At 37.8% G+C, this 53,846-nt stretch overlaps 3 protein-coding genes across 3 annotated transcripts; 2 read left to right on the top strand and 1 right to left on the bottom strand.

Moving 5' to 3' along the window:
- Positions 1-6,070: 6,070 nt before the first annotated feature.
- LOC122016751 (homocysteine S-methyltransferase 2-like) lies at positions 6,071-8,380 on the top strand. The gene is made up of 7 exons (XM_042574143.1): positions 6,071-6,292; positions 6,442-6,498; positions 6,582-6,811; positions 6,894-7,023; positions 7,301-7,504; positions 7,663-7,737; positions 7,948-8,380. Exons 1-7 carry the CDS (start codon positions 6,116-6,118, stop codon positions 8,221-8,223), a joined length of 1,149 nt encoding a protein of 382 aa, XP_042430077.1. The 5' UTR covers positions 6,071-6,115; the 3' UTR covers positions 8,224-8,380.
- A 23,655-nt stretch (positions 8,381-32,035) lies between these two features.
- On the top strand, positions 32,036-34,722 carry LOC122014399 (protein SINE1-like). The gene is made up of 3 exons (XM_042570628.1): positions 32,036-32,245; positions 32,595-33,937; positions 34,050-34,722. The coding sequence occupies exons 2-3, from the start codon at positions 32,606-32,608 to the stop codon at positions 34,560-34,562; spliced, it is 1,845 nt and encodes a 614-aa protein (XP_042426562.1). The 5' UTR covers positions 32,036-32,245; positions 32,595-32,605; the 3' UTR covers positions 34,563-34,722.
- Positions 34,723-39,232: 4,510 nt separating this feature from the next.
- On the bottom strand, positions 39,233-40,605 carry LOC122015719 (photosynthetic NDH subunit of subcomplex B 2, chloroplastic-like). Its single transcript, XM_042572742.1, has 3 exons — positions 40,104-40,605; positions 39,577-40,032; positions 39,233-39,502 (listed from the first exon to the last, which is right to left on the bottom strand). Exons 1-3 carry the CDS (start codon positions 40,494-40,496, stop codon positions 39,308-39,310), a joined length of 1,044 nt encoding a protein of 347 aa, XP_042428676.1. The 5' UTR covers positions 40,497-40,605; the 3' UTR covers positions 39,233-39,307.
- Between the last annotated feature and the right edge of the window lie 13,241 nt (positions 40,606-53,846).

Below are 53,846 nucleotides of genomic sequence, written 5' to 3'. Positions count from 1 at the left end.
AACCCTAGGTCCTAGGGGGTGGTAACCCTAGGCGGAAAAGTTTTGGCGATCGAAGGCTTCTGGAAAAAACCCTAGGGTCGGGGACACTAGGTGGAAAGTCCTGGTGGTTCGTACCAGAGACTGGACGGGTCATGGAGCGAACGTACAGCAAAAAGTCCTGGAGCCTCAGACGCTGAGCAGAAAGTCCAGTCGGTCTGGAGGACCAAGCTAGTAATAGGTAAACTCTCCTGAGAGGAGTAGGTGAGGACGCGTTGCCCTTCAGTTCGACCTAGAGTTTCAATGAAACTCAAAGTCAGAACTGGATAGTCAGAGGCGGTCATAATTTCATATCATATGTATATTGTTTTTGCCTAGATTAACCCTGTTTTGCAGAAAATAAGGGCTGGAGAAAGTTGTTCTGGATGCCCGGAAGGGGTTCGGACACCCCGAGCTGGTCCGGGCACCCGAAGTCAATCCAGGCGCCCGGAACCCAAAAGTTATCGGCAAGCTGATGTAGCACGCATAGAGTGGCCGAGCCATGTAGTCCAGGCACCCGGGGGGGTTCTGGCCGCTCAGAATAGCCTATAAAAGTAGTCTCAACCAGAAGCATCAAAACAACACAACGAACGACTTTCGCTTCTTCGAACTGCTCAGAAAATGCCTCCTCGATGCTCAAAAGCTACTCCGACAACCATCGCGTTGAAGATCCATATTTCCGAGTTGTTGGTATTCTTTAAAGTTTTTAATTACTTGTAATCAATGCATTGTACTTGTACTTATTCCGGATTGATTAGTGATTGCCAATTGAAAGCACTCTTACGTGCAGGCCTTAGAGTAGGAGTTGCCACAGGCTCCGAATCAAGTAAAACTCTTGGTGTTAGCGAATTTTTTTTCATTTACTTCTATTCTGCTGCATATTTCCGAAACATAAGTGAAAGCCACGAGCGCTATTCACCCCCCCCCCCTAGTGCTTTCGATCCTACCGATATCACTTCCGTCATATGGAAGGGATAGATCTCATCTATATCTCTCACATCCCTCCGCATAACTTATTGAATACCCAGTGATTAACTTTATGGTCAACCCTATTACAGGTGACGTTTGTCGATAACAAAGTATACAACTTCTGATGTAAGGAACCGTAGTGATTTCAGGTCTAAGGACTATTCATACTAATAGTCACATGAGAATGTTTATGACACTCATATTGTTAGTTAGAGTCCTAGAGCCAATTATTTGATGATTGTTGTATGGACTCGTTGTATCATATTCTTGTATATAAATAAATCCATTTATTTTTTGGTTATTATACTTACTTGTATTGGTGCCAAATAACTAAGTATAATAGCGTCCAAGAGTAAAAGGTTCTACCTATATCAATCGATTGGTTGAATCGATAGTGAGATGATATAGGGAACACTACTCTTAATCATTCCTAGTAGAGTATTAACATTCAGGGACAATGTTAATGCGACGAGACTAGCATGTAGGTCAACTCGATGACTTAATCTCACAAGTCATGGATATAGAGATATCAAGTTGACACATGAGTATGCATTGGAGAATGTATACTGAATGACCCGCCATGAGAAAGTATCATGGATCGTTATATGAGTGTCATATACTTTCTCATGTGGCTATTAGTATGACTACTAGTCCTTGGACCTGAAGTCACCATGGTTCCCTACATAAGGAAGTTTCGTACTTTGGCTTCGTCAAACGTCACCCGTAACTGGGTGGACTATAAAGGCGATTACTGGATATGTAACAAATTATGCGGAGGGATGTGAGTAATGTAGATGGGATCTATCCCTCCTATATGACAGGAGTGACATCGATATTCTTGATAGAGTGAGACAACTAAGTGCATGGCCATGTCCAAATGAGTCAATATGAGATATTGAGCTCATTTGATTGAGTGAGTCTACATGGAGTTCAAGATTTAGATTGATTAAAGGATGACACGATCTATGCCTCATATTGATCAATCTAGATGTCTAGGATAGAAGGACAATGTCATATATTGTGAGGAGTCACAATTAGTAGTCACAAGGTGATGTTGGATCTCAATATTCTTATAACTTGGGTAGTAATGATGTGTTGCTAGATATCGCTCATTACTTATGCTTCTAAATGGGTTTAGGAGCATTGCCAACGTTACAAGAACCTATAGGGTCACACACAAAGGGCAATTAGATGGAGATTAGGTTCATTTGATGAACCTCAAGGATTAGGTTCATGTGATGAACCAAATTGGAGTAAGAGTAATCCAAATTGAGCTAATTGAGCTGGACTCAATTTGGTTCATGTGTTAAGTGAGTCTAATTTGGACTTAGACTCATTTAATTAATTTAATTCAATGAATAGAGATTCATTAAATTAAAATTGACTTGAACCAATGGTTAGATTAGATCAACCAAGGGAGAGAAGTGGTCAAGTTTGACTTGACTTGAGAGGAAGATGAAGGGTCAAGTTTGACTTGACCATTTTCCACCTCATTGGTGAGTTGGCAAAGAGTGGGACAATGATGATGCTCCACATCATCATGGTTGCTTAAGTGGGATGTCACCTCATGGGAGTTACCAAGAGTTGTGACTCTTGGCATTCCATGGAGGTTATAATCCCTCTTAATGTGGCCGGCCACATCAATTGAAGTGTAAGTTTCATTTTGTGTTGAAACCTCCTTCTTCTTCCTCTAGCTCTCAACCTCTCTCCCTCTCCTCCTCTTTGGCCGAACCATTCAAAGGTGCTAGCACACCTTTTTGTTTGATTTCTCCATCTCTTGCTTGTGTGGATACACATAGAGGAGTATCTACTTTGATACTCTCAAGATCCGGCGAACCTTGGACGAGCGGGATACGCGAAGGGCTTCAGATCAAGGGTAACCTCTTTTCTTTTGTAGATCTAGTGTAGATCTAGGCTTAGAAAACTCGTACGTGAAAGTTTTTATGAAATTTTAATCTTTGCACGGATCCGGTGGCATGGGAATTTTGGGGTTTCCACAACGCAAAAAGTGGTTTTTGCGGCCCGAAAAATCCAACACATATAATGATCCATGAAACATTCTCATGGCGGGTCATTCAGTACATATTCTCTAATATATACTCATGTGTCAACCTGATATCTCATATCCATGACTTGTAAAATTAAGTCATTCGTTGACCTACATGCTAGTCTCAGCGCATTAATATTGTCCTTGTATATTAATATTTGACTAGGAATAGTTAAGAGTAGTGTTCTATATGCACAACATCTCACTATCAATTCAACCAATTGATATGTTGTAGACTAGAACCTACTACCCTAGAATATTATTATATTTATTCATTTGGCACTGAACTGAAGTAAATATAATAACCAACTTTTCCTTTTATTAATAAGTGAAATATGATACAAAAAATGCCCTTGTCAATCTCCTCATAATTGGTACTAGGGCTAATACTAACACACCCGAATCTTTTTTCTAGTCTTCTCAAGCAACCTTCCGCTCCAGCTTCTCGTCCCTTAAAAATGTCACACGCTTCCTTCTCGTCTGCCAACGTACTATTCCACAACGCCTTGTCCCTCAGATGTACCGAGCCTGTCGACTCTCTCATGTGTCATCCATCTCGCTAGCTACATCTTTTGATTGACTTCTTGTGCTCCTAAGCTCCTGCACACATAGACACAAGGATCAAACCATAACAAGACCTAACATAACTTGGTTGATCACATCAAAACTACCATGGGGTACTTACACGACGCTATTCCTCTCATTCTAATATACCTTCGTAAGCTCAACTTGGATCATCGAATGACAAGTTGACAAGATCAGACTTCTTCTCCACTGGCAGATTAGGCACTCAAATCATTGCATCTCAACTATCATCACCATTAAAACCTCTATAATAATGGCAATCCAAGCGGCCCCTTGGTTCTCTCAGCAATTCAAACTAAGTCATCCAATGGGACAAGAGAAAGGCGGGCAACTCTTGTTGGCTCCTATGCGGCCGGCAAGAGGGGAGGGGTGAATTGCTTGTAAATTAAAAATGGAAACACGCTTCTCATTCTTTCAATGTAGATTAGCAGCACGATAGTAATTATATTAACAATAAATAATTAATTAATAAAATAAAGAACAGGTAAAAGGCTAGAGATTTACTTAGTTACAACCTAGGTGATTGTTAATCCAAGGCGTTGAAAAAAAAACACTAGCAAATCTCCTTCCTTGAAGGCAGAGAAGTCTTTTATACACTTTGAACACTCAGAAAGTTGCTAGGAAATTATTACCGAAGTTATTAAATATTTTCTAACTCTAGGAGCTATTTTATAACTTCTGAAAAATCTTATCCGTAGCTTGAAGGTGCCTTCCATCAGATAACTTGTATCCGCTGAGGATAAAGCTTATCCGCAGCTAATGGCTATCGGAAGGCACCTTCAAAGGCTGGAATGCGCCTTCGTACTGTTCATCGAAGGCGCCTTCCAGCCATGGAAGGCGCCTTCCACAGAGATGCAAGGGGCGCCTTCAACTCTGTTGAAGGCGCCTTCAGTAGCTCTTACAACACTCCCTTTGTTCTTTTGCTGCTCCAATCATCTGGGTGATTTCATCCATCTGGAATTGGGCTCACTTATACCCATCTTCTAGCCTTCTCCTCGAGCAGACTTCCTCCCCGGCTTCTTATCTCTCGAACGTCATTCACATCTTTCTCGTCCACCTATGTACTCTTCTGCAGCACCTCGCCCCCCTCGAACGCACCGAGCCCATCAACTCTTCCCCGTGCTGTCCTTCTAGCTAGTTGCGTCTTCTGCTCGACTTCTTGTGTTCCTAAACTCCTGCACACTTAGACACAAGGATCAAATACAGCAGAACCTAACTGAACTTGGTTGACCATATCAAAACTACCCCGGGGTTCTAACAACTCTGCCTCACCATGGGATCAAGCAGACAAAGGGGCATTATCATAAATGTCTCATCGATCAGAGCGACATGCAGGTATTGGAGACCAACGCTGATTGCATATGTCAATATTAAATGTTAAGGGTGGCATCCCGATCATGGGTTGAATTCACAATCTTGCACATTCATCGCCTTTACGACCTTTGTCTTTTCTATTTGCTAATTTGGAGATTGACAGATGGGGCAAGATTAACTCAATACTTGGTCTCACGCTAACCTGTCGCTCAACCGTGTGATGTGACACAACAGTCTAGTCAGTCAGGCTAAAGTCTCCTTCTACTAGACTCGACGGGAAAACTTGTGATGTGGCGGATATTAGTTGCATCCACGTGGGCCCTTGAAGCATATGGTCATGTTGCACTCAAACAGATCAAACCTGCTTTACTCATAATCAAGCCTTGTCAAAGGGGAGCCCGAGTTAAGTTGTTCTCACTCAGCTAGTGGAACCCAAGAAATCTAGACCGAAATTCACTTAGAAAGTAACGACTCAGCTCCTTCAGTTCAGCTACACCCAACCTCCTTCAAGTCAACCACACCCCACTTCTTTCAACTTAGCGCTCGACTTCCTTCAGCTCAATTATGCTCGACCTTCTTCGTCTCTACCTTTCCCGATACCCCCGATGGCGGTCACTAACCCTCCATTGTGGGGAACATGGACATCATAATAAGCGAAGGACGTGGATCATCTGGGACACATGGGCCTACATGGCAGCCCCACGACTTGAACATAAGGAGGTTCATGTCTCTTTCCTATGCGAAAGTATAAAAGGGAGCCAGTTCCCACGGGCGCAAGTACATACACATTCCGTACTACTTTATATGATTTTTCATGAACTAGTAATTTTTATAACTTGAACATCGGAATGATCACGTCAAAATCTATCTTAACTCATTCTAACCTCTCCAATTAAGTTTTTCATGTCACATGATTGCTTCTCCTAGGTTCGTTCGGAGTTGCAAATTCGGTCTTGGCACATCCTCAGTTGTTTTATCAGTCACGATCTTTGGCCTGAGCAATAGCCTAAGTATGATTAAATGACTGAGAGATTCGTATTTCATTATGTTAATAATCTTAATTTAAATTAGTCAGATCAGTATAATCTTGTAAGCCGTGTTTGGGGAACCTATGTACATCCGTAGATTCCCATTCCGCTGCTATAAAAGAGGGCGGAAGCAGGAAGGAAGAACAAGTAGGAAACGATGGGATTTGGGAGCGGCGGTGGGGCGGATCTAATGCGAAAGTTCCTCGACGAGGCTGGCGGTTTCGCCGTCATCGACGGCGGGCTTGCAACGGAGCTCGAAGCCCATGGAGCAGACCTGAAGGACCAGTTGTGGAGCGCCAAGTACCTCTTCACCTCCCCCGACCTGATCAAGAAGGTAAATCCCCCTATAGAAGTTGCAATCTTTCATTCTTTTTGTGAAGTTTGCTGCTTGCGATTCAAAAGAACTCATCAAAAATAAAAATGAAAACTTTTACGGCACTTGTTTTGAGCACTTGTTCTGTATGTTGTCTCATTTCGTGACAGGTTCATTTAGACTATCTTGAAGCTGGTGCAAGCATCTTGATCACTGCCTCCTATCAGGTTCTTATCGTTATTCTGCGATTTGAATTATGATTAAATTGGAAAAGTTGCGGTATAATCGGGATTATTTGGTGCCGCAACAGGGAACCATACAGGGTTTTCAATCTAGAGGTTTTTCCCCGGCGGAAAGTGAAGCTTTGTTGAGGAGAAGTGTTGAAATTGCATGCGAAGCGCGAGACATATTTCAAGGCCAATATCTTAAATCCGGTTCTGGATTCAGTGAGGGCGCAATCAACCTGAAGCAGCGTCCTGTGTTGGTTGCTGCATCAATAGGAAGTTATGGAGCATATCTAGCAGATGGTTCTGAGTACAGGTGCATCTTGTTAATGCTGCTCGGGACTACAGTATTATATGGAGGTCTTCATTAGATGATCATGTGATTGTTCTGTTTGTAGTGGAAACTATGGCCAAGAAATTACAGTGGAAACCCTCAAAGATTTTCATAGGAGAAGGCTTCAGGTTCTTTCTGAAGCTGGAGCTGATATAATTGCTTTTGAAACAATTCCAAATAAACTTGAAGCTCAGGTATCTTTTGATGTATTTGTAGAGCTAAGCAATGTTTCCTGCTCTTCCTTCGTTGCACATTTAGGTACTTGGGGTACTCAATACCAAAGAGTAAAAGGGCACAAATAGTTGAGGCTTTCGATAAGATTTAGCTAAAACAGAAATTCAGAACAGAGTTTGTTACAAGAATCGACTGCAAATATTAAGAAGCTTGATTTTAGTGGAACCCTAGACTTGAGATTCTTATTTTGCTCAAGATGTTCCTTTTAGTTGATCCTAATTCTGACTTCTTTTACAGACATATGTTGAACTTCTTCTGGAGTGTGACACAAAAATTCCAGCTTGGTTTTCTTTCACTTCGAAGGATGGGATCAATGTTGTTAGTGGAGATTCTATGGCTGAATGTGTTTCTCTGGCTGATTCATGCAACAAAGTCGTTGCTATTGGAATCAACTGCACTGCACCTAGATTCATCCACAGTTTAATTCTCTCTATTAAGAAGGTAATACCTATTGTACAGTCATTCTTTTTCTCTTTTTGTTTGGAATGAAGCTTGATGCTCAATTCAGAAGGAATCCATCATTGATACAAAATTTGACAACTTATTGATCTTAGTTAGTATTTCAGTCTTGTGACTTCATATTCTTTATTCCTTGTCAGGAAACACTAAAACCCATCTTAGTTTATCCAAATAGTGGCGGCGAAGGGTATGATCCTGTTAGAAAGGATTGGGTGGTGAGTTTTTACAACCTCGTTGATACTTGAACATGTCTTCCTGTTGCTTCGATATTATTGAGTTCTAAACCTAAGCAATTCTGAAATCTGATGACGGACAAATATCAATGCATTTTCCATGTGAAGTTCGTGATGCAATTTGTACCAATACCTGGTTTTACAAATTTTTTTTAATAAAATGTCTAACCACCTCTGTGTTTCTGCTTGCAGTTAAGTGGTGCTTCTGACGATGATTTTGTTTCATACGTGAGCAAGTGGCATGAGGCTGGAGCTTCTCTTATAGGAGGATGCTGTAGGACAACCCCGAACACCATCAGGGCTATAGCAAAGGCTTTGTGCAAGGGCTTTGATGCTGGCAAAGGAGAAGCAGAGCAACCGATTGAGGTTGAGAAAAATTCAGTTGAGGACACACTGACACTTAACTCGACATCATTTCATAACTCTTCCAGCAACACAAGTGCTTGCTCCCGTCCACTTCTCGTGTAGTTGTCTAGTAAATGAGAAAGTAAAATGATGCACGAGATCCTGATCAAACTGTACTGTGCATAACTGAATCTGTTGTATGAGTTCACCGTGCTTGGGATTGTAGTAGCAGGATGCTAAGTGTGATCAATAAAAAGTACTGTAGTAACATTACGTCTTTTGTTTTGGGGTTAAAATTGTAGTAGTAATTCTAATATCACGTAGAATAGTTGTTGATGGATAAGTATGATAAAACAATTGACTTCGTATTAATTCTGTAGGAACAAGTGTAGTGGCCTTGTTGCAGACAACCATCTCTATTATCACTTCTTAAGATCACTTGTCTATGATAAAAATGAATATGAATTCCCTATTATGTTTCCAAATTCAGCAACACAGCTCCAGGCAAACAAACATGTGAATAGCTAGCATCTCCTCCCTGCGGAGCCTTATCATGATACTTGAACTTTCATGGGAATAATTGTTAGATGATCCTCTGTACCGGAGATGGATAACATAACGTAAGCCAACCCAATCGATGGTGCTCATTTTTCACATCTTCCCTCCATTAGTCAGCTTCCAACCCTCTGCCGGTCTTCCTGCGGCTCTGCGTCTTGTAGAAGCAAACTGTAGGAACTCAAGTTCAACAATTAAGTTAGGCAACAAGGATGTATAATAGTTTAACAACATCTATACAAAATTGTTATCAATAAGTTATTATTCGGAGTTTTGAGTTTTGATTTGTGTAATATTTATTGTATTGCGTAGATTATTGGGAAGGCCCCGTTGAGCAGAGTCGCGCGTGGCATTAACCAGTAACTTTGCATCACTTTTTTTTTTTTTTTTGACAAAGGCGGCTCTTTTATTTAGTTGTCACTAAGTCGACATTAGACCAGATTCTTACACTACTCAAGGGAAAGAGTCAGAGAGATTGACTCCAACATGTAGACTCGGAGCCACCTCACTCCTGCTTCGACTTCCACGACTTACACCATCTCTATCGCTGGATCTTCACGCTCCCCACGGCCCCTTCGTTCGTGCTCTCTGCACTCCTCCTCGCATCGGCTGCGGCACTGCCTCATTTTGCGAGGGTCGCGATATTGCTGTTCGCAGTCATCCTCGCACCGGCGGTATTCCTCCCGAAGATCCCTGTTGCCGCCGGACCCGCCACGGCCGAGCTCTTCCCGTTCCTGCTGTTCCCGGTACTGCTCCTCGCACTTCCATTGGCATTGCTGTTGTCGCCGCGGGTCGCGACGCTCCTCTTCACACCGTTGTTGGCATCGCCGGTATTCCTCCCGAGGGTCGCGGTTCCCTACGGCATCGCGGCCACGCTCTCTGCGCTCGCGCTCCTCTTGGTAACGCTCCTCGCATCTCCTTTGGCACTGCTCTTGCTGCCGGGCGTCGCCGCGCTGCTGATCACAACGCCGATCGCACCGGTGGAGTTCTTCCTCGGGGTCTCTGTTCGTCTCGTCTCGTCCTCGCTCCTCCTCATACCGCTGCTCGCACTGCATCTCGCATTGCTGCACCTGGCGCGGGTCATGCTGCTGCTGCCAGCACTTCTGCTTGCATTGGCGAAGCCTCTCTTGAGGATCTCGACGCATCTCCACCAGATCGTCTCCCCTGCTCCTTCTCTGTTCGCTGCGGTATTCCTCCTCGCACCTTTGCTCGCACTGGCGCCGCTGAGCTTCGCCCTGCCGACTCTGGCGGCACTCTTGCTGGCACTGCTCGAGCCGGCGCTGGGGATCGACGCTGTTGTGCGAGAGCACGGAAGCAGCCGATAGGAGGTAAAGGGAGAGGAAGAGGAGCACTGCTAGGAGTGCTTTTTCTTTGGTGATCGCCATAACTATTAGATAGATCAAAGCGATGGAAGTGATGATGGACGGAAGGATTACGATGCTTCTTATAGCGAGAGGAAAAGGTGAAAATTCTGGACGATTGCGGCCACGCGGTCGTCCATGGCAGTCATGCAACTTGACGAGTGTTCACCACCGTTCTCCTCACCGAATCCAACTCCACAGAGGGGCTGGGGCAGCAGGACCGCATGCAAATGAAGAGATTCTCGTTAAAAGATTGATATCCAATATCACTCCGTTTTCGAATAAATTATTACAATAAATAAAATTTTAATAATTAGAATTTTATTATTTTAAAATTATTATTATCGATCAGATTTTAATTCATTTCTCTTTTTTTTTATAATCTTTAATTATTTTTATACTCTTCATATATACCATAGCTAATCATTTTTCTTTCTTTTAATTTTCTTGTTAATAATTTTTCTTTTAACTTACTTTTAATTGTTTTCCTTTCTTTTCCTATGCTCCAAGTTTCTCTCTAAAACCCTTTTTTTTTATTAAATATTCTTCTTTTCTAATTAATTGATTTCACCCTTTTTATGTTTTATGTTTATGTTAAATCCTAAATTTAAATTCTTCTCTTTCATCGTCGTCGTTATACCGACTGCTATGTATCATCATCGTCTCCCACTCTATAAATCAAATCTCTATCCTTTTCTCTTACCATTGTTACCGACTGCTGCTACTTTTTCTCTCTCTCTCATATCTCCACATTAATTGATGTTGATATATTTACATTAATATCAGTAAAAATAAGTGTCTTAACTAAAAATTTAAATTAATGAAGATCGGTAATAGTAAAAAATTATGATTCTGATAGAAGTACAGAGCAGGTACAAGAAGTTTATCTACTTAGAGTCATTTCTTCTCGACTTGAACAATTTGAGCAATGTGACGCTATAATAAATTTTAAAAGTAAAATAATCCATACTCTAACACATACAATACAGGTTCAAGAAATCATCCAAATTTTTTCTAAAGAAATAATCAACCAAGGGCAACCTATGGGACAAAAGCAGAGCTACCAACCGAGGAAGCAACAGAGCTATCAGCAGTAACAACAAGGCTATCATCAATTCCAATTAGAAAAATTATTTGAAAAAGTCTATGGAACACAAATGAAGATGAAAACTGATATCAAATAGCTCACTCAAAGCATGGATAACTATGAAAAAATTAAAAGATTCAAGATAGCTAAATAGCACAGATAGCCTCATCTTCCTCAAGAGCACTAGGAGTTTTTCTAGACAAGTCCAATGTAAACCCTATTGACCCCTCCTAATGAGGGAATTGATGTTCTTGGAGAGTCCTCTCCTTCTTCATCATAATTGAGTGGCACATAAGATGAGGAGGAGAGTACCAAGAAGGTTGAAAAGCTTCCTCCACTAGAAATTCAAAGTCGAACAATTCCTTTCCCCCAAAAACTAACCATCACTAAAAAGGACGAAGAATTTGACAGATTTTTAGAGAATGTCAAAGAACTTTACATTGAAGTCCCACTGATTGATGCATTACACCAAAAGCCAAAATTTGCCAAATCTTTTAGAGAGATTATGTCCAACTGGAGGAAGAAAGAAGTGTTGGTGCAATCATAACCTACGAAAGAAATTTCGATGATTGACAATTATTTAAGTTTAGACTAATACATTGGATCTAATATGAGTTTAGGTTTGCAACACCAAGAAGGTTGAGGACCGGATTCCTGGCAAGAGAAGTCGTTGTAGGTCGGAAGACCAGATGCAAAGCAAGAGACATCCAAGGAGGTCAAGGGACCAGATCTTTGGTACAAGAAAAGTCCTTGCTAGTTAGAAGATCGATGTTAAGGAAAAAGAAGTCCAGGGAGGTCGAGAACAAGATTCTTGGTAAGGTAATTGATAATCAACTGAAGCAAAGTGTGTTAATCGATTAATAGAAATGCTTAATCGATTAAGAGGATGTTAAGTGATTGAGTCAATCGCTTAACAGACCTTCTGTTTGAAATAAAAGGTTTCCTTATCAATTACAATAATCGATTAGGAAATCGTAAGCGATTGACTCAATTGCTTACGGTGTTGTTTTACTTCGAACAGAATGCTTCTATTTGAAACTTAAGTGATTGGCTCAGTCAATTAAGAGGCACTCTGTTCAAAAACAGAATAGTTCCTAAGCTAGTCGATTACCTTAAACTTAATCGATTAGGGTAGATGATTTGGTGGAGTAGCGTAAATGAAACACGCACCAATTATACTACTTTAATCAATTAATGCCTGGTAATCAACTAAGATCACTTCTTAATTGATTAAGACTCACAAAATGACAAGAAAAATGGATCCTTCTCTACGGTTTAAGAAGATCTGAAGTCGCCTATTTGAATACAATTGTTCCATTGCGATCAAGTGTTCTTCATTACTCTCTAGTGCTCAAGCTTAAGCTCAAGTTCAATCTCAAGTGCTCAAGCTCTCACTAATGCTACAATCTTAAGCCACTCAAAGAAGAAGTAGGTGTACTCAAAACGCTAATCTTTTAACTTCTTCCTTGTGAGGTATTCTGTTGAGAGGGAGAGTTGCAGATCATTGTATAAGGTTTCTCCACCTTCGGCGTAGCTCCGAGAAGGAGAGTTTCTATAGTGGAAGGGTGACTGTGGTGTGTATCCTTGGACTAGTCACTTCACTACAACAAAAATGTTAAAAGACAACACCTCTACGACAACGATTTTAAAAGAAAGTGTTGCGTATTTGCTCAGAGACAACGGTTTTTGCCAAAATCGTTGTCTTTGAACTTCCCATTAAATATAAAAGACAATGGTTTTGTGAAAATTGTTGTCATTGAGAGACTTCTTTTTAAAACGACAACGGTTTTATAAACCGTTGTCTTTATCCGCGTTTTTAGGGGTTACAACAACAGTTTTGATAAAACCGTTGTATTTGACTTTGGTTTTTTTCCCCTCGCGTGCAGTTTTTGCTTTCCCTCTCTCTGAATATCTTTTTGGCGCCGTGTCTTCCCCGTCACGTTCAAACCTAGCCATTTTTATTTCCCTCTCCTCATACAATCTCTTCACGCCATCCTGTCGACCGACCGTCCGCCTCTACTGGATCTTCCTCCACAACGGTGTCAACAAGAATCCCCCTCCCCTAATGCAAAACCCTATCGCAAACTCCCCCGCAAAACCTAAGACATTTGGTGACAGCCAGAGCAGCAGCCGCCTCCTCCAGGAGCACCGCACCCAGCACCAAGCTGCGGACGTGGATCCTGCGGAGGGAGCTCCGCGGAAGGTCCTAGTCGGAGGAGAGCTTGTGAGTGCCAACTGGATCGAGGCCGGATACCACTCTGGCGGAGTGGCTCCACCGGGCAGTGGCGTCGGAGGATGAGGGCGGCGGAGGATCTCCAGCAACTTCGCGGTAACGGAGACCGCGCCCTTTTTGATGGCTTGCGGCCTCTGCAAGCGCCGCCTCGGCCCCGGACGCGACACCTTCATGTATAGGTATTTCTCAACGTCAACAAAGGGGGGAAATGATTTTTTAGGGTTCACTTTTTTTTTTATTATTTGGATGTCTCATCATCTCTTGTTCTTATTTTTCTGCTATTTTTGGTTTTGTCTAACATTTACTTTAAAAAGAAATTTCTGATTTGATTCCCTCCTTGCCATTGTTCGATTCTGCTCCATAGGAAATCATGAAGATGATTTTGTGCACATATTTACTTACTGATCATACGCAAACCTGTGTGTATCTTCTTCTCCTTTTTCTGATGAATGAAAGCATGTAGATATTTAAGTTCATGCTTACCCCATTGGAAATATTCAAGCTGTTGCAAATGCTTGTCATTTTGCATTATTGTTCAGCTATCTTTTTCAATTTATAGCAACCAGATCATGTCACAAATCAGTAATTGGCAAGCTGTAAACCTTTGTTCAGGCTTAGAAAAATACTGTGAACTACGAGAGATATTGTCTCAAACATTTCATACTATTCTTTTCACTTTATGTGCTTAAATTGTTTAAACAGAATTGTTTGTTGAAAATGAAAAAAAAATTTGTAGTTGATATTGCTAGTTCATACATACATACGATCAACATGCATATATAATTTATATTGGAAGAGCTTCTAAATTATCTTGTTTATATCTTTCTTGGATCCTAATCTTTGCTTTTTATTCTTTTTTATTTGATTTCTTCAATGAAACAGTTGAATGTGGAAAAAATTCATCAATATCTATTTGGCAACTTGTCCTTCACTTCAACGTCCATAAATTCTGTCATTAATGCTGAGTGATACTGATCTGATCAAACTGTCTTTTGGTTAAGACCTTCATAAAGATACATAGAAACTGTTCTCATAGAATATTTTAAGGGTTTTTTTTTATATATTGTTCTTGATGATGCTTGTTTTTCTTTCTTTGTAGGTTGTTGTATCAACATCCAGAGCATAAGAAATCAAGGGTATTCCTTAACTAATGGAGCAAAAGAACTAGTTTTTTTGTTTTTCTTGTTCCCCTATTGATGCCAAGTAGCCATGAAGGATTTAGACTCGTTGGATAATTATTAATAATTTGTAGCAAGCTAAAACAAATTTTATCAGTGCGAATTGATAATTAAGAGTAATCATATTTAGCGAAAATGACATATTCCTAACTATAGAGTTTTTTCACAGGTAACCAAGCAACACAATGAAGATTGTAAAAGTCTCTTAAGATTAATGGGTGTGCCTACTATTGAGGTAAACTAGTCCACTTTCACTTATTGAATTCTTTATCCTTGCTACAAGAATTTGAACTAACAATGACACAGTTTTGCTTTCTCTTACAAACATTTCCTAAAGCTACATGCAATTGCTTAATATACAAGTATTGTATCTCTTGTTTTAGAAGCTAAACTCATCTTTTTGATCTAAAGGCACCCTGTGAAGCAGAAGCTCAATGCGTAGCTCTTTGCAAAAGTGACAAGGAAAAATGATGCAATGTAACACATTTTGTTTTGTTTTTTTAACTTTAATATCTTAAATGTATTTCTTTGTTATCAATCTCTAGGTATTTGCAGTTGCCTCAAAAGACATGGATACTTTAACTTTTTGGGCACCAAGGTTTCTCCGTCATTTAATGGATTCTAGTTCCAAAAAAATCTCTGTGATGGAATTTGAAGTTTCAAAGGTATATTTATTCTGCTTATTGCTAATTGAATTATTGTATTTATTCACATCCTTATTTTTCAGGTTCTTGAAGAGCTAAGACTCACTATGGATCAGTTTATTGATTTGTGTATTCTCTCTTGATGTGATATTGTGATAGCATTAAAGGTAAACTTTCTTATGAGATATTGTACATTTAACAAGTTTAACATACAAGGCTAGTACTCTACTGCTTACTGTTTACGAAATTTGATAACTAATGTTCATTCAAATCTCTAGCATGATAATGCTTGTGTAGTTGAATATGGTGTCAATGCTCAACTATTCCATGTCTATGTTACTTGGACTTGATATAGTGTTCAACATGAGTATGATCGCAATCTCTGACATGACTATTTTTACAAATTGTACATGTGTTCAATAGGATTAGTGATTGTTCACTCTTAGTGTCACTATTTGAGTGGCATTATCCAAGTATCTATATCCAACATAGATTTGGGTAGTTATTTCATGCTTTGGAAATTTCTATTTTTTTTAAATGTTTGGTTGAAGGAAAAAAACTATGTTTCTGCATTTGATGTTCCATGAAAGAAATTATATACATACCTTTGCCCAATACCTCACTTTGTTTATACATCCATGTGTTATATTGCTGATTGAACATTTTATAAATTTAGTTATAGGTAAAGTTGTGGTGTCCTTATAATTTTGTTTTTGTTTTGTCTATTAAACTTTGCCTCCGGAAAATAAGCTCATCGTATAGTGATTCAGTTGAGTTAGTAGATGAAGTCTGTAGCATGTTGACTGGAATTATAAGCATGTTTTGTATATAAAGATATTTTTCCAGGAACAAAGCATATATCAAATTTCTTGTATGTTTTCAACATTTGTCTAGACAAGTTCTTGTCATTTTGTCAATCCTGCCTATAACTCAGCAAGTCTGCATCCTAAATCAATATTTGAATAGCTGATTTGTTATGACCTCCTGCAGGTTCCAGGTTTAGATGCACTTTTCGCAGGTTTCGATGATTTCTTATTGCCGACACCAGTATCTTTTAAGAATGTTCTTGACTGATTATTTATAAACTCAATGGCAAGGTCAATGAAATTCATTGATCGAATATAAAATTATTCTGCGAATTTAAAGCTACGTGCATAAGTTTTCCAATGGAAGTTACCAAGACAACTCTAAGTTGGTTAAATTGCTTGTATTGCATAAGTTTTATTTCTTAGAGACTATAAGTTTGTATTGCATAAGTTTATACCGAATAAGTTTTTTCTCTTATATTTTGCAGACATTGAGTGTTGTCCTAAAATTATGGAAATCCTTCTCTCATGTCCAGATATTAGAGCTATGCGAAATACTTATTCTCTAGTTACAGTTCATGCAGTACTTATTACAATTCTCTTTTTTTTTATATTTTATATTTTTCTTTGATAAGTTTTGTTTAATTTTTCTCTTGCAGGTACGTAACTCAGGCAATTCGTGAGGCTTGAGATTTTTGATGCAAGGAGTGAGCTTTGTTAGGTTCTACCTTGCCTTGCTAATGTGTAAAAGTCATATGGAGAACAGTAATGGAAAACATGTGATTTATGGTTTGATACTACTAAGTTTGATGAGTGCAACTCATTTTGTATATTTTAGCTGACATATTTTGGATTGAATGTAGTAGATATTTAGTTTTGTATTGATGGTTTACTTATATTAAAAAAAGATTGGTTATTTGTTATTATCAACGGATTTTTTTTTTGTGAAAAGTGATAAAAGATAACATTTTTATCCATTATAAAACATATTAAAATTATATACTACAACGGTTTATAACTATTGTAAAATTTAAAACTATAACATTTTAAATTATCTACCACAACGGTTTATATCTGTTGTAAAAAGAGTCTACCACAATGGTTATATCTATTATCAAAATTATCTACTACAACGGTTTTAAAGCGTTGTCATATCAGGTAAAAAATTTTTGAGCATATAAATAACAACGGATAAAAACCGTTGTCGAATGTCTACAAAGACAACGGATTCAAAACCGTTGTCGTAGGGCAATACATTCTACAACGCCCTCAGTTACAACGATTTTTTTACCCTACGACAACGGATAATATCCGTTGTTGTTTGCAGTTTTTGTTGTAGTGCTTCCTTGAGAAGGAGTTGGACACCAAGTAAATACAAGGAGTTAACATTGATCTCAAGTCTCCACTGTGCAAAATCAAGTTAACCAAGAAATCAAAGTGAGCCATTCACCACCCCCCCCCCTCCCCTAGTTCAATCGGTCCTAACAAGTGGTATCGGAGTTTGATGGCTTTTGAGGATTCACCTCCAAGAGGCACAAGTTTAGAGCTACAATATGTCATTGAAAGAGGGGCACAACACTTCACGACCACCATTCTATGAAGGCAACAACTTTGCTTACTGGAAGAGCCACATTGAGCACTATCTTATGACCAAAATTGGCATGTGGTTCTCAATCACGGAGGGATTCACTACACCAATCGAGGATGAAAAAGTGCTTGAATCATCAAAATGGACCGTTGAACAAAAGATGAAGACTCAAGAAAATGCCAAGGTGATCGTGACTCTTTAATGTAGGTTGAGCTCAGAGCAACTCAACAAGGTTGAACCCTTCAAGAGTGCTAAGGATTTGTGGGATAAGCCCATTGAGCTAAATGAAGGCACCAAGGATTCAAGGATTGCAAAGAGAGATCTCCTAATAAATCAACTTTAGAATTTCACAATGAAGAATGGAGAAACGATAAGCTCACTCTATGGGAGATTCAAGGAACTCCTAAACGATCTTCATTCAGTTGGTAAAAGTGTGGAGAATCGAGATCTAATAAGTTATGTACTAAAATCTTTCTCAAGAAACTCATTATGGTCATCCATGGTAGATGCCTATAAGGTTTTAAGGGATTTGTCAATACTAAAGTTAGATAAATTATTTTGTGAACTGAAATTCCATGAATAAGCTAACACAAGCCATAAAGAGAAAGGTATAGTATTGGTTGCAGGTGAAAAGAGTAACAAGAAGTACAAAGAAAAGGAGAAGGAGAAGAAGGAGGAGTCATCTTCATAGTCTGAGCAAGATAGTAATAGTGATAGTGATGAAGAGTTATCTTCAAGTGAAATGGTAAATTTTATTTGAAGAATGGTGAGACGCTCAAGGAAGTTTAATAAGAAGGAAGTCAAAAAGATCTTCAATGATGACAAAAGAAAAGTTAAATCTCTTGTGGATTCAAAGTCTAAAACTGATATAATTTGTTATGAATGCAAGAAGAAGGGGCACTATAAAATGGAGTGTCTAAAATTGAAGAAGCAAGAATAAGAAGAGAGTCTTGAAAGCCACATGGGATGAATCATCTTCAATCTCATCGGAAGAAGATGAAAGAAAGAGCTCAAGGCACGTGACAATCATAGCCTTAAGCCATGTGGAAGATAACGAAGGTGAAGACAATCATGGGGAGAATGAGGAATCTTCAAGTGAGCCATCATCTAGTGATGACGAGGTAATTTCTCCCAAGCTTGATAAGATTTATTCTACTATTGCATGTTTAACTAATGCTCTAGTAAAATCAAAAGTGTTGGTGCAGATTGCATTAGAATCAAATCTAAGTTTTAATGTTGTCAAAGGTTCAAGTTAAGTCCTGTTATGATCTAACAAGTTGACCAAGTGTGCAGGCTGTTTACTCAACCAGGAAAGTCCTAGTTGGAGGCTAGGCAGGAAAGACTTAGCAGATCATGGAAGCTAGGTAGAAAGACCAAGTGGGTTAAGAGGATTCGACACTTAGTGGAGGAGCTCGATAGATTTAGAGGACTGTAGATCGAGGGAAAGTCCTGGGTGGTTGATCCAAGGCTAAACGATAAAGTCCAAACATGTCTAGAGGACCATGTTTGGCAGGTAGGTTGAGGTAAGCAACTAGAGGAGTGATAGTGAGGTCGTGTTATTGAAAAGAACAACCTAAGGTCGTTGATCCAACTGAAGAAACCGAGAAGGTTTCCAAGTTGAGATCAAGACAATTCTACTGTCTAAATACTACTCATGCATCATATATTATTGTTGTGCTAATCTCTGTTTTGTAGGAGCATATTGTTTAACATTGTTTTGTAGGTTTGGCCTGATCGATCGACCGAACAAGGGGATCGATCGATTAAACAAAGCTAACTCAGAGTAGATACAAGTTCAGACCAAAGCAGAGCAAAAGTTCAATTAAGGCATGATCGGTCGACCGACCAAAAGAATCGATCTATCGAACATTGATGATATGGCACAGTTCAGTTCGAGCCGAAGTAAAGAAGGAAGATTGCCTGATCGGTCGACTAAACTAGGGGATTGGTCGACCGAACAATGAAGACATTAATGGTGCATTAATGAAGAATCTCGACGAACAGCGAAAGCTTACCGTTCAGTTGATCGAACATGGGATCAATCGACCGAACCATTAATGCCCGAAATTAAATCAGCATCAGATCTAAGTGAAGAAGGAAGGGAGTGGATTCAGTCAACCGAACTCAAGGATCGGTCGACCGAACGTTGACCACTCTTATAAAAAGAGCTTGAGGTCCGAGGCTGAAAACTGATCAAGTCAATCTAATCTGTTCGAAGTTCATCTCTATGCAAGCTATTGTTCATACTACTACTCTTCTACGCACCCATCAAGCAAGTTGTTGTACTATCCAAGAAGTACCGATAGAGCTGCATCTTCTATCTAAGTAATAGGTATATTTATTTAGCTTATAGTGTACTTATTTACTAGTAACACAATAGGTTGTTACTATCTTACTCATTTTATTATACGCACTACTTCTTTCCGAAATTTTTGAAAAAGAAAAATTTTAGTGAATTGTCCAACCGTGTGATCAAGGATCGTGGGTCTCATTCCATATAATTTAAAACTTACTTTAAAACCTAATTAAAAAAATAACTTAAAACTTAATCCAAAATCAAATTAGTTTAAACTTAACTTAAAATTAAAACTTAATCTACAATTTAATCTAAGATAGAAACTTAACCAAAAAATTAAAATTATTTCAAAACTAAATTAAAAATTATTTAAAAATTATTTTAAACTTAACTAAATTATTTTCAACTCAAAATTATTTAAAACATACTTAAAATTATTTCAAAACTAAATTAAAAATTATTTAAAACTTATTTAAAAATTATTTTAAACTTAATTAAATTATTTTTAACTCAAAATTATTTAAAACATCATTAAAATTATTTCCAAACTAATTTAAAAATTATTTTAAACTTAACTAAATTATTTTTAACTCAAAATTATTTAAAACATAATTAAAATTATTTTAAAACTTAATTAAAAATTATTTAAAAATTATTTTTAACTTAACTAAATTATTTTTAACTCAAAATTATTTAAAACATAATTAAAATTATTTTAAAACTTAATTAAAAATTATTTAAAAATTATTTTTAACTTAACTAAATTATTTTTAACTCAAAATTATTTAAAACATAATAATTTTAAAATTTTTAATAATTATTTAAAACTTAATTAAAGATGTAATTTAAAAAACTTAATAATTATTTAAAACTTAATTTTTTTAAAAAAAATATTAATTAAAGATTACTTAAAAATTAATTTTGAATTTAACTAAAATATTTAAAAATTAATTAAAACTTAAAATTTCCATTAACCAAACTTTGGTTTAACTGCTATATTTTGTGTAGGAATCCAAAGATTTGGATAAATAGATTTTGGATAGCGGCTGCTCCAGGTATATGATTGGGGACCAGCACAGATTCACTAGTATCAAGTTTAAAAAATTGGGATCAGTTGCCTTTGAAAATAATAGCAAACTAAAGGTAATTGGTATATGAGAAATTCAGTTGTAATCAAATATATCAATTAAGAAAGTATTACTTGTTGAACATTTTATTATAATTTGCTTAGCACAAGTTAATTATACGACTCTAGATTTAAAGTAAAATTTTTATCTTCTAAATGTCAAATAAGTTATACAAACTCAACCACTACATTATTGAAAGGATTTAGAAATAAAAATATTTATTCAATAAATCTACCCAATACCTCACCCAAGTATCTCTTGACATACATAAAGAAATATGAGTGTGGCATAGGAGATTAGCTCATACCCATGTTAGAAATTTACTAAAATTAAACAAAACTAGTTTAGTTAGAGGTCTACCTAATTTATGAATGCCTGAAAATAAAATCTGTAATCCTTGTCAACAAGGAAAATAAATTAAATCAACTCATAAACTAACTAATCAAAACATAACTAATAAAATACTTGAATTGTTACACTTAGATCTATTCGACTCTCATGGAGTTAAGTCACTAAATGGAAGTCTTTACTGCTTAGTTATAATAGATGATTATTCCAAATATACCTGGGTTAAATTCTTAACTCATAAATATGAAACTTTTGAAGCCTTTAGTAACTTCTGCAACCAAATAGAAAATGAAAAAGAAATCAAAATTAAGAAAATTAGAAGTGATAATGGCGGTGAGTTTAAAAATCATAATTTTACAAACTTTTGTCTAGAAAATAGTTATCATCATGAATTTTCATGTCGTAAGACTCCACAACAAAATAGTCTAATAGTTCATAAAAATAAAACCTTACAAGAAGTTGCAAGAATAATGCTAAATGAATATGATTTACCTAAATATTTTTGGGCTGGAGCTATTAATACTGCTTGTTATGCGCAAAACAGAATCATAATCCATAAATTTCTAAATAAAACATCTTATGAAATTTATTTTAATAAAATTCCAAACATAAAATACTTCAAAGTATTTGGATGTAATCTTAAAGATTACTTAGGAAAATTTACTTCAAAAACCCCAACAAGGAATTTTTCTTAGATATTCATCCACAAGTAGAGCTTATAGAGTTTATAACAAATCCACTCTAAAAATTGAAGAAATAACTACTGTCACCTTTGATGAAAATGTTAGTAATGATATAATTAACCTTGAGAAAACTAATAATCAATCTAATTCAATAAATCAAGAAGAAGAAGACCAATTAACACAAAATAAAAAAAATTGAAAAAAAAACAACTCAAGAACAATACGACTAAACCCTAATCATCCAATTGAACAAATAATAGAAAATCTTGAGTTAAGAGTTCAAACCAGGTCAAATTTTAGGAACTTAAGTCAAATAGCACTAATATCTAAAATTGAACCCAAAAACATAGATAATGCATTAACTAAATCTGATTGGATAATTGCAATACAAGAGGAGTTAGGTTAATTTGAAAGAAACTAAGTGTGGGATTTAGTCCCTCTACCCAAACATAAGTCAGTTATTGACACTAAGTGGGTTTTTAGAAATATATTAGATGACAAAGGAGAAATAGTAAGGAACAAAGTCCGTCTAGTTGCCAAAGGATTTAGTCAAGTTGAAGGACTTGACTACGATGAGACTTATGCTCTGGTAGCTAGACTTGAATCCATAAGGATATTGCTAGCCTATGCAGCACATAGAGAGTTCAAGTTATATCAGATGGATGTTAAATCTATATTCCTAAATGGGCAAATCAAAGAAGAGATCTATGTAAGTCAACCACCAGGCTTTGAAAACCTAGAATACCCACACTATATTTTTAAATTAAAAAAGATACTATATGAATTAAAACAAGCACCTAGGGCTTGGTACAAAAGATTTTCTAGCTTCCTGAATTCCAAAGTATTTAGAGAAGGTCAAATTGACCCTACACTTTTTATTAAAATCTTTGACTCCGACATATTCATCACTCAAGTATACGTAGACGATATTGTATTTGGTTTAACCAACTCTAAATTTTTAAAAGAATTCATAACCCTAATGGAAAATGAATTTGAAATGAGTCTAGTTGGAGAGTTAAACTACTTTCTAGGACTACAAATTAAACAAACTGAAGAAAAAAATTACGTACACCAAACTAAATACACAAAAGAATTAATTAGGAAATTTAGTATGAAAAACTCTAAAGAACTAAAAACATCTATGACAAGTAACATTAATCTAGATAGTGACCCAAATGGTAAATTAGTTGACTTAAAATACTATAGAACCATGATAGGTAGCCTACTATACTTAACTGCAAGCAGATCTGACATATTATTTGCAGTAAGTATGTGTGCTCAATATCAAATATGCTCTAAAGAATCCCACCTATCTTATGTTAAAAGAATAATTAAATATCTAAAAGGAATAATTAATGTAGGAATGTGGTATCCAAGAACATCACTTTTTGAGTTAGTTGGCTATTCTGATTCAGATTATACTGGCTGCAAGTTAGATAGAAAGAGTACAAGTGGAGAATGTCAACTACTAGGATCTTCTTTAGTTAGCTGGTTTAGTAGAAAGTAACATTGTGTTGTCTTATCTACTACTGAAGCAAAATACATAGCAATGGGTGAATGTGTATCGATATAGATGTACCATACTTTAAAATATTTTAATCTAGTTTATAAAAATGTAAAAACCTACATTGATAATATTGTAGGATCGAAAAGCACTAGAGGGGGTGAATAGCGCTCGTGGCTAATTCGTTTGTTTTGTAAATACGTAGTGAAATATAGAAGTAAACTAAAATCAATCGCTAACACTTTTGGTTACTTGGTTCAGAGCCTGTGTCGACTCCTACTCCAAGGTCCGCGATCGTTGATCACTTTCAGTGGGAAATCACTATAAGTTCGAGAATCTTAACAAGATTAATTACAAGTACTGAACTTAAAAAGATTATACTGACAATAAAAGATTATGGAAGTAGTCGTCGATTGTCAGAACAACAGCTGAGTGTTGTTGAGTCGTTTCAGCGTAGAGCATGACTTCGAAGATTGCTTGTAGAATTCTTGTTCTGGCTTCTTCTCGAACGATCCATATATAAGTTCTTGAGGGTGCCTCCCATCCCCATGTGAGGCGCCTCCAACCAAGACTTTTATTCTGAATCCACAGCGTCGATAAACTCCGCAGCACCCGCTGCTTATCTACCCGAAGACGCCTCCAACCTCCATAGAGGGCACCCTCCATCCAGCGTTCAAGGTGCCTCCAGCAGCCTTGGAGGGCACCTTCTGCCCTATTGCGCAGAGTCTTTGACTAATGCACCCTTGGCACCTCCAAGCTCCATGGAGGGTGCCTCAGTTACTGTTCATCCAAGACTTCTCTTGTGTAACTCCCTTCCTGCAAGGCATATTAGTCCACAAACAAAGTATACCCTACAAAACAAAGTTAGCATAATAAAATAAGATAAATACAAGTATTTGATAGTCACCGGACTGTCCGATTCTGACTTCGAATTTCCTCCGAAAATCCTAGGTCGAATGGACACCTACTGTCCCCTCATTGGGGAACGCGTCATCACCTACTCCACTCAAGAGAGTTTACCTATTGTTAGATCGGTCCTCTAGACCGACTGGACTTTCTGCCTAGGGTTACCACCCCCTAGGATTTTTCATAATCTAGAGTTACCACCCTCTAGGGTTTTTCACCTGCCTAACCACAGCTAGGACTTTCTATCACCTAGGGTTACCACTCCCTAGGACCTAGGGTTACCACCCCCTTGGGTTTTCCACCTGCCTAGAATCCACTAGGACTTTTGCCTAAGTACACTTAGGATTTTTCTGCAAGCTTATTCAAACTTGTTAGGTCACAAGACAACTTAACTTTGGACCTTTTGACATAATCAAAACCCAAGTTCGATCATTGGATGCTTCCTACACCAACAAATATAAGTTCTATAAATCTAACTAAAAATCTAGTCCATCACTCTAGAACTAAACACATAGAAGTTAAACATCACTTCGTTAGGGATCATGTCACTAAAGGAATATTGAACTTAACTATATTAAATCAAAATCTAATCTAGCTGATATATTTACTAAATTGTTACCTGAAACTGAATTAGGCATGTGTTTTATAGAATAGGATTCTTTATTTCTTAACATATTTTTGAAAATTATTAATTATTAGTTTTTAAAGTTATTTTTTAAAAATATTCCCCTTTCAAAATTTATTTTTAAAAAAGATTTTAAAATATCTTATATTTTTAAAGTAACCTAGATCTTACTATAGAATTGCATGCTCCTATAGTTTTAGCAGCCAACATCTCACAAGTACAGTAGGATACCTTGCTTGAAAACATAGAACAGTGTGAGATACTTAGGACTTAGCCTAAGATTTCATATGCTTATGTTAGTGCATCGCTATAAATCTGCGTTTTAAACAAAATACATTAATCAATTTGAGTAATCTGGCTAATAATAAACTAGTTAGAACCAAACGCTCAAATTGACCAACCTAAATCAGTAACTGCTATCTTGTGGTAGTCAGCTAAGTATGAAGGTTGGACATTTTATCATAAGAATATTTTTTTTAGTTTTTAAATTGTGCTTGGATGTTTAGGTAAAGGGGAACATAATTATCAAATTTAACATCCTTTCAAGACTAAATTATTCAAACTTCATTTTTTTCTGTTACGAAATTTTCAAAATTCTTTGGATTTTTAAGATGTTCAAAATTTTTGTTTACCAATTTTTCAATCATTTTTCTTTACTAATGTTTCAATCATTTTAAATTTATCTTTATAAATTTTTCAATAATTTTCAAAATTCATCTTTACAAAATTTTCAATTATTTTCAAAATTCATCTTTATAAAATTTCCAATAATTTTCAAAATTTATCTTTACATAATCTTTAATTATTTTTTACCAAATTTTAAAAATTTTCAGAATTTATCTTTTCAATATTTTCAAATATTTTTTTTCAAAAATCTATCCTTACAAAACATTTGGATTTTTATTTTTCAAAGATTTATGGTATATTTATTTTTCTCTTAGTTTACCTTTTTTTAAACTTAAATTCTACACATATTTTTAGACTCCCTCAACTTGTTTTCCTTAACTCAAAGCCAATTGCTTTCTAAATAACTAATTTCCTTTCTTAGTTTTTGGTTAATTTTAATCCCTCATATGTTTAGAAATGTTTTCCAATCTTATTCTTGATTAAGTTTTTAAAACCACTTGGTCTTTTGAAGCTTTAATTTTCAAATTTTTCCAGTTATTTTCTAAACTTCGACACTTAATTAATTCAAGTTTGATTGTGCTTCCCCTAGTTTTTGATGTGTGTCAAAGGGGGAGAGATAATGAATTCAGGGGGAGTTGTTAAACTCAGGGGGAGAGTTAAGTTAAAAACAAAATGATTGTTTACTTATCTTTATAAACTTAACTATAAACCTTGGTTACCAAATATCAAAAAGGGAGAGATTGTTGGTACAGGATGCACCAAAATCAAACCTAAGTTTTAATGTTGTCAAAGGTTTAAGTTAAGTCATGTTGTGATCTAACAAGCTGACTGAGTGTGTAGAATGCTTACTCAACTACGAAAGTCTTAACAGATAGTGAAAGTTAGGCATGAAGCCCAAGTGGGTCGAGAGGACCTGACACTTGGTAGGGAAGCTCGATAGGTCTAAAGGACCGAAGATTGAGAGGAAGTCCTAGTGAGTCGATCCGATGCTAAGCGGCAAAGTCCAAACAGGTATAGAGGACCAGTGTTTGGTAGGTAGGTTGAGGTAAGCAACTGGAGAGGAGTGACAATAAGGTCATGTTCTGGAAAGAAACAAACCCTAGGTCGTTGATCCAACTGAAGAAATCGGGAAGATTTTGAAGTTGAGATCAAAATAGTGTTACTGTCAATTACTACTCATGTATCATATAACTGTGCAAACCTTTATTTTGTAGGGACATATATTGTTTAACTCTATTTTATAAAAACAGGTCCAATCAGTCAACCGAACCCATGGATCGGTTGATCAAACAAGGTTAATTATAGAACAGAGATCAGATCGAGTCGAAACAAATTTGGAAGACAAACTGGTCTGTCGACTAAACCCAGGGATTAGTTGATCAAACGATCACCGCATTAATGAGGACTTAATGATGAATCTCGACGAACAGGGAAACTACACTGTTCACCGAACAAGTTGATCGATTGATTGAATAATTAATGCTCTTAATGACACGAAGATCAAATCTCAACAAAGAAGGAAAGGCGCGTGTTCAGTCGATCGATAGGGAGATCGGTTGACCGAAAGGATCAGTCGACCCAACGACTTTTCGGTCAACTGAACCATGCTTATAAAAGGGGGGCTCGAGGTCCAAGGCAGTAACGAAGTTTTATGTTCATCTCTATGAAAAGTCTTTATTTATGCTACTGTTCTGCTCATCGTTAAGCAAGATACTTCTCTGTTAAAAGTGCCGACGATCGTCATTGTTGCTTATCCATTTCGGTATAATTTTATTTAGCTTGTATTGTACTTCATTTCAACTAAGATAGTAGGTTGTTACTATCTTATATCTATCATTGTATGAATTGCTTCTTTCCAGAGGTCTCGGAAAGACGAATTATAGTGATTTGCCCAACACCACGATCAAAGATCATGAGTCTTAGAATAGGAGTCGATATAGGCTCCAAATTAAGTAATCACTTGAGTCTTTTGTATTATTTTCCGCTGCCGCTTTGATATTTGTTCTACGAGTCAATTCGAAAAGAAAAGTTTTAACGTGCGATATTCCCCCCCCCCCCCCCCCCCCCAAATCATCTTTCGATCCTTCAGATTCTTCAATCATGAGAAAACACAAAGGAAAGAATGAAGGATTTACTAGTCGCTTAATGGGGAGAACGACAAAGTGTCAAAAATAAGGGTTTTTTATGAAGTATAATTTAATTGTGATCGTTGGATCGAAATGGTGTGCAACGGATCATTGATCTATATAAAGTAAGAAATCATTTAGTTGTTCAAGGAGACGTGCTTTAGAAGTCGTTTCAGAGAATAAAAAGGGAAGCGACGTTGCATCAACCCAGACATTTATGATGGAGGTGACATTATTCCTTTGACCATGAACTTTTCTGCACGTCCTCGGTAATCTCTCCTAAACAATTGGTTGTGAATAAGTAGTTTTTTAAAAAATATCGTTAAGTCCTCAAGGCACAAAGGGGGTCATGAATTATTGAACGGCTATAGTGAAAAGGTTGAACAGGCGAAAGTGGGACTTGGGTCTAGTTAGTCGGCTACACCTCCTTCGACTAAACTTGAAGGAAAGGCTAGTGATATAGGTTATGACAAATGGACCCAAAAGATGACATGATATTTAGAGTCAAGATAACGAGGTAGTCAAAGTTAGGATGATGTGACAATCATATTCGAGAATGAACAACATCCCTTCACCTTGCCTTGATTAATTGCCCAGTGCTAAAGTTCTTAGATTCAACTATATCGAGTTATAATCCTATCGGGAAGAGACGGTTAGCTGAGAGAGATGATCAGCCCTAAAGCCGAGCGAACCGAGGAGCTTAGTGTCTTAAGGGCGGCCAAATCTTAAGGCGACCAAGATTGAGGTCGGGTGTGTTGGGTTTTTCGGGCCGCGAAAATCGCTTTTTCGCGTCGCGGAAACCCCGAAACCCCCTAGCCACTGGATCTCGTGCGAAGAAAAACATTTGAAAAATACGAGTACGAGTTTAAACGTTGATCTACAGTAGATCTACATAAGGATAAACCATTTTATACCTTTGTAGCGAAGCCCTTCGCAATCCCGCTTGTCCTCGGTTCGCCGGATTTCGAAAGTGTCAAAGTAGACACTTCTCTATGTGTATCCACACAAGCAAGAGATAGAGAAGAAACCTTAGAGTGTGCTAGCACTCAAGCAAGGTCTCGGCAAGAAGGAGGAGAGGGAGAGAAGAATTGTGAGCAAGAGGAAGAAGATGAAATCAATTAGCCTCGAATGAAATAAAACATTCATCCACACAAAAAGTTGCCGGCCACATTAAGCCTTGTAACCCCCATGGAATATCAAGAGTCACAACTCTTGGTAACTCCCATGAGGTGACATTTGGTCAAGTCAAACTTGACCAAATGAAGAGGCCTTGATGATGTGGCATTGGTCAAGTCAAAGTCAAGTCAAAAACTTGACTCTTCATCTTCCTACTTAAGTCAAGTCAAACTTGACCACTTCTATCCATTGGTTGATCTAATCTAACCATTGGTTCAAGCCAATTTTAATTTAATGAATCTCTATTCATTGAATTAAATTAATTAAATGAGTCTAAGTCCAAATTAGACTCACTTAACACATGAACCAACTTGAGTCCAACTCAATTAACCTACTTTGGATTACTCTTAATTCAATTTGGTTCATCATATGAACCTAATCATTTAGGTTCATCAAATGAACCTAGTCTCCATCTAATTGCCCTTAGTGTGTGACCTTATAGGTTCTTGTAACGTTGACAATGCCCCTAAACCCATTTAGGAGCATAAGTAATGAGCGGTATCTAGCAACACATCATTACTACCCAAGTTACAAGAATGTTGAGATCCAACATTACCTTGTGACTACTAATTGTGACTCCTCACAATATATGACATTGTCCTTCTATCCTAGACATCTAGATTGATCAATGTGAAGCATAGACCGTGTCATCCTCTAATCAATTTAAATCTTGAACTCCAAGTAGACTCACTAAATCAAATGAGCTCAATATCCTATATTGACTCATTTGGGCATGGCCATGCACTTCGTGGTCTCACTCTATCAAGAATACCGATGTCTCTCCCGTCATATAGGAGGGATAGATCCCATCTACATCACTCACATCCCTCCGCATAATTTGTTACATACCTAGTAATCGCCTTTATAGTCCACCCAGTTACGGGTGACGTTTGACGAAACTAAAGTACATAACTCCTTATGTAGGGATCCATGGTGACTTCAGGTCTAAGGACTAATAGTCATACTAATAGCCACATGAGAAAGTATATGACACTCATATAACGATCCATGATACTTTCTCATGGCGGGTCATTCAGTATACATTCTCCAATGTATACCCATGTGTCAACTTGATATCTCTATATCCATGACTTGTGAGATCAAGTCATCGAGTTGACCTACATGCTAGTCTTATTGCATTAACATTGTCCCTGAATGTTAATACTCGACTAGGAATGATTAAGAGTAGTGTTCCCTATATCATCTCACTATCGGTTCAACTAACCGATTGATATAGGTGAGAACCGTCTACTTAGGGACATTATTATACTTAGTTTATTTGGCACCAATACAAGTAAGTATAATAACCAAAATCCAAATGCCCTTTATTTATAAAGAATATGATACAATAAGTCCAATATACAATCATCAAATGATTGTCTCTAGGGCTCTAGCTAACAGGTTGACCTCACGTGCCGGCCGGAATGACCCACTCACCCCACAATAGACGAACCATAAGTATGATCAAAGGAAAAGCTAAACTTCTTACTTCGTATGAATCCCCATGTATATGCCCGGGCGACCTTGATTGTCATCACCCTAATTGATTTCCAGGTGACAGTGTGCATGTGCATCCATCTGGTCACAAAGTTAGATGAGTTTATACACCCTGGCCGTATAGAAAACCGATCAGGCAAAGGCATGATGTAGCTCAGCTTAATATGCTAACCAAACCTCTCAGAATGTAGTTGTGTTTCTCTTGGTAGGCCATTATATGCCCGGTCAGGTAAAAGGACGACCGAGCTTGCAGCACTTATCCTCATACTATCACCTGGACGGGATTCCAGTAAAGCATAAGTTATCAGAAGGACTTCCCAGGAGCATGGGGTACTATATTATTTCTCGAGCAGATTCCCAACATGACTAAGGCAATATATCATTCTTCGAACGAAGGTCTCAAGGCTATGCAGAATATAACTGAACGACTTAATAACCGAGGCAAATACAAAGGCGGCCAGTCTTAATGGCCAGCTAAAATATATGCAGTATAATACACGATAGAGCAGGTTATGTAGAGTGCAACTGAACATCCCAATCAGGCGGCCGACTTAAGGACCAGCCTAGATATATATTCAACAGATAATCCTAATAGCCTGTCATAATAAAAACTAAGTTAGAGAATATTCTTCTGGACCTTCTTCAGGGATCATCTTGTCCTTCGTCAGCTGATCACCTATAACAACATATTTCTTCATTAACCTCAATGATAATAGATACTATAAATGACAAAAGAAGTATATATATATAGGTAAATGGAAGATTCCTCGGATGATTATGACATATTGCCTAGGTCATACTCGCTTCTTTACCTAACAACCTCTGACACACTTTGTTATTTTATGATTACGGAGGTTATGTGAGGTGGTATATAAAAGGAGAGTTCTCTCCGTAACGATGGTACACTCTCGAGAGATCTGAAACTCATCTTCGTGCATACATATACTATTGTTCTTGATCCACCCACTTTGGCTTGTACAAACTTAAGCGTCGAACGACCTTTGCTAGGAATTCCCTTTGGTTTCTAGGCACTGACGTTTTGTTGGATCGTTTCCGTGTGAGCAGGATCATAGGAAAAGATTTTCTATCAATCAACCACCGATCGATTTATCGTACTTAGCACGTCATCTCTGTAATTTTCAGATAAGATCAATCATTTATATCTCCTTTTGATTTATATTATTTAATAGGAAATATATTATTTATATTATCAGATTTCAAAATTTAGTAATTTTAATCCAAATGCATCAGCTTTTAAATCGATGATAATAAAATTCTTAAACATTTGTTAAAAGAATTTAACCATGAAATTGAAGATTTAACTAGTTTAAACGTCATCTTATATTTTACCCTTCATGTATATGCGGTCCACGCTTCCATCCCCATCGAAGAAAGATAAGAAATGGGAGACAGGGTGGATCAGGAAGACCGCATAAAGGCCGTTGTGGGGCTGTTCCTATAAACTCGAAAGCGATACATTGTGGAGGGAAAATGACTCGTCTAGAAATTCAAATGTAAGATTGACTCAGCCAAAATGGCAAAGTGTGTAAATTCCGATCCCCGATATATAAAAGCTCACCAGAACCCTAAATGAAATCGACTTAATTATATCCTCTCTTTTTTGAATCCTTGACGCTCCTCTCTTCCACTTCCAGATCCAAAATCCAAACTCGGTTGTCCTCCTGTGACGCATTCAGCGAAGGCGGCTGGAGTTTGAAGAAGGGAGCATTGCATTTAAGCTCAGATCGGCGGCATCCTCCCTTCTTCTGCCAGTCGAGGTGATTCTGAGCTTTTTTCCATCTGTTTCTTCTACCCCTCGTAAATTTTTCTTGAATTTCCGCGTTCTTCTAGCTATTTCTGTCATCGGGTGAAGAATCAGCTTCCGTTTTACATTTGCGTCGAAGATAGGGTTTATATTGGATGGAAATGAGCTATAAAGACTTGCCCTTGTATCTTTTGTATTTCCATTTTGGTGATGATTTTTGGAAATCTTGTTTCCATACACGGCGCATGATTCGTTGTCACATCTTGATTCTCCCATAAATGAATGCTAACTATGAAAAGTTTATCCTTTTTCGTTTCTTTCTATATTATTTTGTGAAGAATTCGTTGTTTACCTGTATTTAGATCCTCGGCTTATGGGAAGAAGTCTCAGTCCGTTGCTCCGGCAGGAGCTAGCCAACCTCGACAAGGACGCAGATAGCCGCAGATCCGCCATGAAAGCTCTTAAAACCTACGCCAAAGATTTGGACTCCAAAGCTATCCCGCACTTCCTCGCGGAAGTCTCAGACACCAATAGTGCACCTTCCGTTGAGTGTACAATCTCCCTCTATGAAGTTCTGGCTAGAGTCCATGGCAAAAACATCGTTCCTCAGATAGATAACATCATGTCCACCATCATGCACACCCTATCCTCCAGTGGAGGATCTTTTCCTCTCCACCAGGCCTGCTCCAAGGTAGTCCCTGCAATCGCCCGGTATGGAATCGATCCGTCAATGCAGGAAAATGAGAAGACGAGGATAATCTCCTCGCTTTGCAAGCCTCTTTCTGATGCTGTGATGGGCACGCAAGAGAGTCTTGCATCAGGGGCTGCACTCTGCTTGAAAGCCCTTGTTGAATCAGGAAATTGGAGGTTTGCATCAGATGAGTTGGTGAATGAGGTCTGCTTGAAGGTCGCGGGGGCTCTGGAAGAGAAGGCGACCCAAACCAATGCCCATATGGGTTTGGTGATGGCCTTGGCAAAGCACAATGGCTTGATCGCTGAGGCTTTTGCGAGATCGCTTGTCCGATCTGGCTTGCAGATATTAGCGACTGGTGCTTCTGAAAACAACTCCCAGAAGCGCCTCTCTGCAATTCAAATGATCAACTTCTTGATGAAGTGTGTCGATCCCAGAAGCATTGCCTCAGAGGTATTTAGGATAATTGATGTCATGGATAAATGCCAAGCTGATGACAAGATGCCATTTGTGAGGGGAGCAGCATTTGAGGCGCTCCAGACCGCAAAGGCACTGGGCTCGCAGAAGGGATCGAGACATGAGATAAGTTCAAGTCCACTGGTCGGCTCCAACTTCCATAGGAGAAATGCGAAGAGTCCTTTAAGATCAAGAAATTTCTCTCCTGTTCGATTTTGTTCCCCAGAGTCTCAGACTATTGAGTCTTGTGTCACCAATGATGCATTTGCTGATTCACCTGCTTCAGTTTTTCAAGCTCCTTGTGAAATTGCACATAACGGAAGGCGTGCTTCTAGGAGGCTGTGGAGCCATGATGACTGTGCTGTGGATGTTTCGTTGAAGGATGGCTTGTTCTTAAAATCTTGTTCACGTACCGACAGCAAATTCACTGATTTTGATGAGAGCTTTAAAGGTAAGCCAAGTGATCAAAGTGACGAAATTTCAGGAGATTTCTCTGGGTTTATGCAAGTCAGTGAGTCCAACTTAGCACGAGAAGATACCACTCCACCAAATCCTCAGGTTAGCAAACAGATATTAACCAAAGCATTATTTATTTATTTTAATCAGATTAATCAAAATGGGCACCTTGTTGCATTATCTTTGTAATCTGATGATTGTGATGGTTTTACAGAGGTCCAGGCCACAGCTCACGATAGATGAGATCAAAATATACTCAACACCAAGAAAGCTCATTAGATCTCTTCAGGAATCTACTGGTAATAAGTCTGAGTGTACTAATAGTCTAAACAATGGCGTGCTAGTTCATCAGTCATCAAATGAGGTTGAATGGAAACAAACAGATATTGTTGGCAGCGATAGTCAGTCTCAAAATGTTACTGCCAACAGCCATGGAAGAAGATTTGAGAATGAGGGTCAGTTGGGGATGCTGAACAATATCAAGGACAGTAAAGAAGGGCAAGATGGCACTGAATCAGTTTCATCTACTGCTGATGTCCTTGAAAGCAGCATGTGTGTAGTGTTGCATGGTGATCAGAATATATTAACTACGAACAATAGAAGAGCAAAGTATGGTACTACAATGCTAGGATTTCTTTCGGGTGCATTTGTGGTAATTATAGCAATGATCTTTTTATTGATGATGACCGAGAATGATGAGCCTCCCTATGGCTTGGTTCCTACTTGACACATGTTAATCTATAGCTTAGTTTGGTTCGTAGGTTGTTATCATGCACTTCCATTTTGCTGCCCGTTTAGAGTCATTGTTTGGTTGGAGCTTTTATGCAATGTGGGCTGATTAACATTGCGTTTTCTATGAGTTACATCAAATTGCATTTATGAAGTCAGTGTACTTTGACTTTGAGATAAATTGGATATCTAAACTCACGTTATGATATTTGTGATTGGACTTAATTTAGTGTGCTTTCATGATCTCTCGATATTATCAAATCAAATTCGAATATGAACTTGACAAGTGGACTTAAAAAAAATGATGAATAGGATAATATTAAACTTTGGACGATCAATTCAGTTTAATGAGATTGATCCGTGTGACAACTTGATGTCTTTTTGTTATATTGTAGGTTAAGATTTCATGTTAATGTTAACAAATATGTTAAAGAAGATAAGGAGGGAGGGATAGATCCAACTTCGGAATTGATGGTTCAATTGTTTAGAATTTCTAATTTGATGGTTTCAAGAATGTCGTTTTTAAATCTTGACTTTTCAAAGCGATTATGGTTTAGAATCATCGGTTATGGTTTGATTTATGATTCATAATAGTTTAAGATTACTATTTTTAAAATTAAAAATTAAAATATATATATATATACACACAGAAATGATATGTTACGGACAAAGCCGAGCAGATCGCTGCGGACATGCTTCCTGATCGATCACCAGACCGATCAGGGAACCTCTTGATCGGTCTCTGGACCGATCAGGAGGTTCCCTGATCGGTCTGTTGACCGATCAGGAAGCCAAGTCCGCAGCGGTTCGTACGATTTTGGTCCGTAACATATCATTTCTATATATATATATATATATATATATATAAATAAAGGATTTGTACTTATTTAATTTGATTGTGTATTCTCTTAGGATATAGGAGAATTAAAATTCATGTCTTTTACTCTTTTATTTTCATTATTTTAAAGGGACATTATTACTCATTTTCATTTTCCATTCCTATAATATTAATTTTTTTGATATTAAACTCTTCTAACTCATCATCTAAAAATTACATTCTTTATATTCTTATTGAAGGTTTCATTCAATCATCAAGTAATATTTGTGCTACCAAAAAGTAACATAGTAATCATCATTCATTCACTATATTATCTCTAAAATTAAATATTCGTTGTGATCCTGTCTGAGAGTCGGGTCGACGGATGTTGGGGATGTGGCGCTCGTTGCTGTCTTTGAGTGAGCTCCGAGGTGAAGTGGACCTCCGGTGAACCTGCAACAAAGCCGAGCTGGGAAGGGGTTCCCGGCGACGATCCTCCGACGCTCAAGTCAGGCAACGACGGGATGAAACAGAGTAGTGAGACTGTAGCTACAGTGAAAAATCTTGCATACCTTTGTCGAAGTCTGGGGGCATTATATAGGATCCTGGGGAGGCGCGTGCACGCTTCTCGAGACGTGCACGCTTCCTAAAGCATACCTCAGAATGGTCGTGTCAGAAAAGTGTGTCTGACGCCATACCGCAACCGTCCGAGCATATCTCTGACATGACAGTGGAAACTTTCACCGTACGATTCTCTGTCTAGTCCAGCCGCCGACCATGTTGTCCGTCGGCGGCACCTGGCTCGAGAAGGATATCATCAGTTGTCTGCCTCCTTTGTCCTCTTTTGCGCCTTTTGTCTGTTTCCGAGCCGAGCGAGAGGGCCGCTCGGCCACCCCGGCGATCGGGCGTAAAGGCGTGCCAAACCGAGCGGGAAGGCTCCTCGGGCACATACTCGGACAGGAATGCGTCCTTAGTTGATCTGCAGCTCAGCCGAGCAGACGGGCCGCTTGGCACAGCAATTCCTCTATATGAGCAAATCATGAGCGCCGGAAGTCTGACCCGTGGTCGAGCTATATTCACGCTAACCCTGGCGCTATCTTGGCCGAGCGGCGAGGGGGCCTCTCTGATCAGCAAGATTCGTAGGTTGACCCTCTTGACTTTGACCCTCACGTATCATTGACTACTGTTCATGTGAGTCCTCTTATGTTTATCACCGGATCACGTTGTATAACAATAATTGACACAAGCAAGTTAGAATTTTTTTTTTTGTTATGATAGAGAGGGAATTTTTTGGTTATGATTGAGAGGATGAAAATTTTTCGAATCTTATATAGCCACCACTATAAAATATTAAAATTTAGTTTGCTATCAATTATATTAAAATAAAAAAACTTCTAAAATAATTCTCAAATTCATATCTAGAACTTAAAGGTATTTGTAGACTTTTCATCCATTGTTTTAATAATAGATATGTTTTTGTAAATTTTAAATGAGTACTACCACTAATAGTTTGTATTCTGGACACATTAGTTTTTAATCTAAATTTTAAGTTATATCTTTATAAATATAATATAAATTATTTTAGTATTTTGTATAATATTAGTGATTTGGAGAAGAATAATTTTTAAATGAAATTAAAACATCACAATACATAACTAATATTTCATGTAAAAACATATAATTTAAGTTTAGGATCTAATATTCCATTGGTGTGAAATAATATACATTAGTATTATTGGTATTTATGTAAAAAATAAATATAATAATTCTATATATTGAAATAAGTTTGGTAATAATTTATATATTTAATTCCGAATATATCACGTGGAAACATTTTTGTTCTCATTCATTAATTTTATAAAATTAATCCTATTATTTCATTATATTAGAATGACGGTAAATAAAAAATAACAATTTTAATTAATTTAATTTGATTTTTAAAATTTTTTATTCCATCTTGAACTGTAAATTTAAAACATGATATACATAAACAAATAAGTTTAAGTTTATTAATACTTACAGTAGTATTAGAACTAACATTATCAAAATAATATTAAAAATATTTTAAAAATTAATCTATATTCTTCTAAAATTAAGGATAATAATGGAAAGATATTAGGATTAATTTGTAATTCATCAAAGATCGAATCCTAATAAATGTTGTTGAATTGTTTAAGAATTATCAATCTGTCTTCAATTAATTTTTTTCACTACTTTACTAAATTTTAAATTGTATGACTAAGTATAGTTTGAGAAATATTTTTAGTAAATAAATTAACAGATTTTTGAAAATGTTCAAATGTGCATTTAGACCAAAACAAAAAGAAAGATATTTTTGTAAAAATCAATTTAGTTAATGATTCTATTAATTTATTATCAAAATATTTAAAAAAATTTGAATCGGTACCTCCACTAATCTTAAAAATCTGAACAGTTGTATTTGAGAGCATTTGACTTCAAATTTTTTTATTTTGATGTATCACTTTCATCATGACCCATAATCACCTCCCGATTGGAATTTATAAGAAGTTTTGTAGTACTTATATTTTTCATACAATTCTTCGTACAGAAGAATATTTTTCTCAAAATATTTAGTAAAAATAAACGATTTTAAATATGATTATCTCTAACCTTAGAAGTTTTGGTACTTTCTTGTATCTAGCCTGTCAGAAGTTGCTTGGTTCATCATCGGTAAACTAAATATTGTCGAGATGGACTATTTCTATACCCTTTTGAGACCGAAATGAATCTCCTTCTATTAGAATTGGAGAATTGAAATTGAAAGTGATCGATATTTCAGAATTCAAAGATAAAAATAGACAAGATGACGTAAAAATAATAAAATGTATATTTCTAGAGTTTAGAGAATAATGGTTACTAAATCGTAATCATTGATAAAAAAAATTATAAAATAATCTCAACCGTTCAAAAAAAAAAACTATAAATGATCGGTTGGTCAAATTAAAAAAAAAATGAACCGCAAGTTCACGATTAATTTGAGGTTGATATGTAACCGATCCGTCACAGTTTTGGTTCATTTAATCATGTCAGTGGTAACCAACTCATTATGGACTCAAGGGTCGTGGTTGGGTAGGCTGGGAATTGAAAGTTTCACTATATTTGGATTTACATTGATGGAAGGAATTAAAATTAATTAAAAAAATAACAAATTTGAATGCTTTTTTTCCCCTCCCAAAGGGGGAATAATGAGTATCCCCCTAAATTTGGATGATGATCTTTCTAACATGAAATCTGTGCTTGTATCCGTTTGGTTTTGTATGAAACCTGAAACCATGTATTTTCTTCTTTATATGATATCTCACACAACTTCAACTTGTTATGGCTTCAGGATTTAAAGTGCAAAACTGAAACTCAACTAAAACACTAGTATCAGTTTTTGGGTGAACAGAAAGTTGATAGTGAGTTATGAGGTTTCGTGTCCGTGTTAAGTGCTATGTTTCTGTAAAACTGATATTTTTGTCAAGTGCTGTGTTTCAGTCTTTCAGAGTTATGTAGATTCTTTATCAGTTTCTGCTATGTTTCAGATTTGTGTCTATGGAAATACATGTTTCCTATTTGGTGAATCAGTTTTGCATGATTTAGTAGCTTTAGATTTTTGTCAAGTGCTGGAAATCACATAGATACGGAAAACATGGGCATGATTTTTACAAACAGCTGCATCGATATGATACAGAAAGCATATGTTTCATCTTGAAGCCTCGTTCTGAAATAGTTCTACTGAAAAAAACGATCGAACTGCTTCAGTGATGAAAAACAAACCATTACCGGTGTTTTGTGCTCAGATTTGTCTCAGAATTTTAAACTGTTAGATATCCGTGTGCGTAATCAGCTGACATTGACAGGCAATTCCAATCTTTTTTGTCAGAAAAAATAAATATGGTATAAATTTATGCACAGTCATCGATCTACAAATTATCATGCTCGATCATCTGGGCCGCTCTCCATTCCTCTTCCGGGTTCACAACTACAGGAACAAGCATTGAAGCAGAGCCGGCGCATATGAAGTAGTCCTTGCCATATTTTTTGGAGAAAGAGCCAGGAGAGCTCAGATAGATGTCCTCATACCCCATTCTTATCACCCTGAATCCAAGACCGCTGCCCTGTAACATAAAATTGTGTTAAAATCGAACGCCTTTCAGTCGATACACAGGAGCGATGTGTATTGTACAATAACCTGATCGATGGTAGTGTACTTGGAAGGCGGGGTGTTATAGATCCTCTTCACTCTCTCCTCAGGCGGGGCGGAATAAACCCTGCTCAATTTGCCTCTCAATATCGTATACAGATCATCCTCCACGGCCCAGTCCTTGGGCTTGTCGCCATCACCATTTCCAAAGCCCAGAGATTCCAGGAAGGAAGGAGGCTCCGGCTCCATGGCCTCTTCTGGAGACAAGACGCCGAAGCTTGAGGAGGGAGGCGGATGAGGGAGGTAGGAACAGCCTCTGAGGCCGTGAATCGCACACCCGCGTCGGCTTTTGAACCTGAGGTGGCTCAGCATGGCGCTGCTGAGCTCCACTGGTTTCTTCCCCGTGTTCTTGAGGATGACCGCGGTAGCCATGCTCAGGGGGAAGAGGGAGACGACGTAGGTAATGTCCAGGGAGCCGTCTCCATTGGTGCAGCTCAATTCCACCTGCAATCCAAAATAAGGGATATAAAACCGTGCCCTAATTTCAATTTCCATTGGTACATTTGAGCGAGTACCTGGACGGCGTCGAAGGAGTCCGAGTCGGCGTCCTTCACGACCCACTCCGAAGCGCTCCAGGAAGAGCCACTAGAGCTCGTCTTAAGAACTAACCCAAGGCCGCCTCGAGGGGCCTCGCCGGACTCTTCATTGCCCACGGTGAAGAGCACCTCCTCGAAGCCGTCGTCCTTCCAGTATACCTTGGGCTTGTAGGACGTGATGAGGCCGTCTGGGATCCGGATCTGGAGGGAGCTTCCGTTCCTGACGGAGAGCTCGACGCCGGAGTCGTTGAACTTGATGCCCTTCCGGCCGAAGCGGTCCTGGAGAGACTCGGTAGCGGTGGTAAGAGGGACGGCGGAAACGGATCGGATGGGGGCGGGTTTGGGGAGATGGAGAGAGAGGAGGGAGGCCATTGGAGAGTGGAGACTCCTCTGCTTCGCGCCGGCGCTTCACTGCGACCTGTACTATATCCGCCTCGGCCGGGAATAGCGGTTGCAAATTGGAATCGCTGTTGCCTCCTTATCTGATGACGTTTTATTTCTTTTAACGCTCACGTTGCCACTTGCCCGAATTGTATTGGTTAGCTTCGCAGGCGGATCTATTGATCGGGAACACAAGTGGCCGTCCGATTTCATGAAGAGTTGATTTCAATAGCTAATTGCTTCTCAATTTTTATTGGCAGTGAAGAAAATCTCGATTAAATTGAAATAATCCATTGGATTAGAAAGTTCAATTTAATTGATTTAAAATTTTAGTTTTTTTAAATATCTATATTTTGATTTATTCAATTGAATGTCGATTTTAAAATTTTAAATTCGATTAAATTCGTATCAATCGACTATTATATTGTGAACAATCAATTGAAAATTTAAATCGGATAATGACGGTACAACTCAATTGATCAATAAATCCATCTAACTCAACTGTCCAATTGCAATTGACGGTTGATATATACGGTTAAAAACATTAATTAATTTGATAATTGATCGAATTATTAATTTTATATTAATTTAATTGATTTTATTTAATAATAAAGTCCGGTAGATTGATTTATATAAAAAAAATTAATTTATTCAATTCAATGAATACAATTTTAATTTATTCAATTTAATTTTTTCTCTATTCGCCGCCTTAAGGGTTGAGATTGACCCTGGTTGCTAAGCAAGTGGATGGCAAGGCAAGGATTGAGGTGTTAGAGCAGATGTCTTGCAAGTTAACTATTAGTTAGGATTTTATTGACTTTATTGACTTTCATAAATAAATAATTTTTATTTCAATATAATTTAATTCAATTTGGTATTTATTTTATTTTTATACCAATACTCAATGCATAGATAAAATCTTTGAATATATTATAGTGAGATATGGTGGTACATATGATGACTATTATGAAGTACATCAATATTTATTGTATATTCTAAATATATTCCTAGTCAATTGTGTCGCCTAATAAACAAGAATAAAAGGTTGCACGGGTTAGAGACTAGCATCTGTGATATAATGTACCATGTTTCATTAGTAAGAACATAAAGATATTCAAGCATACAGCTAGATGCTTATACGAAAAGTTCATCGAACTTATCTCACATGGACATCTCAAGTAGTTATCATTTATCAAGTGGATAAGTTCTTGATTTGTGGTTATAAACAAGTAATCTTTATGACCTAGGACAACACTGAGACTCTATATTCTCGAACTGCACTTTAACTCATTTACTCACTCTATTGAGGTCATCAGGTGGTGAGATTTGGTGTAGTAACGAAATATATAGGAGTTAGTGTATTATAATCGAGGATTTAACACGCACCTATGAGTGTGGATATCTTATGTAATATATTGTTCTATAGTATATAAAATCTCTAATCAGAGTTATAAGATGTATTTTAGGAAAGAAATTTCCTAGTTGCATATGCGATATCACTATAAGAAATATTATATGGTTGTCGAATCAATATTACTAATGGTTGTAGATTCGACCAGGATATATGAGATGAATGGACCGGACTATACATTAATCATAATCGACTGGTTATTGCAAACACTACTCAGTGATATCTAGGGATTCATGGGACAGTGCTGCTAGATGATCTTATCATGATTCGTTGGGTACTAATCAGAAGTAGTTCTAATCTCCTATAATCAAGAAGTTTATCATAGGATGAGGCTATTAAGGGTATACTCAAACGAAAGATGAGCATTGTCCTAAATTACAAAGAGTTGTGAATACACGACTAGTTGTATATTGAACCATTGATGGTCACACAAGTATTTATTTCCCTATTTCTCGTTGAGAGTCAAATTCAAGTAGTTGAATTTGGTGAATAAAGTTTGATGTGATCAAATAGTGAATTGTCAAATAAAGTTTAATATAATCAAATATTATGAACGATTTTCAATTAATGGAAACAAGGAGAGTAGAAGAGTTCCACACAGAGTCTACAAATTGGATTTGTGTTGTCATAACAATAAGCAACTTGCTTGCCACACTGGAAATTCTGAATCGTTGATATGATTATGATTAACTTACATCATTGGATTTTAGAAAAGTTCTAACATTCAATGGGTCAAGATGGATATTATATGAATCAATCACTTGATATGCATTAAGGATCTTGCTTGTATGTTTAGATTGGAATGCATGCTTAGATTAAAGATCATGCTTATATTTATTTTGAAACTTCATATGAACACTCCTTTAATTTAATTGTTAAATCATAAAATAAAATTTTAGTTTTCTACTGCACATATGGGTGTACAAACATGATATATAAATTTTGAATTTATTACAACAGTGGTATAAGAGCCAGTTTTTTTATTTTTCATATGGATTTTGAAACAACAGTATATGTGTTCTTTTAATTGATTTTTACCATGTAAGAAAATTATATTGTAATGGATTCGATAAGATCAAAATATCTTTTGGTGAAATATGATTTTACCTATACTTAATTTTTTTCCAATTAAATGGTAGTGTTGAATTATCATTAATCATTTTTCCAAATGTAAATTTCAAAATTTTCAACTTATCTATTACCATGTCTCCTAATAGTGTGGGTGGTGGTCTTCTAAATTCTTTTGTGCCATTAAAAATAGTATTTTTTTAAAACACATGATCACTATTTAAAAATATACGGTGACTCATATAGTGTAAGTACTCTGTTGTGGTTTTGGTATGATCAACCAAGTCAAGTTAGGTCCTGTGTATGTTTGATATCTTGTGTCTAACTGTACATGAACTTGGGAGCACAGGAAATCGAGCGAAAGATGTAGCCAGCAAGAAGGATGACACGAAAGAGAGTCGATGGGTTCGGTGCATCTGAGGGACGAGGTGCTACGGAAAAGTACAATGACAGATAAGAAGGAAGCACACGACATTTTTGAGGGACGAAAAGCTAGAGCAGAAGCTTGCTCGAGGAGAAGGCTAAAAAATGGGTTCGAGTGAGCCCTATTCAGGATGGCTGAAATCACCCAAGCAACGAAGCTTAATTGGAAGAGAACCAGATAGTCAACAAGATGTTGACTGTCCAGACGCCTGGACCGAGTCCAGGCACCCGAATACTCTGAGTGCTCGGAACCCCTTGGTTAGCCCAGGGACGCCTCAACGCCTGCCTCGTAGAGCAAGGGCATCCGGGCGCCTAGACCTGGTCCGAGTGCCTAGACTTGGTTTGGGCCCCCGGACCAGATAAATTTTATCTTTGTCGAGCTGTTGCGACAACATGGATAAAGTCTTATCCACACCTAGGCATCCGGACCCCTTCTAGGTGCCCGAAGCTATCATGTCAACAAACGGTCAAATTCAACCAATGGACTATAAATAGTGCTTTAGTCTCAATAGTTCAAAACAACACTTTCAAACGACTTCTGTATTTCAAATTCTAGTTCTGTTCTCTACTATTTTGTACTTTTAACGTTGTAAGAGGCTACTTCGCCTTTGAAAGGAGGAGATTTTAGTGAGCTACAATTGCATGTCTTAGATTAACAATCCTCTGATTGCAAATCAAGTAAATATTTCTTGCCTCTATCTTTATTTAATGCATTTACTTTCAATTTATAAACAAGTATTTCCCTAACTTAGTCGAAAGATCGAGAAAGGATTTGTTTGTAATTTCAGACAATTCACTCCCTCTTGTCGGCCGATCGGGGACCTACATATAGTAGTATTTTCTACATTTTTTAACCATTGTGAATGTGTAAATTTGTGACATACTAAGCATGCAAGTTGTCCTTTAGTGCTTCATCTTGATAAGATTGCATATCTAGGGAAATTACTTATTATCCATAGTAATGTGACATGCAATTGAAAATTTTGTTTAGTTGGTGTATCATATGTTTGCACTTCTGTCTCCCACAAATCCTTCAAATCTGCAATAAGAGGTTGCAAGTAGATGTTGATGTGATTTCCTGGAGCAAATGAGCCAGGTATCAATAGTGACAACATAAAGTATGGTTGCTTCATATACATCCATAGTGGAAGATTATATGGCATTAAAATGACTGATTATATACTATATGCCACACTCATATTTTTGAATGGATTAAATCCATCTAATGCTAAACCAAGCCTCATATTCCTAGGATCCTTTGCAATTCTGAATGCTTATGATCAAATGTTTGCCAAGATGGAGAGTCAGTCAGATGTTGCATGTAACCATCCTTTGTGTGAGATTCAGAATGTCATCTCATATGGAATGTTGTTTTGGATGACATGAACAAACGTTGTAATCTAGGCTTTATTGGAAAATACCATAAAAGCTTACGTGCAATTTTTCTCTTTTCACCGGTAGAATCATTTTTGGATGTTTCCCATCTGGGTTCACTACATGCTTCACATTGAATTCTTTCTTTTCCAATCTCCAGTACAAAGTGCAATCATTAGGTTTCATTTTCCAACCTCCAGTACAAAGTGCTTCACATTGAGTGTACCCTTTCGCAACAAGTCTTGTTTTGAAGGTTTCTACCTTCCCGGCTGTCCCTCTTTTCTTTTTGTAGATCCACTTGCATCCAACAACTTTTATACCATTTGGTGGTTCTATAAGCTCCCAGACCTTATTAGAATATATAGATTCTATTTCAGAATTCATCGCATTTTGCCAAGATACTGCATCTTTATCTTGGAGTGCTTTGTCATACGTCCGGGGATCAGATTCATGTTTACCCGGGATCAAGTCCGAAGATTCTCCCAAAAACATGAATCTCTCAGGTTGTCTAACAACCCTCCCACTATGATGAGACACTGTCTGTAACTGTGCATCATTTGTAACACGTGTTGCAGTCTCTTGTGATACTTTATCTTGTACTGTTGGTACTAAAGTAGACGTGTCCTCTCTTATTTCTTCTAGAACAATTTTACTTTTGGGCTTGTGGTCCATTATATAGTCTTCTTCTAAAAACTGGGCATTGGTGCTAACAATGACCTTCTGATCTTTAGGGCTATAAAATAAACCACCTTTCGTTCCTCTAGGATACCCCACAAACACGCGAACTTCTGTATGAGATTCCAACTTATCAGCATCTGCTTTCAGCACATGTGCTGGACTATCCGAATATGTCTCAGGCTAGGCTTTCGCTCATTCCACAATTCTATGGGAGTAGAGGGTACTGATTTAGAAGGTACTAAGTTCAGAATGTGCACTGTCGTTTCCAGAGCGTATCCCCAAAACGAATTTGGTAATTCTGAATAACTCATCATCGATCTAACCATCTCCATAAGAGTCATATTCCTTCGTTTTGCCACACCATTCTGTTGGGGTGTACCAGGTGCGGATAATTGGGATTGAATCCCAGCTTTTGATAAGTAATTCTTAAACTCTCCTAAGAGGTATTCGCCACCACCATCAGACTGTAGTGTCTTGATACTTTTACCAAGACATTTCTCCACATCAGTCTTGTACTCTTTGAATTTATCAAAGCACTCAGACTTGCGGCGCATCAAGTAAATGTATCCGTATCTCGAATAATCATCTATAAAAGAGACAAAATATTCAAAACCACCTCATGCCTGGATAGACATAGGATCACACAAATCAGAATGAGCAAGTTCTATCATATCTTTGGCTTTATACCCCTTGGCCTTAAAAGGTCTCTTGGTCATTTTACCTTCCAAGCAAGATTCACAGGTTGGAAAGTTTTCCACCACTAATGAACCCAAGAGTCCATAAGCTATAAGCCTTTGAATCCTACTTAAGTTAATATGACTAAGTTTTAGATGCCAAAAATATATTTGGTTCATCTCCGAAGGTTCCTTTCTCTTATTGGAATTAGAAGATGTGTTATTAATTTTCATTTGTTGCTTTGTGGAAGAAATTGGATTTAAAGTATATAAATTACCAACAAATGCACCAAAACCGATAATAACCCTATTTCTCTTTATAACCACATTGCTATTAAAAGAAACAGAATATCCATCCAAATACAGTTTAAAAATTGAAATTAAATTCTTTCTAAAACGGGGTTCATAAAGATAATTTCTTAAAACCAAACTTCTATTCCTATCAAAAGATAAGTAGACGTCTCCCACTACAATACCCGCCACCTTAGTAGCATTGCCCATGTAGACAATTATTTCTCCTTCAAATAGTCGTCGGGTTTCCTGGAACCCCTGCAAAGAGTTGCAGACATGATCAGTGGCTCCCGTATCTACACACCAGGTGCTGGTAGATAACACCGCTAAATATGTTTCAACTACTAGAGAATGAGATATACCTTTATTGTTCTCTTTCCTACGAGGACAGTCTGCCTTCCAATGTCCTGACTGCTTGCAGATGAAGCACTTGCCCTTCGACTTCTTCATTCCAGCTTTTTGTCCTGTACCTTGAGGTTTATTCACCTTCTTTGCTGAAACAGCCTGTTTCTTCTTCTTCTTGCCTTTTGACTCAGAAGTAGAACCATTTTCAGCATAGTGCATATGAGAATTGTGACGAAATAGCCCTTCTGCTGCCTGAAGTTCTGTCAACAGTTCCGCCAATGAATACATCTTTTTATTCATATTATAGTTCAGGCGGAAATGCTCAAAACTTCTGAGTAGCGTTTGGAGAATGATATCAATCTGGGTTTCCCCATCGATTTCTCCTCCAAGGATTTGTATTTCGTTCAAATAAGTCATCATCTTTAGGATATGATCCCTTACGGGAGTCCCCTCTGTCATGGTGGTTGCCATTAACTTTCTCATAGCTTCTTGCCTAGCGGCCCGATCCTGGTGACCAAAGAGATCCTTGAGATTGTTCATTATATCATAAGCTGTTGGTAAATCCTGATGCTAATGTTGCAGTACATTTGACATTGAAGTCATAATGTAACACCACGCCATCTCATCTGCCTTTACCCATTTCCTAAGATTCTCAATCTCCTCTTGGGTAGACTCACCATTAGGCACATTAGGGCACTCCTCTGATAGTACAAACTTATAGCCCTCAGCAGTTAGGACAATGTCCAGGTTTCTTTTCCAATCTATATAATTGGGACTAGTAAGTTTGTTCTCTTTCAGTATGATGGTCAGTGGGTTGAAAGTCGTCCTAAGAATCACAAAATAAACTTTGGTCAACTCTCTAAATTTAAAATAATATTGATTCCTCAAACAATACTATTTAAATTAATCAACACCTCAAATCACTGTGAATTTTGCATGCCACGATAGTGTGGACGTATACAAAATCAAACATTTGTAAGAGGAGATTTTACCCATTAATTTTATTCTTGTCATCCTAACTTTATGACAAATAAAATTAATAGTTGGTTTTCCTTCGGTCACACAAATAATATCAGTGACTCCGATGAGGAGGATACTATTAGATGTGTCTAAGTGTACACCATTACTTGACACTTAGTCCATTAAATAAGATTGTGCCCCTTCAGATGGGGAAGATCACACGCTTCTAATTAATTTCCTATAGTCATCCAAAAATGAAAGTTTGATCTAGTGATCCACAAATAAACTCATCCGATATGGAGGAAGACACTCAAAGCCAACGTGTAAGTTTGTTTGCATCACTTACAAATCAGTAATGGAATTTATTAAAAAATCTCTCTCCCACTTAGTTATTTAAGGTGAGGAATTTTAACCTAGTAAGCACACATCACACACATAACAGTAAATAAAAGCAATAAATATTCAAATTATTTTTCAACTATTATGACCTTTTCCATCATTGTCCTTTGCGTGCTGCCAGCCCTAGGATTCATACCGTTGGGTCCATCGAGCTTCCTTTTTCCGCTGCGCTTCTGGTCCTCCAATAGTGCCACGCCTTGCAAGGATACGATCCGCGACAAAAATAGAATTTTACATATATCGATCCTATATTCCACAAAGGAATGTACATATAATCTAGATCGAAACAAAAATGTAAATTCCTAATAACTAATACAGCTCCTGCTGTATTTAGTATTACAATCATACACACACAATAAAATGCCCTTGACATGTCCAAGGGTCCAATCACACACAATATCTGTAAGCCATAATAGTTGGAGCCTGCAACCAAAGAGTTAGCACATCCTACTATTATCCTACCTAAATTATGTATGACATGTGCATAATTAAACTGAAAACCAAACACACAAAGGCAAACCCTAGCTCTGATACCAATTATTGGTTGGTCCTAGGAAGATCGTACTGGTTCCATTGTACAAAAATTTTATACAAGTGTCGAACCTTTCCTAAACAACCCACTGTGTTCTTTAGAAATTAAATTAGGAATCGCAAACGGAATTTAACATTATTGGTTCCAAATTTAACTTATCTGTTCTTAATGGTTTAGATTTGGATAGCAAACGATGCTTAACATTATTGATCCAAATCCACCTATGTTATAAATTTAATTAAATATTAATTTCTAAAATTGGCTTCCAGGACTGCATGGTGAGGCACTAGTCCTTCTTGGGTATGGGATCATCCACCACCGCCTAGACAAAGCCTTTTAAGGAAATCTAATATTTAATTTCCTTATATAACTCTAGGTTTAACTAAAAAGAATAATCGAATCACAAATTCGAAAAACAAAAAAAACATAAACTCGAATCACAAATTCAAAACTCTAGAATCATATGCCTCTTGTGTTTGGAATTCATACAAAGAAAAACTAGCATGATGCGAAAGATAATTACTAGTTATACCTTTCTTTGCATGCAACGACCTCTTGATCTTCTGTTGTATTCCTCACCTCCTCTTGGATGTCGTGTGGGCGACGAACTTCCAAGATGAACACCACCCAAAAGCTCCTCCTCCTTATCTAAGTTTCGGCCACAACCACAACCACAACCAAGGAACAAAAGAGAGCAAGGGGAAAAGAAAGGAGAGAGGGTCGACCACAAGAGAGAGCACAAGCAAGAGAATAAGAATTGATACATCATGAGGTCTCTCCTCCCCTTCTTTTATAATACTTGCCCAAGGCAAATAAGGAAAGATTTTTACAAAAAATTTAAATCTTCCCCTTGATTTCCTTTCCTCCTTTTATTTTCCTTTTCCTCCTCTTTTATTCTCTTAATGGCCGGCCCCTTGCTTGGACACCAAGCAAGGGTGGCCGGCCCCTATAAAGATGGAGAAAAATATTTTGTAAAAATTTTATAAGCAAAGAAGGAAAGCTCTTATAAAATTTTACAAGCTCTCTTTTAATTTCCTAATGTGATGTTTAAAAAAGGAAAGTTCTAAAAATTAAAACCAAATTTTAAAATTTAAAACATCTCTTATAAAATTTTATTTTTTAACATGATTACAAAAAAGGAAAGTTTCAAATTTAAAACTCTCTTTTTAAAAAACCATGAGGATGGTTAAAAAAGGAAAGTTTTAAAACTTTTAAAACTTTCTTTTAAACCATGTGGCCTAATTCAAAAAAGGAAAGTTTTATAATTTTAAAATCTCTCTTTTTAAAACTTATAGATGTCTATAAAGAGAAGATTTTAAAAATTCAAAACACCCCTCATACTTTGAATTATGTGGCCGACCCCTTCATGAAGCATATGGCCGACCACCTTAAGGAGAATATGGCCGACCCCTTTAGCTTGGTTACCAAGCCATGGGCCAGCCCCTTCTTGGACACCAAGATGAGGCTTCTTGGACTTCTTCTTCGGAAGTTGAGCATCTCTCAACTTCGGAGTCCTCTTGCTCTTGATCTTGATCCACTGAGTCACCCTCTGGATTCTTCTTGATTTGTAACAGTGGAGGGGATCTCATGAATCTTTGTCAATTTGCTCCAAAACTCCTTGGCATCCTTGAATTCTCCAACTTGAGCCAAAATATTGCTTGGCAACAAATTGACCAATAGCTTGGCCATTTTGTCATTTGCCTCGCTCCTTTGAATTTACTCTTGGCTCCATTTGCTCTTCTTGAGAAGTTTACCCTTTGAATTTGTTGGAGCATCAAAGCCTTCTATTAGAGCAAACCATTGCTCTATCTTCATCATAAGAAAATTTTTGATCCTTGATCTCCAAAGATCGAAGCTTGTGGATACAAATGGTGGAGGCACTCTCGTGTTGAATCCGAATCCATCTCCGAATTCCATTTGAAGTTGAGCTTGATGAAATCTTTGACTTGAAGAATTTTGCTCCAACTTCTTCACGCTTTAGCCTTGTTGCCCCTTCCGGCGATGATTCCGGTGAAGAGCGACCTCGCTCTGATACCACTTGTTAGGGTCGAAATGTAGCTAGAGGGGGGTGAATAGCTCGTCGCGCTCGTCGTAGCTTGCTTCTTGATGATGATATACAGCAGAATGTACAAGAAACAAAAATACAACACTAACACAAGGATTTACTTGGTATCCACCTCAAGAAGAGGTGACTAATTCAAGGATCCACACGCGACACACTCTCCACTAATGAAATCACTCATTTACGGTAACTACCGTAGGCGGAGAAGCCTTATACAAACTCACACAATAACAAGAAGAAAAGAAAAAGTAAATACAAGTAAATTTTAGAAGATTTTATACAATGAACCCTATCTAGCTTCTCCTTCTTGTTTGGAACGCCTCTTGACCTTAGAAGTGCAAAAAAACCTTGCTCCAAGAAGCTTCAAGAACTGGCGGTGAGCTCTGGAAAATATCACTGTGAAGTGTGTAGAAGGATCGGGCAAAGAACTGTTGAAGAAGACGCTCGCAATGGCTTTATCCAGCGCCAATGTTCGGATCCCAATCGATTGGATTACTCCTAATCAATGGGGGAGGCTTTGGATCGATCGATTGATCGATCCAAAGCGCCTCTGTGCTCTCTGGAACTACACTGAATCGATTTCCTGATCGATTCACTAACCCTCGCGCGATTCCAGTCTCTCAATCGATCACTCGATCAATTGGAGGCTCCCAATCGATCGGGTGATCGATTGGGAGGGTCTCTGTGCTCGCACCGATTCTCCCCAATCGATCCACCAATCGATTGGGAGAAGATTTTATCGCGGCACCTCACCCAATCGATCAACCAATCGATTGGGCATGAGTCAATCGATCGGTTGATCGATTGATCCAACTTGATTTACCCTAATCAAGTTCCAAGCTCCTAAAACCCAACATCTGGTCAACCATGACCTGTTAGGACATCATGCCTAGCATCCGATCAACCTCGACCTGCTAGAACTTCCTCACCAAGTGTCTGCTCAATCCCTTTGACCCACTTGGACTTTTCTCCTCGTGTCAAGTATCCGGTCAATCCTTTGACTTACTTGGACTCCTTAATACCAGGTGTCCGGTCAACCTTGACACACCTGAATTTCTGCGTGCTTGGCTTCACTCACTAGGACTTCCCTTCTGCCTAGCTTCACTCACTAGGACTTCCCATCTGCCTAGCTTCTCTCACCAAGACTTTCACCTAGCTTCACTCACTAGGGTTTTCCATCTGCCTAGCTTCACTCACCAGGACTTTCCATCTATCTGAATGCACTTACCAGGACTTTCCCATCTGCCTGGCTTCACTCACCAGGACTTTCACCTGGCTTCACTCACCAAGATTTCCCAGTCAAGTATCCGGTCAACCTTGACCTACTTGACTCTTCTTCACACCTAACTGGTCAATCTTGACCAGAGGAGAATTGTACCAACAATCTCCCCAAATAAACGATTGCACCTGCAATCTCCATGTATTGCCAGTTTCCATGTATTGTCAAACATCGAAACCCAAACATCAAGACTCAAGCTTGAGCCTTCTCAAGCTTAGTCAACCAGGTCAACTTTGACCTAGGGAATATTGCACCAACAAAATTAGATTCTAAAGAAATTGAATTGAGTTTAGGAGATACCTCCTTTTTACTCATAGGACATCTACTCTTGTAGTGTCCCTTCTCATTGCACCCGAAGCACATAATGTAGTCCTTTAACTTGACTTAGGAAGAGATGCTCACTAAGTTGACCTCCAAGACCTCTTCTTCACTTGTCTTGGACTCTTCTTCAACCTTTGAGGATGCCTCCTCATCCACACTAGTGGATGACATTTCTTCATCCTTCTCCTCTTTGGATGTTGACCATGGCTCATCTTCCGTTTGCTCCTCAACTTGAGCCACTTCATCCTTTTCTTCGAATTTTTCCTCTTCGTGTGTAGGCATGAGCTCTTCCCATTGAACCTTCTTTATCTTGCTCCACAAATCATGAGCATTCTCGTACTCACCTACACACCTCATCACATTAGAAGGCAACATATCAATTAAAATTGATATTACCTTATTGTTTGCCTCCGATCTTGAAGTTTGCTCCTCCGTCCAATACCATGGTCGGAGCTTCTTCCCTTTCTTGTCTTTCAAGACTTCGAATGGTTCTTCCACAGCCATCATCGTGTCCCAATCTATGTCGAAGAAGTTATTCATCTTCACCATCCAAAAGGTGATGTCATATAAGCTTCCTCCTTCGAACTTCAGCGATTCAATCAAGCCGGTCATCTTCTTGTATTTGCTCTTCTCGGCGATTAATTCGGTGAAGTGCGACCTTGGCTCTAATACCACTTGTAGGGAGATCGGTGGTTGGCTAGAAGGGGGGTTGGATAGACGACACCCCCAAATCAATAGCTTTTCCTAGAATGTTAGCTTGCGCAACGGAATACAAACAAAAAAAACAAGCTAAAGACTAAAACTAAGAAAGGAAATGCAAACCGCTAACATGTTCATTTAATGTGGTTCGGAGATTGCTTGCTCCTACTCCACGGCGTGTCCTTGAGCTGGACAATTCTTATCCGTCGGTGGATGTAAACTCCGACTATCTCAAGTTGCTCCTTGTGGGTGGAGAAACCTCACCACAACACCAACCAAGACTCTTGAGACTAGTAGACTACTAATTAGGGGTTATCACCACTAATTTCGTTAACTATAACCAAGCTTCCAAGCTTTGGTTATATAGGCCGCAGGTTAAAAACCCTGCCTACCAGTCGACTACCAAAATCATCAGTTGACTGTCCTCTGTGGAAATTCGACCGTTACATCCCATGACTCGATACCAATTGCCTGCTAAAACTAGCAGTCAACTGCTCCACACTGATTGAGTGAACAGAAGCATTCTGTTCGCTCCCAGTCGACTGTCCCAGTCGACTGCACCAGTCGACTGGTGAAACTATCAGTTGACTAGTACCCGAGTAAAATCTCTCAGCACTCGGATCCTCACCCTTACGACTCATTTGATGCTTCCTTCGCAGCCTCGACCTCTTGCCTTCAAGCCTACTTCCTTTGGCTCTCATCTCTCGGATGCATTCAAGCTCGCGGCTCGTCCCCAATGTCATCCTTCGCATATGCCTCGAAGTCGCTTCCCTCTGCCCTTTTCCTTGCTGCCTTGTCCACAGTCCCTCGGATGCTCCATCCTTC

Source organism: Zingiber officinale, chromosome 8B, assembly GCF_018446385.1.
Source record: "Zingiber officinale cultivar Zhangliang chromosome 8B, Zo_v1.1, whole genome shotgun sequence".
Classification (NCBI taxonomy): Eukaryota; Viridiplantae; Streptophyta; class Magnoliopsida; order Zingiberales; family Zingiberaceae; genus Zingiber; species Zingiber officinale.
Note: the sequence above shows the minus strand (reverse complement) of the source record. Positions and strands in the feature narration are given on the sequence as shown.

Excerpts from the sequence above, each read along its gene's own strand:
- LOC122014399 (XM_042570628.1), top strand. The coding sequence starts at position 32,606 with ATGGGAAGAAGTCTCAGTCCGTTGCTCCGGCAGGAGCTAGCCAACCTC. Across the intron at positions 33,938-34,049 it reads CCACTCCACCAAATCCTCAG|AGGTCCAGGCCACAGCTCAC; the intron begins GTTAGCAAACAG and ends ATGGTTTTACAG.
- LOC122015719 (XM_042572742.1), bottom strand. The coding sequence starts at position 40,496 with ATGGCCTCCCTCCTCTCTCTCCATCTCCCCAAACCCGCCCCCATCCGA. Across the intron at positions 40,033-40,103 it reads ACTCCTTCGACGCCGTCCAG|GTGGAATTGAGCTGCACCAA; the intron begins GTACTCGCTCAA and ends TTTGGATTGCAG. Across the intron at positions 39,503-39,576 it reads AGTACACTACCATCGATCAG|GGCAGCGGTCTTGGATTCAG; the intron begins GTTATTGTACAA and ends TTTATGTTACAG.
- LOC122016751 (XM_042574143.1), top strand. The coding sequence starts at position 6,116 with ATGGGATTTGGGAGCGGCGGTGGGGCGGATCTAATGCGAAAGTTCCTC. Across the intron at positions 6,499-6,581 it reads TGATCACTGCCTCCTATCAG|GGAACCATACAGGGTTTTCA; the intron begins GTTCTTATCGTT and ends GTGCCGCAACAG. Across the intron at positions 7,738-7,947 it reads CTGTTAGAAAGGATTGGGTG|TTAAGTGGTGCTTCTGACGA; the intron begins GTGAGTTTTTAC and ends TTCTGCTTGCAG.